We start from the raw sequence: 72,089 nt of genomic DNA on the forward strand, positions 1-72,089 counted from the left end.
ACCGTTTCCCTCTCAGCTTCCAACATATTTCGAAAGTGCTGCTTGACCCACCTTACATCTTCTTTTTTAAGGTTCTGTGGAAAAGAGTACATATCCGGGCGTCCTAACCTAGCGCATGCCGCTCTAACATACGCTAGCCACGGTATGCTATCTGCTTTGTCCAGAGACATGCAATCTTTGAGAATGCAGTGGTTCAATGTAATCTCCTCATGTGTCCAAGTTTTAATCCAACACAACAGTGGGGACATTTTTAAGAGATCTGTGACATAACCCAAGCCTGTTTCGTTATGTATTGAATATGTGGGGGATGATTTCGGGAGTGATAACAAGGCTCGTATAAAATTGTTTTCTACGATTTGAATGCCTGGGGCTGAAACGTAGCCCCATATATCTGCCCCATATGATGCAATTGCCACACATTTGGCTCTGTAAATACGAGTCATGGCTTCCATGGGTCTCGAACCCAATCTTTTAGCAAAATGCATAAGAGCTGTGGTAGATCTACTTACACCATTCTCCTTTAACTTTAGTTGGGCACCCCAAGTTCCTTTCTCATCAAAAGTGACTCCTAAATAACAAAAAAAGGGTACCCTCGAGATTGGAGAGTTGTTACAGCTAAAGGCCCTAATCTTAATGTTTTTCCTCCGTGAGCCTGTAACCATAACATGGGATTTAGTAGTGTTGATCTTTAGGTCCAAGGCTTCCATGAAACCACCAAAATGATCTAATAATCTTTGCAGGCCCGTACCAGTCCGAGCTACAAGAACAGCATTGTCCGCGTATAGCAGTACCGGAATAGGTAGCCCCCCCATATACGGTATGTCCAAGGTAGCTGAATTCAGAGATTTCCCCAAGGAATTAATATATAGTGTAAAGAGGAGAGGGGCCAGAATGCAGCCTTGTCTGACCCCTCTTCCTGACCTAAACTTCGCCGTGCATCTTCCTTCCCTTGTGACCCTGACCGAGGCAGACAGATTTTGGTGGAGGTCATGCAAAAAATTAACCAAAGTGCTATCCAAATCCAAGTCTCGCAAAATAATCCAACGTTTTGAGCGATTTACCAAGTCGAAAGCAGAAGATAAGTCCATAAATCCCAAATAAAGAAGCCCACCCTTCGCCACAGTGTATTTACTAATAATAAGGTGAAGGTTTAAACATTGGTCCATGGTCCCTCTATGTGCTCTAAAACCGTACTGTAAATCCGATAGGGTCCCGCTCTCCACTAGCCAATCCCCCATTCTTTGCAAAATAACTCTGCCCAGGATCTTAACGGCAGAGTCCAACAGGGAGATTGGTCTATAGCAGGCAGGGTCCCCCCTATTCCCTTTCTTGAAAATAGGCACGATAATAGAGGTAGACCAGGAGGAAGGAAAACCAGCTGCAGGTATCGCATTAAACACATTGGTTAGTATTTTTGACCAAAATTGCGGATACTGGATGTAGAGATCTGCGGGGACCCCATCCGGACCCGGGGCCTTGTGTTTACTTGTATCTTTAATCGCCCTCTCAACCTCAGTGATGTTAAACTTCAGGTGAGGTGTAGCATGGGTACTGACTGGTGGCGTTAATGCTGTGGATTCATAAATCTGTTTAAAGTGGCCTAGCCATCTTCCATCTTCAATCACGCAGTCCATATCAGTTTTCCCATCCTCGGAGAAAAAAGGCTGGTTCACCAAGGCCCAAAACTTTTTGCTATCTCTCAGTACATCAATGGATAGTAAACTATCCCAAGCTTCCTCCTTAATTTGGTTTTTGCGATTAGTAACTGCAATTTTGTATTCCTTCCTTAGATTAGTCACTAAGGGCCTATCTCTGGGTTTATGTTTTAATGCTTTCAACAGGGCACTGTGTTTTAGCGAACAATCCTTGTTAAACCATTTAAAAATCTTCTTGTTCCTTAGAGCGCATGGCCTTAGCTCCAAGTTCTTATAGATCGTTGTACATATTTCCTCATACGCTGCCATAACATCAGAGCCCAAGGCAGTTGGATCTAGGCACACTGCCAGATTAGCCTCCGCCTCTTGGGCTAGTGTTTGGAAGAATTGCTCAGGGACAATCATCCCCCACTTAAGACGCCTTCCCTGATCCTTAGTTGTCAAATCATTTGAAGCTGCCACACTTGTCAATCTATTAATCCGGAAACAGTCTAGGTCCAGCACTAGGAGGACAGGGTGATGATCACTGAAACTAGCAGTAACAACCCTATACTCACGTGCCTTTAACAGGACCCCGGATGATACAAAAATATAGTCTATGACAGTGTTGGCGTCTCTCCCTATAAATGTTGGAGGTCTGGGTTCATTTTTGCCCTGCTCAAATTCAAATAGATTTAAGTTTGCAAGAAGAGTCTCGAGGCACTCACCCTCGTTTGTGTGTTCAAAATGGGGGATGCCCTCGGTCGGTAAGCCCCCATATCTATCATTAAAACAGTCTCCCTCACAGGGATGAATATTAAAATCACCCAGGATTACCATCTCTGGGACGGAATTGCAATCTTGTCTATAGACTGACAGAAAATCTAACAAGGAGGTCAAATGCTCATTCGCATAAGAAACCTCCTTGGAATTATAAAAATTAATGAGCAAGAAAACTTTGGTGTCAGATAAAATCCACTCCACTACTAACGTGTTCATGGGTGCGGAATCTAATTTTTTAAAAACCCCCGCTAAGTTCAGAGAACATAGTGTGAGCAAGCCACCCTTTGCTCCCCCTCTCGCTCCTGGGACTGCTGGGGTTGAAAAACTACAGAAACCATCCAAGGAGAAACTTCTAGTGGTATCCCATGTTTCTTGGATTGCCAAGACGTCATATTGTTTTACAAACCCTTGCCATATGGGGTCTAAAGCCTTTACATTTAAACCTGCCACGTTCCAGGTGAGAAATTTGCAATATGATGAATCTGCAATAGAAGGGGTAAGCGCACCCCGGCGATCACCCTCCGCTGGGTCTGTATCAGGAGTATAAGAAAGGTTTAGTTTGATCGAGTCCTCCATAGCAACAGCCTTACTTGGTTGGGTAGGAATAATCTGGAAACTCCGGCCAAATTCCGAGCTCTGTGTTTGTCAGTCAACCCAATCTGTGGTTGACAGACATTCAAAACGATTGGCTATTGGAAAGTGCAAGGGGTTATCTAGACCATTTGTGAACTGTTGGTAATGATAGGGTTGGCTGTAATGTGAACCAACAAGAGGGCCGCCTTGACGCGGTCTACCTCTTCTACTCCTTACCTGGTTCCATCCCGCATTCCACCCCTCCTCCCACGCATGGGGTTGTATCTCCCAGGGAAGATTGGATCTTTGTCTAAATTTACTATCATGGGGTCCTTTTAACCAACTCCATCGATTGTCAGCTTGATTTTGTGGGAGATAGAAATAGGACAGAGGTCTAGCAACCACCGTACTCGTCTGGAATCTAGGGGATCCACTACTACAAATGAACTCTACAATCTCAGTATTCTCGAAAGTGACCACTACACAGTCCCCTTGTAGGTTTTTTCTGTTGCCTCCCACCCACGGAGCTCTCTCAATCATTAAAATGTTGCACGGTATGTTTGGCGGGAGAGGATAATTTTTAGATAGCCAATAACATACTTTATTTTTAAGAGCCTGATACGATTCAACTTCTGGCGAGGAGATTTCAGTGACGCCAGTGAGAATAATCACGTAAGGGCAGGCATCAGGGGGAAGATGGATGTTTCTACGGGCCATGCCCTTGGCTCTGTCAGGTGCATCAAAATTTAGAGGCTGTGATAAGCGATCACTTAATGTAGCCTGAGCGGTTGAATTGCTCTTGGTTGTTGTCAGAGATTGATCTGTTTTCTGAGTTTGGTCAATTCTAGGGGCTTTTATAGTAATGCCATCCTGGTTTATAGCGTTACTGGAAATCTTGGGGGTCATTTTTGTAGTCTCCAGCGATTTGTTAACAACCACCGAAGGCTTATTGACCTTTTTAGCTGGAATAGTAACCTGGGCAGTTCTATTATTCAAGGTGAAACTAGGGGCACTTATGTCCTTATGTATGTTTTTTAGGACGGTTTCCAAACAGCGTAATCTAGCCTCTAAGGGTTCCAGCAGTACTTTTAACATATTAAAAATAGTGGTATTACTCATACTTGAACCATGGCCCTCCTGTAATGGAGATTTTACTGAGTTGCCCGCATCCCCGGTCAACTCCAGGATTTCCTCCAGGCTATGATCGATAATAGTATCGTCAGGGAGGCTCAGGGGTAAGCCACTCTTAATAACATGTGATCCCTCTGTGGAACTGGGTAAAGCTACTGGCAATTTATCCATGTTAGGGGGGTTCGGGGGAATTCGAACCTTCTTTCCTTTATGAATAGATGGTTTATTGGTTTTTCGAATTTGCTTAGGAATAGCCCCTTCTGTCCGCCCCCTTTCTTGAGTAACGGATATATTGTTAGAGGTATTTGACTCACTTTGTTGCACTCCACATTCTGATAGGAAAAGAAGGTTAGGAGAAGCCTCCAGATCCTGTAAGGTGTTTAAAGCGTCAAGATCCCCAGTCTCTCCAGTGCTATGTACTAGGACCTGTATATCTGTCCGAGCATCAGTGTTGGGTGTCTGTGCCTGTGCTATAAGGCCCAGGGAGGATCGTTTGGCCATGGCCAGGTCTTGGGACACTCTCCTATCCATTAATGTTTTACCCTCGTCAATCAGCGCATGAGTACGGGTGATAAAATCATCCAAAGTTCCGGTAAGTTTTTTAGCTCCTACAGCGGCCATACTTCTGGTTTCGCGACAGTTCATGGCCTATAATCCTATCAGTAGAAGCGCAGGGGAGATATGTATCACCGACTAGGGTTTATGGCCCAGTCCAGCCTCCTCTGGCCTCTGAGGGCCACAGAGGGCCCGCCCTTTGCCCGGGCTTCGCTCGCGTCCCGCTCGCGTCCCGCTATGCGGAGAAGCGCTGTTCTTAAAGGTGATGTTGCGGCCGGGGGCGTGTCTTGCTGGGGGCGCGGCCGTGCACACCTGTGCAGTGCAGGGACTCCTGGTCTAGAGAGTCCCTGCAGCACGCGCCCTCTGGTACCTCCCGCAGTTATTCCGTCCTCGTTACAGGCGCTCTCCGGCACCCCTGCAGCCTCGACCCCACGCCAAATGCCACGCAGCGGCACCCGCGAAGCGGGTGCTGCAAGATGTTGAATGGCGATAAGGCGGTCAATCCTTCCAGGGACACGGGGAGGCCACAGGCGGATCTGCGTTCTCCCAGCTCACCCAGTCGGCAAGTGGCGGCGTCCAGGTAAGGTTTTCTGTGATTAAGGGTCCCACAGCACTTGGGGAGTGTTCACAATTTAAAGTTTGGTCGGCCGGGGGCGTGTCTTGCTGGGGGCGCGGCCGTGCACACCTGTGCAGCGCAGGGACTCCTGGTCTAGAGAGTCCCTGCAGCACGCGCCCTCTGGTACCTCCCGCAGTTATTCCGTCCTCGTTACAGGCGCTCTCCGGCACCCCTGCAGCCTCGACCCCACGCCAAATGCCGCGCAGCGGCACCCGCGAAGCGGGTGCTGCAAGATGTTGAATGGCGATAAGGCGGTCAATCCCTCCAGGGACACGGGGAGGCCACAGGCGGATCTGCGTTCTCCCAGCTCACCCAGTCGGCAAGTGGCGGCGTCCAGGTAAGGTTTTCTGTGATTAAGGGTCCCTTAATATTAAAGAGATCGGCCAGTTCAGCAATGTATCTCAAAAGACTAAAAGAGAGAGAGAAGATGTCAGAATTAGTATAAAGGGGCCTTTATAGCAAATAACAACTAAACCACAACTTGCCTACCCTATATTAGAGGTATCAAAAAACGATCAATAGAACTTACATTGAGCAATATGGAAATCACAGCTCATCGGGTTCAGATCTAGCTGGTTCAGGAAGGAATCGCGAGTAGGTATAGAATCAGGGGAATCTATGAGGAAAAACATAAAACCCTGATAAAAGGACCATACAACCATATGCCAAAGGATAGTGATGAGTGAACTCGCTACTGTGGTTCATAACGTGTGCTGAAGACGAACTATCAAAATATGTAAGTAAGAGAAATAGCGTGAGACCAGAACTTACATAAAAAGGATTAGTAGTTTAGGCGAAAGATAAAAACCTTAGCCAAAACAATTCCGCATATGACTGATAAGAATTGAAGCCATCTTACTGATGTGCAAATCACAGGCAAGTCTTACATGGAGGCAATCTATAAAAGAAAACAACAGGTCCTGATGAGTAAGCGCTTAGAGGATATCAAGAAAAAAGGTTAAATGGAAAAACTGGCTATATAGCACATCACGTATCCTAGGTAGAGACTTACTTGGTATGGGTTTTAGAAGAAGAAAACCGAGTAAGGTGGATAACGGGCGGCAACCAGACGATGTCAGCAAAGCAGGATCGAGCGAGTCTCTAGTGAAGAAACCTCTTAAATACTAAAGATGAAGTGAGAATAAAGGCGGGAGAGGCAGGTAGATTCTCACCTGAATTCAATTAGCAAGGTACGAAACAACGAAATAGAAGAAAGTCAAGCCCGAGCCTACTAATCATCTATGGGCGCCATCTTGAAACGGTGTATTGAGCAGAAACAACAACCGGAATAGATGTAATTCTACAATAATCAGAAGACCTAATCAGACCAACAACTGATACTCAAGAACGTCTGACGGGACGGGATAGTAGTAATGAAATAATAACAAGGTGAACTTCCAACGAGGTCAGTATTCTTAATTTAAAGATACGGGCAGAAGGCAGTCGCCATCTTGGAACGGGCATTTAACTATATAGTAAGGATAGGAACTATTAACAAAAACAGATAATAAGTCAGATGACATGAAATACTAGGTGACATCCAAGGATAACCAAAGTTGCGGAACTCTAAATAAAAGAATATTAAATCAGTAGGTAATGAAGGCTGAATAAAGGTACAAGGGGTACAGCCAAATAGACGAGATGGCAAAAATTGGCAAAAGAGAATAACCGCAGGACAGTGGCAAAGTTTATCTCAGTAGATCGCATTTTCCCAGGGCAGACATTCGTTGAGGCCAGTATCGAAGGTACGTAAGGTGAAAATCCAAAAAATTTCTCGCTTCTTTCTATATGCTTCAGTGTTGTGGTCCCTTGGTATTTTCACGCGTTCCAGAATGAGCCATTGAAGGTCTTTAATCTGGTGCTGTTTCTCAAGCCAATGTTTGACAAGAGGAGCACCTGACCGTTTGGTATTAATAGAGGATTTGTGTTCGCAAAAGCGAACGCGCATCTCTCTACCGGTCTCCCCCACGTAGCCTTTACCGCAGGGGCACAAGATTAGATAAATCACGTTGGTCGTTCTACAGTTGGTCCTTTCAGTGAAGGTAAAAGTCTTTTTACCCCATGTAAGAATAGGAGTGGTTTTAACAAACGGGCATGCTTGACATCCACCGCATTTATGGGTACCCTGGACGGCTTGGGAGCCCGTAATGGAACGTTGGACCATAGGATTTTCACTGGGCATGGTGGATTTGACCAAGATGTTTCTAAGGTTCATGTTCCTTCGGAATGCAAAGATAGGTTTAGGGAGATCCTTCTGTAGATTGCCAGAATTAAGGATGTGCCAAGATGAATTGATTGCTTGACGCAATTTGTTATTAAAAGTGGAATGCTTATTAACACAGACTAATTTCTCTTGAGGATTCTTTCTTTTGGGCATCAAGAGGGCGTCGCGATCATAATATTTCGCCCTGGTACAGCCAGTATGAAGAAGCATCTTCAAACTTTGCATCCAGTAAACCTGGCACGTAAAGAGTGCTGAAGAATGAGAGTTCTTCCAGCACCTTCACAAGCATCACAACCAAGTACTTCTTTCACGGATCCATCTGAGCAACACCTGGATATACGTCCTCAGTTTGCAACACTCAAAGTGCACTGCTTGAAGTGTAATGAAATCCTATGCTATGGAGAACAATCTATTGATTTAATTTGCAGGTTGCAAGAGAAACATCGTTGTTAGATTCTTTTTTTATTTTTTCCCCCTGAAGTTCATTGTTTTGTTTCTCCAGTCCTGTTTTTTCCTTTTTTCAAGAAAAACCCCCCAAAATTAAAAAGTGTTCAGAAAATCAACAAAAAAAAATATAAAAGAAAAAAGAAGAAAAAAAAAGTTCTTGTCAGAACTAACTTTTCTGGTTTAAAAAAAGAGCTATATTTGTATGTTAGTGTGTTAAAGTTTAGATGAATGTAAGTGTAGTGCATAATTGACTGAACGACTGCATTAGTAGTGTATGGTGAATGTATAAGTGCAGAACTATGAGGAAGTGCTGCAGCATCACACAGTAACCTCTTTAACTGTGGTACTTCCGAAGCACAGGGATGCAACATATGTACATAAATATGTTGCAAGTCTATGCTTCTCCCTGCACGTCTGCTTAAACTGCAGCCATGTGGTGAGACAGGTACCCTTGCACCATGGTGAAAGGATATCTGTGTCATGTGTAGTTTGTTTTTGTGCAGGAAGACACACCTTCCTGCACAAAAACAATCAGTAAAGGCATTTTCCTCCTTCAATGTATGCTGAGCATTGTAGCATGTATTGAAAAATAAAATATTAGGAGAAATGAAAACAATTCTCCTTGTTGTGCCTTGCTACACCAATTGGAGAATGGTGCAGCATTCACACACATGTCCAGATTTATGATTTTTGATCAATCTGGAGATGTGTCTTGTTCTATGAGTATTCTGTGCAATCACGCACACCAACACTTATAGAACGCCCTTTCAACGCAAAGTGGTGTGTATGATGAGGTGGTGTTTACATGGAGAAGAAAAGGTACACAGAGTGCCTTTTCCTCTCTTTGTAAATATGAAAGAGTGTCTTGCGCAATAACTATGTTACAAAAAGTGACATATTTCTGTTTGGAAAATTGCTTGTGAATGATAGAAGGTAAGTACAGAGTTTTGTCTGCAAAGATGCTCAAAGAAGAATGATTGAAATCATTGCGGTCCTTCAATAGGTACAATAGGAAATATTATGAACCACTCAAATCTGTTTTTTTGCAGGTCACATGATATCCTATGACAAAGACATTCCATAACTACATAGGTATAAACAGGGTGTTTTGAAAAATGTATTCAAACTTTGTAGCTTCTTGCAGATCTGCCCATTGTGCATATCAATACTAAGTTAAACTTACCTTCACAGTAATAGAAATAAAAAATGGTACACATTTTTTTCAGATTTTTTTTGTAATGTAAATTGGGGTAAATTGCTTATTTTAAAATTAGGATCTGTGAAAGAAAAGAAAAAATATGTAATAATACATTTTTAACAACACAGCATAATTTAAACAAAGTAATTTGTTTGCCTCATTTGCTGTTCTCAGAATATATTGAATTTCACTAGAAATACTGATTTCAATCGTACTCATCACATAACAGCGGGCAAAAAAAAAAAATCAAAAAGATTGTTTAAAAAAAAACAACAATCTATTCTCAGTAAAATACCAGAAAATACAAATCACACATATATAAAATGCTTACTGCTAAGAAAATTTTATAACTTAAATTTATAAACACTGAAAATGTTGTTGCTTTAAAATATACTCTGAGTCAATGTGTAAGAAAAAGTCCATAATTCAAACATATACCTTTCCTTGAGGCCAAATGGTATTTTTGCACTGTTTTTTATGTAAATTGTCCAATGGTAATCCTATTAAATTATAATAATAAATTCCTGGTTTAAAAAAAGAGCTTGAATTATCTTCCTAAAACTTTGGCTTTAAAAATATTCGGTAGGAATTTGGTAATTCACTAGGCAACCGTTGTTTGAAAACCAACTGGGCATCAGTACAAAGTGTCCAGCCTTTGTCACATTTTAGATAGGCAGTGTAATCTCCAGATGTTTTGGAAGGACCATCATGGAAAATTATTGCAACTGCTACAAAAGTCATTCCTGATATTGATAGTTGTGTTGCTACAAAATGTTTTATTAAAGTGTTCAATTTTCTTCCATCAGCTGTACAACGTTGCATCATTAAAATTATATATTGTCAATATCTTTGTAAAAATAATGTTGATAACATTTCTGATTTACATTGGCTACACTCCATGTTTTGATTTGCAGCTTTAACTAATTTATTGAAAGACACTGATTTACAGTCCGGTACTGTTAAATATAGAAATCTTTCAGTGTCTACATTAGTGCTAGATGTATACATACCATTTTCACAATGATGTTCCCATTTGTAACAAAAACCAAAAATATTTTCTATTTCTACACCTTCATTTTCAAAAACGGTAAGCATATACATTGGAAGTTCCTGAGCATCTTGTTGGATATTTTGCGTAAATTGTGTAGAACCAGAGCATACAATCCAAAAGATTAGGAACATCAGAAACAGTTTGTATTTTACTTGTATCAGTTCTCAATTTTTCATAAACAGAATGCAACAAGGAACAATTTTTTTTTCCCGATTCTACATAATTTGTTGTTGCAAACCTTCAAGATAAAAAACAACATTGACCACTACATTAGCATAGCAGTTGACACCTGAACTATTTTCAAACTGATAACCAACAATCTCTTCAACAGTGTCCTTTTTCTTTTTGCTTACAATGACAATATTACCATGTTTTTTTCCCTTCTCTACACCTTCAATACGGATATTCTCATACCATCGTTTTCGACCAACCACACGCTTTTCAAATACAGGATATTGACCTAAATTGGGAGCATTCGCTCTTCTTAACCTATTATACTCTTTTACACAGTTTGCATCTGCAGTAACCTTTGTGTCATCAAAATCAATCAAAAACAAACCAGATAATGTTCTGTCTCACGACAAAGCAACATATGCCATACCCTCTTTAAACACAGTAGATCCAATATTCACCAATGCACTGTCTACACTTAATCCTTGAGATTTATGAATAGTCACTGCGTATGCCAGAGAAAATGGAAATTGTTTCCTACGGACATATAAATCTTTAACAAGCAACAAATGAACTGAACAACGACCAATTTCTTTAACTTCTTCAATCTGATCAAATTAAATTTTTAAAAATTAAATTCCATATTTTTTCTGATAATTAACAAAATCCACAACCTTACCCATTGCTCCATTAACTAAACCTTTTTCTACATCCAAATTACGCCTTAAAATTACCCGACAGTTTATACATGCATATAGATTCTTTTCTAAACCAGCCGTTTTTGATATCTTTTTTTCTAAAGAATCCAGTTTTGTTTTAAATTTTCCCATCAAAATAATAGCGATTCCTTCATGCTCTATTTTATTGATGGCTTCCATTTTTATAACCTCTTCATTTTCCAGTTTCAATAATTCTTCGTTGAATATAGAACACTCGGGCAGTGTTGGCATTAAGCAGATTACAGATTTATTTTCTGCAATTTTCATGTTTATTTTCTCAGGAACTACATTTTCATTTGGAAACAAATTGGAAAGTAATCGACTCTGCAAAGCTTGTTTGCCATGTTCTGTCAGAAGTCCAATTCTTATATCTTGAAGAATACTTCCATATTCAGCATCATTTGCCTGTCGCATATTTTTCGTCAGTTCTTTGTATTCAAAATATGACCAAATGTTCACATTTCCAGCACTACCCAGAGACTTTCTGGTGTCTTCATGCGCAAGTGTTTTAAATACTGGTAGTCCTTTTACAGGAGTCAGTTGCAGTAGATCTCCAAAAACTATGACGTGTTTTCCTCCAAATAACACGTCATACTCTGTTTTAAGAATTTGCTGCATTCTTAAATGCACAAAGGCAAGCATTAAGTTTGAGACCATGCTTACTTCATGAATAATGAGAAGTTTCATTTTCTTCAGGACTCTTGAAACTTCACAACAAGCTTCTCCAGGTAGCTTGTGGTATTCTAATTTGTTCTCATGCTCTACTGGTAGCATTAGTAAACGATGTAAAGTAATTCCTTTAATGTTATGTGCTGCCAACCCAGTTGGAGCAGTGACAACACAAGACAAATGCGACTCAGTTGTTTTCTGTAGATAGCTTGAAATTACTTTAATTAAGAAACGTTTTCCTGTTCCATCTTGTCCACTCACATACAGTCGGATAGGTTGAAATGATGTGCATGAGCACTCTTTCTTTTCATGAAGTAATCCATGGTCAATCTGTTGTCTCACTTGCTGATATATTTGTTTCTGTTCAACATTTAGTTGTTCTTCCAAATTTCCTAACTCCATTCCATCTTCTTGAGCTTGATGCACTGCTGTTTCCACCTCATTCATGGCAATTGCTGCTTCATTTTCAACAATTGGTTGTCCTAGTGGATCTTGACTCAGTGCAGCAGAACTTTGATTGTCTTGCGAACTGTCTCTAGCAATCTCAGCTGCAATTGTAGCTTCTTGATCAATTTCATCATTCAACATTTTAACATAATTTCCAAAAGCACTGCATTGTATGCTATCTTTACAAGCATTAAATGAATCTTCATAGCTCTGAAAATCTCCACGTAATTCCAGTTTTGAACGCCACGGTTTGAACATTTGCAAAATGGCTAAATAGTCATATTCCTTTTTTGTTGGCAGTGTCGCAACTCAGCTTCCTGTGATTAATCAAGTTCCCTTTCCTTTGTTTCACCAAACATCCTTCGTAACCAATGACTTCATATTTTCCATCATTGATGTTCTCTGTAGTATTCCGTTTAAGTGTAGTTTTGCAGCACTTCATAGAGACACATGTTCTCAAGATGATGACTTCTGTTTGGGTAATATGTGTCCTACATATTCGTTTTCAAAATATCTGTACTTTCTGGTTATTTTTCTGCTAAATATTCAATTTCTTGAACAGATTTCAGTACCCGATTTTGCATTGCTGCAAGACCTAGACTCCCCCAAATGATTCTTCTACTTTTGGAGTATAGACTTGCAGATGATAACCGATCTGAGCATTCATATGCTCCAATTTCTCGATGCGATAACATCTTCAAACTGAAACTGTATAACTTGTGAGAAATCTCTTCCCACATTTCTTTCAATTCCGTCTTTTCTGATTTAGTAATGTAGGATGTTACATTTCGAGCAACAGCAATGGAATTGTCCGCAACATACTGAATATCCATGTTAGCGTTCCACACGGATAAAGTAACTGGATTGTAGTCATTTATGTATTTTGACTCTTCGCTTCTTCTTAAGTTGTAGGTATTTTTCGGAGAGTTTCTTGTGATGGTAAGTTGCATAGCTGACATAAAACTGTTCACTCTTCCTTTGTATAATACAGGACGTGGAATTGCAAAACGACATTTGGTATAGAACTTAATCTTAGACTTGTACTTTCGTCGACAGCATTTTCCACATCTATGGCTTTGGAATCGTAAGACTTGTTGTTTTAAGTTTTTATCTTCTCTGCTATTGGGTACAGCACATGTGGCATATTCTTCAATGAAAGACAAAACACTATCATCTGAATCTGTTCCAAATTTGGGGGCGTCCTTGATCCATAACAACATATGTATATGAGGAGCACCTCTTGCTTGATATTCCTTTCTCCAAAAGAAATCCACAAATTCTCCAAGAGGAGGATTCTTTTTATTGCAGATGAAAGACATCATAGCTTTAAATCCATGATTGAAATATCTGCATACATTAACAGGATCCAAAGAGCACAATTCTCCAGGTGTCTTGTATTCAATATTTCTTATATTGGAATTTGCCTCTCGAAGAAATTCAAGTAAATCATCCCAAGCGTACTCAGCACAGCTTAGTGCAAGGAACCATGTAGGAGTTCTTAAGTTCCGTAGCATACATTTCAGTTCTCCATGACGACTGTACCAATATTCATTAGTCCGACGCTGACATGCCATCAGATTAATCAACTGAGATTCTAAATGATCATCTCTCTGATGCACTTTATCCATAAAATCCTTTGCAGTTACATTTTGCAGATGCACTCCAGTTTTTAAAATGTGATTTACTGCATATGAAAGTCCAAACAAGTCACTTTCAAACAGAAGATGAAACATATAAGGGATACATTCTCGAAATCTTGGATCTTCTGCATATAATCTTGTTGTCCGATATTCAGATGCAGAAATCTGCACAGGACGTTCATCATATCGTCCACCTTTTCCTGTTGGAAACAACTGCGGGAAACAACGAGCTTCCAAGCTCTCTTCCCATACACTCATGGGACTTCCTTTTGCTTTTTCCATTTGGAATAACTCAATCGTATTCCCCATCACTCTTTGGAATGAAGTGGATGTACACTGTAATGTTCATAGATTTCTTCTCATCTGGACATGTCCACTTTTTCAATTTGTCCACTTGACGTTTCAGTATCTTCTGCTAAATCTATTTCTTCTTGTCCTACAAACACATTTCTATAGTACTCATTATTTTTTATCAGATACAATGTTGCCTTTTGCACTTTTCTAACATCCACTAACTCTTGACAGATTTTCTTATTCTTAGTAGGAACACCATTAACTAGAATAACTAGTGGTTCATTTTCTGCACGGTCTACACCGATAGTTTCAATGTTTTTCTTTAAATCTAACGGTAAATACACAACTCTTCCTTTTAATCCTCTTTGTAAATCTGATGGAGGCAATTTACCTGTTTTAGGCTCCATATGAACAATAGCCTGAAACGGGTGCACACATTGAATGAGAATAGACTCATAGGTATTTAAATCTATCAACTCTGGAGGGATAGCAACCAACTCTAGATTATTATGAACAGCTCTAGCAGGCATTTTATTCTCATTTAAATTGTTATAACAATATTTGGTCAGAACCCAAATCAAAACAATCCTCTACCAACAAATAAGTTGCAAATTCCTTCCACTTATCATCATTTTCTTTTTAAATACAGATTGACACTCCTAGTCTGATTGTTATAGTGAGTTCGCCTACAACAAATACAAGAAAAATTTGGTCTTTCACCTGAAATCACCTTAAACTTTGTGATTTTATCTTCAAAATTTTTTGTAATCATGGGTTCTACATTGTCTTCAACATTTTGTTCTATTAATGTGTCAGTTTCTGCACCCTCTTGCTGAGGACCAAAGTAACAAAACTCAATATCATCACAAACCTTCTTCACATCTGATATTGACCCTCGCAAAAGAGCACTGTTCAACTCATTTAACTTTAGTGCTGGACTTTTTGCATAATACAATCTTCTCACTAACTTCCGCATTTGAGTATGATGTACTGCCAACATCCTGAAATGGTGAAAAACACTTTGACAAACTTTCCTAGAAAGACAAGCCAGAGAATGACCTTGCAAACCAGTATTTTTTCTCACTCTGCAAGGGTCTAGTCCTTGCAACACCTTAATCTTTTGTTTAACACTTTTTTTACTATATGCTCATAAGAAATTGCATAATTTATCAATAGATTCTTGTCGTACACTACAAATACTACTGCAATCCTAAGTGTACACAGGGTCTTTAGGGCGTCTCCCTAGAACTTCATCAGCTATCACTTCTTCTGCATTTCTTTGAACCATTTTCTCTTTGTCAATTGGACACCATTTCTAACCTCATAACCTCGACCACTGGTGTTAACTGCATGCAATAAATTATTGCTCTGTAAATAACTCTCTTCATTAAAGAAAGGCTCTGAACTTAAACTGTGTTTCCGTTCACCCAAAAAAAATGTGTTCTGTTAATTACTCTTTTCATCTTACTTTTGGCCTTCATTAAACGGATTGGTTTATCTAGTGATCGAATTCTGTTTAATACTAAAATGAATAGTTTTCTTTTTACTTCAAAAGCCTTTTCAACGATGGTTTCAATATGCTTCTTCTTTTTATAAAAGAGAGCTCTCTTTTTATATTTCTTCGTATCTTTCAGAAAATTATGTACTACTCTCTTGTAAAATACATTTTTTGCGTATTTCTTTATACTAATTTTGTCTTCTTTTACCATACTTTGTGTCCTTTGACTGTCCATTTGATTTTTTGCTTTTCCTATTATTTTGAGTATTTTTTCTAGTTGAAGCATTCTCAGAGGTTTCAGCATTCTGTACATTCTGTCTGGTCCTACAAACATTTTTAATAAATTGCTTTGTGATCTTACCAGAATATTTTTTCTTTTTAGCCACATTATGGGGCATATCAACAAGGGCTTTATCTCTGCTTTTTTGGCTTTACAAGCCAAAAAAGCAGAGATAAAACTAGCGCCCTATCAACAACAGGGTGCTAACACGCAAATTTGCATGTTAGCACCCTTTTACTCTATGCTTCCCCTTGCATCTCTAATGAGATGCAAAGGGGGCGTTCCAGAGTAAAAGAATAGGAGAAATGTCGCTAAGCGACATTTCTCCTATTATCAAGAATGTCGCTAACCCTGTTAGAGACAAAAAAAGCAGCGCTAACCGTGGTTTACGCTGCTTTTTTCCGTCTGCTAATTTCCAGACTTAGCCATGATATCCTATGGAAGGAGGATATCGTGGCTAAGTTTGCCTGTCCCTATCAACAAGGTAACGTGTGATTATCGCTGGGTTTCCAGCGATAATCTCATGTTAGCCTGTTAGCGTGTAGATTTTTATCGCTATTGAGATAAGCGTTGCTAATAGCACGCTATCTCAGCGATAAAAATTCACGCTAGCCGGCGATAATTATCCTCACGCTAAGAGCGCTGAGCGATAATTATCGCCGGTTGTTGTTGATATGCCCCCAAGTTGTTTATCCAAAACTTGTGGTTGATTTTTCTTCAAGTAACTGTCCCTTTTCTGTTCTTTTCTTTTTCTTACTTTGTCCGGCATGATTACTTCATTTTTATGGTGATAAACAGTATCTGTAAAAATTAATCACAAATAAATGTATATTAATATCTTTATAAATTATACTTTTCTATCACTATACAAACACATTTTATATAAATACAGACTAAGAAATTATAGGCCTGAAGCACAAGTGTGAAGGTGGTTAGACCACTACATGCGTAGTGCATACTACTTTGAAGCAGTTCATGCTCTAAAGCCTGCCTCACCGAAAGAGTGCATGCTTACTGATTGAATGATTCCAGTCCTGTAAGGAGAGACACTGGGTGAATTCATAGTTGGTTGAGTTTTACTTTACTGAATAGATTACTACATGGTACTGAAAGACTCACTATGGGTTTGCAACAGCAGTCACAGTGTGTTTGCTGGAGTGTATGCATAGTGACTGTGGAATTATCGGCCTGAAGCACAAGTGTGAAAGTGGTTGGACCACTACATGCATTGTGGATAGTTATTTCAAGCAGTCCTTGTGGAAAGGCATGATTCACTGCATGAGTACCTGGGTACTGACTGAAACATTAGAGTACTGCAAGGAGAGTGCCTGGATGAATCTTTTAAGTTTTGGGGTTTTGGCGCAGTGAATAGATTACTACATGGTGCCGGATGAGTCACTGGAGGTGTGCAAGGGGAGTGACAGGGTGTTTATTGGAGTATATAGATACTTACTGGGCAATTGAAGGTGTGAAAGACAATTGTGTAGGTGGTTAGAGGCCTACATGCATAGTGGATAGATGTTTGAATTACTCTATGTGCTAATGCCGGGTTCACTACATAAGTACCTGGGTACTGACTAAATCATTAGAGTACTACAAGGAGAGTGCCTCGGTGAATTTATAAGTGGTTGGGTTTTGGTGCAGTCAATGGATTAGTACATGATGTTGAATGGGTCACTGGAGAAGTGTAAGGGGAGTGACAGGGTGTTTGAAGGAACTGTATGAATACAGACTGGGGTATTGAAGGTGTGAAAGACAAGTGTGTAGGTGGTTAGAGGCCTGGATGCATAGTGGATAGACGTTTGAAGCAGTCCATGTGCTAAGGCCTGGTTCACTGCAGTAGTACCTGGGGACAGACTGAATCATTAGAGTACTGCTAGGAGAGTGCCTGGGTGAAACTTTTAAGTTTTTCGGATTTGGCGCACTGAATAGATTAGTACATGGTGCTGGATGAGTCACTGGAGGTGTGCAAGGTGAGTGACAGGGTGTTTATTGAAGTATATAGATACTGACTAATCAATTGAAGGTGTGAAAGACAATTGTGTAGGTGGTTAGAGGCCTCCATGCATAGTGGATAGGCGTTTGAATCAATCCATGTGCTAAGGCCTGCCTCACTCCATTAGTACATTAGTACTTGGGTACTGACTGAATGATTAGAGTATTGTAAGGAGAGTGCCTGGGTGAATTTATAAGTGTTTGGGTTTTGGCACAGTTAATGGATTACTACATGGTGCTGAATGAGTCACTGGAGGAGTGTAAGGGAAGTGACAGGGTGTTTGCGGGAACTGTATGAATACTGACTGGGGTATTGAAGGTGTGAAAGACAAGTGTGTAGGTGGTTAGAGGCCTGGATGCATAGTGCATAGACATTTGAAGCAGTGCATGTACTAAAGCTGGGTTCACTACATAAGTACCTCAGTACTGACTCAATCATTAGAGTACTTCAAGGAGAGTGCCTGGGTGAATTTATTAGTGGTTGGGTTTTGGCGCAGTGAATGGATTAGTACATGGTGCTAAATGGGTCACTGGAGAAGTGTAAGGGGAGTGAGAGGGTGTTTGTTGGAACTGTATGAATACTGGCTGGGGTTTTGAAGGTGTTAAAAACTAGTGCGTAGGAGGTTAGATGCCTGGATGCATAGTGGATAAACGTTTGAAGCAGTCCATGTGCTAAGGCCTGGTTCACTGCATTAGTACCTGGATACAGACTGAATCATTAGAGTACTGCAAGGAGAGTGCCTGGGTGAATTTATAAGTGTTTGGGTTTTGGCACAGTTAATGGATTACTACATGGTGCTGAATGAGTCACTGGAGGAGTGTAAGGGAAGTGACAGGGTGTTTGCGGGAACTGTATGAATACTGACTGGGGTATTGAAGGTGTGAAAGACAAGTGTGTAGGTGGTTAGAGGCCTGGATGCATAGTGCATAGACATTTGAAGCAGTGCATGTACTAAAGCTGGGTTCACTACATAAGTACCTCAGTACTGACTCAATCATTAGAGTACTTCAAGGAGAGTGCCTGGGTGAATTTATTAGTGGTTGGGTTTTGGCGCAGTGAATGGATTAGTACATGGTGCTAAATGGGTCACTGGAGAAGTGTAAGGGGAGTGAGAGGGTGTTTGTTGGAACTGTATGAATACTGGCTGGGGTTTTGAAGGTGTTAAAAACTAGTGCGTAGGAGGTTAGATGCCTGGATGCATAGTGGATAAACGTTTGAAGCAGTCCATGTGCTAAGGCCTGGTTCACTGCATTAGTACCTGGATACAGACTGAATCATTAGAGTACTGCAAGGAGAGTGCCTGGGTGAATCTTTTTTAAGTTTTTGCGGTTTTGGTGCAGTGAATAAATTAGTAGAGGTGCTGGGTAAGTCACTGAAGGTGTGCAAGGGGACTGACAGGGTGTTTATTGGAGTATATAGATACTGACTAGGCAATTGAAGGGGTGAAAGACACTTGTGTAGGTGGTTAGAGACCTGCATGCATAGTGGATAGGCGTTTGAATCAATCCATGTGCTAAGGCCTGCCTCACTCCATTAGTACTTGGATACTGACTGCATGTTTAGAGTATTGCAAGGAGAGTGCCTGGGTGAATTTATAAGTGTTTGGGTTTTGGCGTAGTAAATGGATTACTACATGGTGCTGAATGAGTCACTGGAGGAGTGTAAGGGGAGTGACAGGATGTATGCAGGAACTGTATGAATACTGTCTGGAGTATTGAAGGTGTGAAAGACAAGTGTGTAGGTGGTTAGAGGCCTGCATGCATAGTGGATAAACGTTTGAAATAGTCCATGGGCTAAGGCCTGGGTCACTGCATGAGTACCTGGGTACTGACTGAATCATTAGAGTACTGCAAGGAGAGTGCCTGGGTGAATTTTTTAAGTTTTTGGTTTTTGGCGCAGTGAATAAATTAGTAGAGGTGCTGGGTAAGTCACTGAAGGTGGCAAGAGGAGTGACAGGGTGATTTTTGGAGTATATAGAGACTGACTGGGCAATTGAAGGTGTTAAATACAATTGTGTAGGTGGTTAGAGGTCTGCATGCATAGTGGATAGACGTTTGAAGTAGTCCATGTGCTAAGGTCGGGTTTACTACATAGGTTCCTGGGTACTGACTGAATCATTAGAGTACTACAAGGAGAGTGGCTGGGTGAATCTTTTAAGTTTTGGGGTTTTGGAGCAGTGAATAGATTAGTAGAAGGTGCTGGATGAGTCACTGAAGGTGTGCAAGGGGAGTGACAGGGTGTTTATTGGAGAATATAGATACTGACTAGGCAATTGAAAGAGTGAAAGACAATTGTGTAGGTGGTTAGAGGCCTGCATGCATAGTGGATAGGCATTTGAATCAATCCATGTGCTAAGATCTGCCTCACTCCATTAGTACTTGGGTACTGATTGAATGTTTAAAGTATTGCAAGGAGAGTGCCTGGATGAATTTATAAGTGTTTGTTTTTTGGCGCAGTAAATGGATTAGTACATGGTGCTGAATGAGTCACTGGAGGAGTGTAAGGGGAGTGACAGGGTGTTTATTGGAGTATATAGATACTTACTGGGCAATTGAAGGTGTGAAAGACAATTGTGTAGGTGGTTAGAGGCCTACATGCATAGTGGATAGATGTTTGAATTACTCTATGTGCTAATGCCGGGTTCACTACATAAGTACCTGGGTACTGACTAAATCATTAGAGTACTACAAGGAGAGTGCCTCGGTGAATTTATAAGTGGTTGGGTTTTGGTGCAGTCAATGGATTAGTACATGATGTTGAATGGGTCACTGGAGAAGTGTAAGGGGAGTGACAGGGTGTTTGAAGGAACTGTATGAATACAGACTGGGGTATTGAAGGTGTGAAAGACAAGTGTGTAGGTGGTTAGAGGCCTGGATGCATAGTGGATAGACGTTTGAAGCAGTCCATGTGCTAAGGCCTGGTTCACTGCAGTAGTACCTGGGTACAGACTGAATCATTAGAGTACTGCTAGGAGAGTGCCTGGGTGAAACTTTTAAGTTTTTCGGATTTGGCGCAGTGAATAGATTAGTACATGGTGCTGGATGAGTCACTGGAGGTGTGCAAGGTGAGTGACAGGGTGTTTATTGAAGTATATAGATACTGACTAATCAATTGAAGGTGTGAAAGACAATTGTGTAGGTGGTTAGAGGCCTCCATGCATAGTGGATAGGCGTTTGAATCAATCCATGTGCTAAGGCCTGCCTCACTCCATTAGTACATTAGTACTTGGGTACTGACTGAATGATTAGAGTATTGTAAGGAGAGTGCCTGGGTGAATTTATAAGTGTTTGGGTTTTGGCACAGTTAATGGATTACTACATGGTGCTGAATGAGTCACTGGAGGAGTGTAAGGGAAGTGACAGGGTGTTTGCGGGAACTGTATGAATACTGACTGGGGTATTGAAGGTGTGAAAGACAAGTGTGTAGGTGGTTAGAGGCCTGGATGCATAGTGCATAGACATTTGAAGCAGTGCATGTACTAAAGCTGGGTTCACTACATAAGTACCTCAGTACTGACTCAATCATTAGAGTACTTCAAGGAGAGTGCCTGGGTGAATTTATTAGTGGTTGGGTTTTGGCGCAGTGAATGGATTAGTACATGGTGCTAAATGGGTCACTGGAGAAGTGTAAGGGGAGTGAGAGGGTGTTTGTTGGAACTGTATGAATACTGGCTGGGGTTTTGAAGGTGTTAAAAACTAGTGCGTAGGAGGTTAGATGCCTGGATGCATAGTGGATAAACGTTTGAAGCAGTCCATGTGCTAAGGCCTGGTTCACTGCATTAGTACCTGGATACAGACTGAATCATTAGAGTACTGCAAGGAGAGTGCCTGGGTGAATCTTTTTTAAGTTTTTGCGGTTTTGGTGCAGTGAATAAATTAGTAGAGGTGCTGGGTAAGTCACTGAAGGTGTGCAAGGGGACTGACAGGGTGTTTATTGGAGAATATAGATACTGACTAGGCAATTGAAAGAGTGAAAGACAATTGTGTAGGTGGTTAGAGGCCTGCATGCATAGTGGATAGGCATTTGAATCAATCCATGTGCTAAGATCTGCCTCACTCCATTAGTACTTGGGTACTGATTGAATGTTTAAAGTATTGCAAGGAGAGTGCCTGGATGAATTTATAAGTGTTTGTTTTTTGGCGCAGTAAATGGATTAGTACATGGTGCTGAATGAGTCACTGGAGGAGTGTAAGGGGAGTGAAAGGGTGTTTACGGTAAATGTATGAATACTGACTGGGGTACTGAAGGTGTGAAAGACAAGTGTGTAGATGGTTAGAGGCCAGCATGCATAGTGGATAGGCGTTTGAATCAATCCATGTGTTAAGGCCTGGATCAGTGTATGAGTACTTGGGCACTGACTAAATGATTTGAGTGTTTTAAGCAGTTATGTGTATGCAAAGACATAAAGTACCCAAAACCTTCTCTCTAAATGGTTCCTAAATGCATACAGACTCTCAGTGTGATTTAAGACAACAAACACTATCCCATGCATATTACCAAATCACATTTTCTTATCCCAAATTGGTAAACAGAGTACACACAATCCACATATTGTACTACTGCACATAATTGTAGAACCCTGACTCTTTTTACAAATACCTAACCAATGACTGGTTTCTAATTCTACCAAAGTATGAGAACAGGATAGGTTGTTAAGCAGTTATGTGTCTGCAAGCACATGAAATACCCAAATCCTTCTCTTAGTACAGTTTCTAAATGCACACAGACTCACAATGTGATTCTAGAAAACATATTTACTATTCTTGAAGAGGTAATGTGACTGCACACATTCCACATATTTTACTACTGCTCATTAGTGTATAAGCCTGACTCATTTTAAAACACATAAACAATAAATGGTTTCTATTTCTACCAAAATGTAAGAACAGGATAGGTTTTTAAGCATGTATGTGTCTGCAAAAACATGAAACACCCAAATGCTTCTCTCACATTGGTGCCCAAATGCACACAGACTCATAGTGTGATTCTAGACAAACAACACTATTCCTTGTACTTTACCAAAACACATTCACTAGTGTCGAAGGGGTGAAGTGACTGCAGAGATTCTACATATTTCAATACTGCACACTACTATGAAAGCCTGCCTCATTTTGTGAATGCATAAGCAATGACTGGCTTCTAATACTACTAAAACTTGACAACATGACTGATTTTAAAACAGTTATCTCTCAGCAAATATCAATTGTAACCAAATGCTTCTCTCACAATGGTTGCGCAAATGCACACAGACTCACAGTGTGATTCTAGACAAGCAACACTATCCCTTGCATTTGACCAAAACACATTTAGTAGTCTACAAGACGTAAGGTGACTGCACACCTTCCACAAAAAATTCTACTACACATTTGTATAGAGTGCTTCTGTCAGAATGATTCCTAAATGCACACAGACTCACTTTGTGATTCTAAACAAACAACACTATCCCTTGCATTTTACAAAAATACATTTACTAGTCTACAAGATGTAAGGTGACTGCATCCATTGCACGAAATGTTCTACTACAAATTAGTACCAAAATGTTTCTCTCAAAATGATTCCTAAATGCACACAGACTCACTGTGTGATTCTAGACAAACAACATTATCCCTTGCATTTTACCAAAACAGATTTCATAATCTAGAAGTACTGCATTTTAGTGTAGAAACTTGACTCATTTTGCAAATACATAAACAATGACTGGTTTCTAATTCTACCAAAACAAGAAAACAGCACAGTTATCTGTCTGCAAACACATGAAAAACACAAATGCTTATCACAGGATGGTTTCTAAATGCACACACACTGAAAATAAGATTCTACACACAAAAAAGTACTCCCTGCACTTTAGCAGGAGAAACACATTAGTGTGATTAAAACCAAAATGGACCACATACATCCCCTCACAATTAAAACACTCACCTTTCAAGTTGTTTTGTAGATTAAGAAGTATGTCAGTCACACACCAGATTTTCTTATACAGAATCTCTGCACTGTGCACCTGTCAGCAAAACCAAAGAATGGCAATGTTTCCCTCTCATTTTGCACACGTGTGGTAAATTTAAATTACCTAGACTTAATTTATGCGGTAAAATTCAAGAAGAATAACTCAGTAAAAATAAGAGGCAGAATCCGTGGTATTTGAGGTTATAAAAGGGAATTTATTCCTTACAAAGGAATGATGATGATGGTTCGAACCAGGCAATTGAGTTCCGTCACCACGAAGGTTCAGGAAGGGATCAGCAATACATTATTGACAGGTTATAATATATATAGTCAATGCATTACAGTAAAGACAGATGCAGGAGGCGTAACAGCTGATAAGAATACACATACGTAATGAAAAAGGCGTTACAATAGGCGTGCATAGAGGCGTATACTAGAAACGTCATTATGATGATGACACAAGTGGGTGGATCCATAAGAGAATCCTGCAAAGTCAGCAAAAAAATACATGGCAGAGATGCGCGCGCAGCCGCATGACGTGTGACTGACGTGTAACTAGAGGGTGAAGGGAACTTGACATTTAGCCCTACATGAGGAGACAGAAGTCTGGGGTGTCAGGACAACCTAGTCCCAAATCATATCTAATATCTTGTGTTTAAGGAACTATATTATCTGGAAGGAAAGGTCTTTTCGGACAAAGCCTATTCTATACTGACTGTTAGTGCGTGTACAAGCGTCTAAGTGTCTACATGAGATGCGAGGGGGCATGGGCCTACCATGGTAACGAAAGTCATGAATTACTTGCACGGAGACAGTAAGGCCGGGCCCTTTGCTCTGCAGCTGGAGGGATGTTTACCTAAGCTACTAGACAGGAATGCATTTCTTGAGGAGCGGAGCAGATAACTTGAAGGCTGAATACAGTTTTTGGCAGGCAACAGGCCGGGCTAGGCACCGTTAGCTGCGCAGGAAGTAAGACAAAGTTCATGGATACAGATGCAGGTCCAGGCTGGAGCATTCAGAGGCAGAAGCAGAAAAGCTCGATGGCAGAATTCAGGGCCTACCTTGCCAGAGCTGGAAAACGTGAAAAGTATACCATATAAAGACGGTGGCAAGGCATACTTAGGAACGGAATATCTGACCCATTCATGGCAGATCTGAAAGAGGACATATTAACGTTGGACACAATTGTATTTGCGTCTTCATGGCTTGAAGTGGAGGGAACATACATGTACTTGTAGCATGTACATGGAGCCGTTGGGGTCTAAGATAGGGGACACAATTGACCATAAAAATTCATATTTCCTCACACTTATACATGTAAACACCAAATCATATTCCTTCCCACATGTATTCAAAATCAAACACACATTTCTATTGGTTACACATTTCAACCCTTTCCAAATGACATACATTTGAACCCTACCCCCAATCTGCCTTCTGCCTGTTACCATAGAAACAGTTCATGGAACACTTAACTGAGCACACAGGTCACAAGTTCAGCACACAATGTTGCTAATCAAAACAGCAAGTGGCTTGACTTTTCAACATATCAGTTTATCCTATATAATGTTCCTTTCAATCAGTTTTTGTTAACCAATAAGAATCATGTGTTTAAAAAACAGAAACATGCACCCTCGTTTTCAGTGTAGAATGTTGTCAAACAGCCAATCATTTCTTTTCTTTTTTCAAAACTGCATCTTATCCACCATTTTAGAAAAATCTTACTTTTCAAACTGCCATTTCATTTACAGAGACCATCTGAGTGCATCCAGACCTCCCTTCAAGATGCTTAGAGTGTGGATTGTGGGACACAGCTATATTTTCTGGAACCAAAGGTATGCAGAAAACAAAGGCATTCATAAAGACCTAGGTTTGCCAAATGTAGACATTAAATGGATTGGACAGAGAGGGTTAAAGTGGCACCAATTGATGCCATTGATAAAATCCTTTTTGCATCTCCAACACCCTGACCTCATAATTGTGCACTGTGGTGGCAATGACCTAGGCACTTTGACTGGGGTAGGTCTGGAAATACTTATCAAGGACACCTTTGCAGAATTGATTTCACTTTTCCCCCAAACTTCCTTTGTCTATTCTAACATATGCCCAAGGCAGAAATGGAACTGGTCCAATCATTTTTGTCCACAGATTAAGAAAGCTAGGAAACATGTGAATAAATCTGTTTCTGCTTTTCTCCGAGACTATAGAATGGGGTCCATTTACAACAACAATCTGCGTTTTCATATGCAAAACATCTATAGGAGAGGTGGTGTACATTTTACTGATGAGGGTAACAGAGTCTTCCTCAACAAATTTAGACTCTGTATAGGTACTTACTTATAAGTACTAAAAACTCTCAATGAACACAACAGCTCTTTTTAGAGACACTCAAGATCGAAACACATAAGCTTGATGTTTATCTCCCAAAAATTTCCTTTTTTTTGCTTGTAGTCGCGCACCCAACGTGTTAGGAATCGCGCAACCTACGCGAGAGGAATCGTGCACCCAACGCGATAGGAGTCGTGGACCCAACGCATGCACACCAGGGGGCTGCGCTGAGAGCCGCGCTGGATGTGCGACTCCTAATTTTACCGTAATAAAAAAAATAGCCCCTATCACTAATTTTTATTATCCCCGGGGACCCCATCCCCCGGGGCTTATAAAAAACATTGGGGACCGTGGCCCCAACGCCCCCACGGTCCCAGCCGGCTCCACGCGTCCTTCGGGAGCCGGCATTGCTTTTCCACATGGGGAGCTGCTGACATGCAGCTCCCTGTGTGGAAAAGCAATATTGTTTGGATTTTGAAAGAGAGAGCAGGTTTCTCATAGCAAACAACAGTGTACTGGAGGTGGGCACCCCAGGACAATGGGGGGTGGTGGTCCCCAGGGCCCTCGAGGGCTCCAGGAGGGGGGCCACGCAGCCCCCTTCCCTCAATAAATAAAGCCCCAGGAGGTGGTGGTCCCCAGGGCTTGGGGGGGCCATTGAGCCCCCCCACCCATTTATTTTGTAGGCCCGGGGGTAGCGGTCCCAAGGGCTGCCCCCCATTACATTTTACGTTTTTTGCCCCCGGGATTTGGCCCCCTGGGGGCTAATTATTAAAGAAGCGCATGAACACGCACTTCATTTTTTTTTTGATGGCCGGATCTGCGCACCCAGCGCATTTTGCCGTCTAAAAAAAAAAAAGGGTCCTGGGAGTCCTTCTGGGACCCCCTAAGCAGGTCTAGAGGGTCAGAGTATGTCTACCCTACCCTTATATGTTTTACACACTTATTCCACAGACTTCTTCAGCCTCGCTTCTACCGAGGCACAAATTGGCTGCCAACAGTTCCTGGTTTCGAATGTTGACAACCACTTGACAGCCAATTAGCATTCAGCGCGTGATTGGGAGGGTGCTCGCAGGGTGTGCAGAGGGTGCGCAGATTCTCCAAGTCCATAAATATATATGTACATTTAACTGTAATTTTCTCAGGAACTACTCAACAGATTGACACCATTTAAGCAAAAGGCACAAGTCTGAACTGAGGACTACCTCTTTGCCAAATTTGTTGTAATTCCGTTCAGCAGTTCGGGCAGTACCTGCGGCTAAAGGTCCTATGGCAAAATGCCTGGGGAAAACACATTTTGGGACCCCCATTTTTTCTTGGCCCCCGCTTGATGAATCACCCCAAGACTTTCAGGATACGAGCGGACTGGAGCTGGCCAAAAGTTTCGAAAATTTTGCGAAGATTCGTCAACCGGCGCCAAAGTTATTCCAAATAGAATGTCGCGGATTTCCTATGGATAATAGGTCCTAACTATAACTACCTATGCACTATAACGACTTGCACCTTGTATACGCCTACTAAGGAAATAATGAAGTTTAAATTGGCAATTGAACATTTGAATTTACGAAAATGAACACGAACCCTTGCATTAAGGACTCGATGTACCATGATGCACTATAACGACTTGCACCTTCTATACGCCCACTGGAGGGCAGAGAGATGATTAATAAAACCAGAAATGTTACACACAATGCGAGTTTCAGATGTGAAAGTTGTTGCCCTTGAAGAAGAGGTTGTTACCTTGAAACGCGTTGGCAGATTAATATTGAGTGAAGTACGAAAGCAGACTGCATGACACATGAGCGCCGTCGAGTGCTCTCCCGAGCGCAAGGGCCATTGTTTCCCAGATTTTCACACGGCAGCCTGGCCGTGGGGAGAGGCACCATCGTCAGCTGGAGGAGAATTGAAAAGCCAGCTGAGCGAGGCTGCAGGTTTGCACTGTTTGAACTTGCTGGGCACGACGTTCCATATGCTAATTCAAGTCTGTTTGAATGAACCACGTCCTACTAAGGAAATAATGAAGTTTAAATTGGCAATTGAACATTTGAATTTACGAAAATGAACACGAACCCTCGCATTAAGGACTCGATGTACCATGATGCATTATAACGACTTGCACCTTGTATACGCCCACTGGAGGGCGGAGAGATGATTAATAAAATCGGAAATGTTACACACAATGCGAGTTTCAGATGTGAAAGTTGTTGCCCTTGAAGAAGAGGTTCTTACCTTGAAATGCGTTGGCAGATTAATATTGGGTGGAGTACGAAAGCAGACTGCATGACACATGAGCACCGTCGAGTGCTCTCCCGAGCGCAAGGGCCATTGTTTCACACATATATATATATATATATATATTTCAATTCAAAGGACCGCCGTTTTGAAGGTGCACTCGCAAGCAGCTGATTGACGGCACAGGCTTTTCCCTCTACAAGACTTCTTCCGCTTCGCCTTACGCGTTTCAGAGTGTTTCTACTCCTTGTTCACAGGCGTTTACTTGAAGTGACACGGCAAGCAGTCAGGGAGGCTATTGAACAGCATGTTCTTTAATACGCCCTCTAATGGGCAGCAGGTGATAGTAGCTGATATTGCATGCTGGTATTTGTAGTCGTACATTACCTCTAGTAGGTTACTGGCCTCCGTGATGCATTAATAACCTTTAGTGGGTCCCGCTTTTCACTTGTATTCACAGTATTGTTCTACCCTCAGTGGGTTTCTTGTGAGGTAATCACCATATTTAGGTGTTTGTTCCGATTTGCTGTTTGCTCCAAACGAAGACTTGGAAAGTTCTATGTCTTCAGGGTCCCGTCTTGAAACCAGGCGGTGCAACCTTCGCGGCTCGGCTATATATATATATTATCTACTGGCGGTCGCCAGTAGATAGTTATAGTTAGGACCGTGTTTCCATAGGAAATCTGAAAATTCTATTTTGAATAACTTTGGCGCCGGTTGACGAATCCTCACGAAATTATCAAAACTAATGGGGCGCTCCGCTCAGCTCCTACCCTGAAAGTCTCGGGGCGATTCGTCAAGTGGGGGCCGAGAAAAAAGGGGGGTCCCATAACGAGTTTTCCCCATGCAGTTTCCCATAGGACCTTTAGTCGAAGGTACAGCCAGAACGGCTGAACAGAATTACTTGAAATTTGGCAGAGAGGTAGTCCTCAGGTCAGGGAAGTGCCTTTTGCAGGTCTCATGTAAATCTGTTCAGTATTTCCTGAGAAAATAGCATTTAAATCAATATATATATCTATGGGCGCGCTCCGAGCGTGTACCGTAAGCTTACCGTACGCGCACGCCGCCGTGCACGAGCGCGATTCTGATTGGTTGTTAGATCTCAGTAAACATTTGAATCGGTCGAAACCAGGAAGTGTCGGCCGCCATTTTGTCTCTCGCAGTCTGAGGGGGTGAAAAACAAAGGTGGAGAACGTGAAAAGGGGGCAGGGTGGACAGTTCCTGACCCCCTAGCCTTTGTCAGGGGGTCCCAGAAGGACCCCCAGGGCAAAAAATAATGTTATTTTTTTTTCGAAAAATCGCCGAATGCGCGTTGCGTACGCGCACGGCATAAACGGAGAAATTCCGCGAGGAAAAATTCCGCGAACTTCGCGTAACTATTACGCATACTGTGCGCGCACGGCAAATTTTTTTTTTCAAAAAGGAAAGCTTAAAAAAAAAAAAAAAATTGTGAGGTAAGGTTGGCTCTTAAAAGAGCCGTTGGGTTAATACAGGGATGGAGGAAAGAAAGAATGGGAATATTATGAGCGTCTACAAACGTGCTGGTCTATCTTATTGTTAATAAGGGAAACACTGGTCTCCCCAAAAACAATAAGACCACAACACGTTGTACACCTCATTGAAACCCTCCGAAATCGAGGGTTAATGTCCAGAGGAGCAGAAGAAGGTGATGCTCCCACCTCAGAGGAAGGGCTCAGCTGAGCTGCCGATGATGTACTCGGCTGAGCTTCTGAGGTTAGGCTCCGGTGACTTACTGAAGAGTTTTCTTCAGTATGTCGAGCAAAGGTCCTGGGATGTTTATCCCTAAGGTGTCTCTTCATAGAGTGATTTCCAAAGGAATACTTCTTCCTTGGATCTCCTCTAGATAAAACACGGTCACAAAGTGTGCAAGTGACCAATGGAGTATTGACCTTTTTCTGCCCCTCTGGAAAAGTAAAATACTCCCACACAAAAGAATCCTTTTGTTTCCTCCTTCTCTGTCAATGCGTTTCACCAACAGGCTTGATCACGTGTAAATTTACACGTGATCAAGCCTGTCGGTGAAACGCGTTGTGTAAATTAAACAGCAGTTTACTTATACCATTACTGGGTCGTTTGATTCCTGACAGCGCGCTGATTGAAACAGTAAAGATTGCAAAAAATATATATATATATATATATATATATATTACACATAATACTTATCTTTAAAACTTACCAAAATACTTCAATTTTAATATTATTTTTTTACTGCATATTTGCCTTTACCTTTAATGCATTTACAATGAAATTCAAACCCGTTTTCCCATAATAAACACTATTTTAGAAAACGGTTTCCTAAACTTATTTTGTTATAGCAGACTGTATGGCACTGGAGGGGGTACTACATATTCGCTGGCTAGGGTACATAGCGGAGCAGATGAGAGGTCTGGGTTGTCCCGATCTGTGAACAAACCACAAATTACTACGCTCTATTGACATCAGGAGGATCAAATCTCTATTTCTGGTCAGGTGACAGGAGGACTGGAAAGGTTTGAAAATAATTAAGCCTACGGGGAGAGCTTACATTACACTTAGTCCATGCCTACGGGCACACCCATACCTGTCTCTTGTCAATAACGTTCATCATCGTTTCTTGTTAACCAGATTCAGACTAAATATTATCCATTGGCTACTAGCCTTTCCAACAGGCTTCTTGAAGCCCCTGTATTCGAGGCCATGTCCATGTGACAATTTTTCTGATCAGGACACTTTGCACTTTACTCTTTTTTGTGACTTTTATGTCCCTCTGCGTAAAAAATATATTCTTCCGCTTTTAGGCCTATGGCAATTTGTCCAAGAAAGGCCAGCATTATTATGCCTGCAGATGCTTGCCTCTCCCATGGTGTTTTTGGGAGTTGCTAGTTATTTGTTAAGTGCTACAATAGTTAGGAGAAAGTTGTCCAATATTTTTGTGCAGGAAGGTGTCCTCTTATGCAGAAAAAAACATTCTGGCTGCAATCCAGGCACTATAAGCACAATACAGGCAGCCTTGCACCAAGAAACAATGGTGTATGCTTTGGCTCTTGGCTGCACTCAGTGCTCCAGGTTTAGGGGACAGCAGAAATGCACAAACTCTTAGTAGGTATGGCACATTCCTGCCCTCTCCGTGTCATGCAACACAGTGCAGCAAGTTATATTGCCGCATGACATCTTAGTAAATCTGCCCCTACCTTTCTGCTTATGTTCTCAAAAAGATTTCAACATAAATAGTACTATAAATAATAAGGACGCCTGTGCCATCGTCCCACAAGTATCACGTGTGCTAATTTATTCCAGATCCCTCATAAACCATGGAGAATATTTTTATTATACTGGCAAACACACACACACACACACACACACACCGGGGCTGATTTTTATTGCAGAGACATGGACAGATTCAGCATCCAACCCAGACTTTTATGAATTCACACCACCCAACTAGCCATCCTTTTGGTAGGACCAGGTTGGCCAACACGGAGGAGGCATTGCTATTTTTTATAAAATCGAATATGTGGTCAATTGTAGTCCCATCGACTTGCTCCTCCACGAGGCGGTTGCATTCACACTTTCATCGTATTACGCTTTCAGAAGGCCATACCCTTGATTGGATTTTTTACAAACAATTCTTGTTTAGATGATGTGAACACTCTTGTTCTTCCATGGTCTAACCACAAATCTGTCTATTTAAATATTCCTTGCCCACACTTAGCTCCCTCCATCCTTACACCTTCCTCCTGGACTATTTCTCGAGCCTGGCAGGAAGTTCATGCTAATGATGATGTTTCCCAACTACTTGCAAACACGGCCCGATGACTCTGACAATGTAGATACAGCAGTTAAAAACCTTACACAATGGATTGAGTCCACTACTTGGGCTCTAGTACCTGAAAAAAGGTCAAAATCAAAAGACATCATGTCACTTCTCCTTGGTTCTCAGCAGAACTAAGTTCCATGAAACAGGTGTGCAGATGGCAAAAAATGGACTTGCTGCATGGTCTATAACAATATTGAAAAGGCCAAATATAACAGCTGTCTGTCCAAATATAAAGAAATGAATTGCAAAGCAAAAACCTTGTTCTTCACCACAAAAATTGAGAATACATCAAATTCCTCTAAGGAATTATTTGTCACAGTAAAAAAGATTACCCAAATACTTCCACCTCGGCCTACTGTCCGTAACCACGAGTTTTGTAATTCAGTGACCGAAGGTTTCCATCACAAACTAGAGGATGTATTTAATACGTTTTGTTAAAAATATCTAACACTTACACAGATATCAATTCATTGAGACCCCCCTTCTCAATCTGATGTAGTCAAGCTTTTTGAAGCTGATAAATCAGTCTCTCCTTAGGAACCCTGTCCACCATTTTGGCAACCGATTTTATTGGCACCAAGCTGGCAGATTTATTTCAATTGCTGTGTACCTCCGGTTCATGCCCTTCCATCTGGAAGAGGATTCATGTTTTACCGCTGATTTCAGAAACCATCACTCACTCCAGATGATCCACATAGCTGCTGACCCATTTCTTTTATTCCACTCCCAGCCAAAAAATGTGAAAAGGCCTTAAATACACAATTGGGTAAGTATATTTCCAAGAACAACTTCCTTTACTCCTCAGATTTCAGCTTTTGAACCAGACATAGTACTGAGCCCGCACTCATCAAGGTCATGGAAGAGATCAGGCAGTCCTTAGACAGTGGCGGCTAGGTTGCCCTGATATTACTTGACCCATTGGCTTACTTCAATATGGTGTACGATGGGCTGCTTATGGCACGCTTGAGTGGGATTGGGGTAACTGATTCAGCCAGGAAACGTATTAATTCTTTCTTATCTGGATGAGTGCAAACTGAGAGACTAGAGGGATTCTCCTACCACTCTTTTTCTTCACCCTGAGGGGTTACACAAGGGTCTTCATTTAGCCCACTATTTTTTAATTTGTATGTCTTATCAGATCCTTTGGGTTTGAAATCATGACTTATGCTGATGGCAGTTGTCGTTTCACTTGGAACAGCTGATAGGGCGGCAGAGAAAAAATTCTGGGACTGCATGAGAGCGGTAGGAAATTAAATGGTGAACAATTGTCTTAAACTGAAAGCCTCCAAGAGGTGATGGTGTTCGGTGCTGAACCATCCTTTTGGACACCAGAATGGTGGCCCACTGAGCTGGGTCCCCTCCCCACTCCTTCTAGGTGTGTAAGAAACATAGGAGTTCTTTTAAATTACAAACTATTTTAAAATGACCAAGTAAATATGGTCACTTGAGCAGCTTTTTGTACCCTGAATATGATTTTAAGAAATCTGCACTTTCTTCCTGAATCTATTTGAAAAACAGTAGTCACGTCTCTAGTTGTTTCAAAAACTGATTATTGCAATGGGCTTTCTCTCAATGGCCACTGTCAAGTTTTGAATAAATTGCAGACTTTACCGAATGTGGCAGCAAGATTGCTAGGTAAGATCCCCAAGCACTGATCCGTCTCTTATCTTATAGCCGAGCTCCACTGGCTTCTGGTCAAACAAGTGATACATTTTAAAGTTCTCTGTACTGTTTATAAGGCACTATATGGATTGGGCCCTGACTTTTTGAAAAAATACTTCACTTAGTACATTCCATCCCATTCCATCAGATCCGCTTCAGCTAAACTCATACTTATCCTGATATTTAAACACACTAGTTGAGGAGGCAGAGGTTTCGTGCTAGAAGCCGCAAAGCTGTGAAACATTCTCCCTTGGCGCAATAAATCACAACCCATTCTCCAGTCCTTTAGGAAAGCCCTCAAAACTTAGCTTTGTGTCCCCACCTAATCTTTGAATTCATTTATCTGCACTCAGCTTGCACCAAGATGTTCCTTTTGGTCATTTAAGCTCTTTATAAAAACAATTAACATTTACATAAAGTCTGACCTAAAAACCTTTGCAGAAAACAATTGTGAAGCATTTTTCCAGCCCTTTCCTAAGCGCAGGAGGAAAATAAAGAATTTAATTCCACCTATGTTTATCAGGGAAAAGGCTAGGTAGGCCTACTCAGTGGATTAACTTATGGGTTTTATTTCGGTCTGAAGGTAAACTAACATTAATATGCAGTTTGCCCTGTTTTTATATGTTAGCAGCCTGCCACATTGATTTACATGTTGTAAGGGTGGCTTATGACTATTTAAAAATAGGTTTTTCCTATAAAGTAATTGCACTTTGCACTGCCATTTAGTCACTGCAGTATGTTTAAGCACAGTGGTGCTCCTGGGAGAAATATATGTTCATCATATCTACAGCCGACATGTGACTTTAAACTTTCCAGGCCATGGGCACTCTTTAGTCACCAATGTACAGCACATGTTTTAGAGGGGAAGAAACTGCTGTACTCTTAAGTGGTGATAAATTGCACATAAAATAGCTCCTTTTTCTGGGCCAAAAAAAGAGGACTCAGAAACAGAAGTACCCATGCAGAAAAATTAGATATGCTACAGAACCTGCTTGAAGATAATCTAGTTCATACAGATAGTTTGGGCTATCCATTATAAAAAGTACAGTTTTCTCCACATGTTGTCATAGGATACTTACCAAGTCACTACTTAATTGTTCTCGGAAACGGACAGTGGTGACAGTGGTACGTCTGAGTGTTTTGTGTCTGTTAACTGTGTTTGTATTCTGTAACAACCTTAAAAAGTGGTATATGGCGAGATTATCCATAGGAAAATGCATTTCAGCCTAAAATAAAGAAGCTCATGTTTGTGGGGTAGTCAACATTTAATATGAATTATATCAGAATAAAATACGTTTTTATTGATTTCCTGTTTCTGATTTTTTTTCCTCTTAGTCACAATTGGCATGTACTAAATGCACCAATTAGTCTAATGAATCTAATCCGATTGGACCGTACAGTCAATGACAGCAGGGCACCAGCACATAGAGAGCACTAAAAGACTGGCATATGTATTTACTGTTGAAAATGGCCCTTTCTGCAGGGTCACCCCAGACCTCTTGCCTTACTCTGCTGAATTTGTCTTTGTTGCTTTTAGGAGTCTGGGCACCTTACCACTGCTAACCAATGATAAAGTGCACGCGTTCTCTACTTAAAACATGGTAATAGTGACTTAGCCCCAACTTCCATATTTGATTTACGTCCCTAGTAAAGTGCACTACATGTGCCCAGGGACTGCAAATGAAATGGTACCTGTGGGCCTGCATTACTGATTGTGTCACCGATCTCAGTAGTCCTTAAATCTCAGGCCTCCCATTCAAGAGCCTGTTTTTACAGTTTTAAACTGCAATGTCAACCTGGCAAGTTAACACTCTTGCCAGCCCAAATCTTATTTTTTAATGCATATAAGACACCCCCTAAGGTAGGCCGTGGACAGCCCAAGGACAGGGCACCGTGTGTTTAAAAAGTAGGACATGTACATTTAAGTTTTATATGTCCTAGTAGTGAAAAACTGTTACATAGGTTTTTCATTCCTACAAGGCCTATCTATTATTTATTATTATTATTATTTATTTTTGTAGAGCGCATAGTCACCAAGAGGTATCCCAGCGCTAGGAACCCTAATTCTACAGTTCAGCGGACCCGGGGCAGAGCAAAGGAGGGGGGGAGGTGGGGGGGGGAGGAAGCAAAGGCTCCGAATAATGGGAGGGCTTAAGACCTTAGGGAAAGAGATGAGTCTTTAGCTGCTTCCTGAAGAGCAGGTATTGTGATTCGAGTCGCAGGTCGCGGGGGAGCGAGTTCCAGAGGCGTGCAGCTTGGACCGAGAAACGTCTTCCTCCTGATCGGGCTTTCTTGAATCTGGGGGTGTTGATGAAGTTTTCTGTGTCTGAACGGAGGGGTCTTGTAGTTTTATAGCGGGTGATGAATTTGCTAAGAATAGGGGGGCCTTGATTTTGTAGTGATTTGTGGACTAGGCATAAGGCTTGAATTTGACTCGCTCCCTCATGGGGAGCCAATGGAGGAGTTTGAGAGCAGGTTTAGCAGAGGTTCTGGCAGGGGTATTTGTGATAATCCGGGCAGCGGTGTTCTGGATTCTCTGAAGCTTGTTGAGGGTCGCTTCCGGAGCGCCCAGATAGATCACGTTGCTGTAATCAAGCCTCGATAGTATTAGGCCTTGGATTAGCAATTTTTGGGAGTTGAAGGGTAGGAGGGGCAGGACTTTCCTCAGAGATTTCAGGAGACCAAAGCAGGTCCCGGCTACCTTCTTTGCCTGTATAGTGAATGAGAGGTCAGTGTCAATCCACACACCCAGACTTTTTACCTCTGTTTTTGGGTCAGGGGGAGGACCCAGACAGGCTGGCCAGATGTTCGGGGAGAGTGAGATTCCTTACGGGCCAAGAAGAAGAACCTCAGTTTTCGTCCCATTTAGCTTTAGGGCTGACCTATTCATCCAGCGGTGGACCTGCGTGAGGCAGTTGTATAGGTCAGCTGAGTGTTGTCTGGGGTGGGACAGAGACACCACTAGTTGCGTGTCCTCAGCATAGCTGATAACGCGCACTCCGAATGGGGTGATGACCTCCTCCAATGTGGACATATAGATATTAAATAATGTGGGGCTCAGGGAGGAGCCCTGAGGCACACCACATTGGAGGGGCATTTCGGAGGAGCGGGCGTTCTTCTCCCAGATCTGGTAGGTCCGTTGGGCCAAAAAGGATGAAAGCCAGGACAGGGCTGTGCCTTCCACACCAACTCTTTTGAGTCTTTTGATGAGGAGTTGGTGGTTCACGGTATCGAACGCCGCACTTAGGTCGAGGAGGATCACTGCCACTGATCCTCCCCCATCCAATAGAGCTCTGGCCTCCTCCACCGCTGCCAGGAGGGCGATGTCAGTGCCCTGCCCTGGTCGGAAGCCCGTCTGGGAACTTTTTAGCTTGTTGTTGGCCTCCAGAAACTGCGAGAGTTTCCTATTAACCAGTTTTTCAGTGATTTTGCTGACTCCTGGGAGTAAGGAAATGGGCCTGTAATTAGCCAGATTTTCAGGGTCGAGGGATGGTTTCTTCAATAGGGCTTTTACGACGGCCGTCTTCCAACTCAGGGGTACAACTCCTTGTTGGAGTGAGGCGTTGATCAGATGAGTGAGAGGGGGGATGATTGTGGGGGCTACCTCCTTGAGGATCCGGAGTGGAGCAGGGTCCCTAGGGGATCCGCTCTTCATGGATTTAAGCGTGTTTCCTACTTCTTCTGTTGTAACTTGGCCCCACGAGGAGAGACAAGTAGGTGGTGTAGGGCATGGGAGAACGTTTTCTTCACACGGACTCGCAGGGGGAATTGAATCCAGAATTGTTCGGATTTTATTGTGAAAGAAATTAGCCAGTTGTTGGCATTTCTCCTGATCGGCTCTAGGATCGGAAGGGTATCCCGGTCCTTGTTCTGGGGTTTTTATAAGCTCTTTAAGGATGACATATGATTCCTTGCTAAAGCATCCCGCTTTCTCTATTCTCTCCTGGAAGAATGCGCTTTTAGTTTTCCGGATAGCAATTTTATAGGATAGAAGAGAAGTAGAGTAGATGTGTTTGTTAATTTCCGATTTGTCTCTTCTCCAGGAGCGTTCTGTTCTCTTGCACTCCTGGCGCAGAGCTTTGAGCTCTGGGGTGTACCATAGAGCAGAAGATAGTCTTTTAGGATGTTTGAGGGTCGCAGTTTTTGGGAGCAGAGTATCTAGGGATGAGGTGATCCACTCATTAAACTGCTTGTCAGCCATGGTAGGGTCAGAGGAGAACTCGGGGATGGAGTCTGTAAGGGCGGCGGCCCATTCTTCAGGTGACAGTTTGCGCCATCGCCGGTCAGTTACCTGAATTTTAGAGGTTAGGGGGTTCGAAGTGGGAATTTCCCAGGAGAAAGGGACCAAAAAATGGTCCGTCCATGGGAGGGTCATGGGTGATTTGGTGGTGATGGTTGCTTTATTAGTGAGGATGGGGTCCAATAGGTGTCCTTTCTCATGGGTGGGCTCATTGTTCACCAGACGGATGTTTAGTGATGTTAGGTCTTGCCGGAGGTCAGAGGCTAACCGATCCGTGGGATCCATGAAGTGGAAGTTTATATCACCTAGCATCAGGAAATTGGAGGTGGACGAAGCTAGTTGTGACACCGATTCGATGACGGCATTAATAAAATTCCCAGGAGCACCTGGGGGGCGGTAGATCAAAAGCCCTGCCAGGGAATGAGCTGGGGAGGTTTGGATGAAGAATTGACAGCTCTCGCAATCCTCGATGTAGGCGTTGGAAGTTCTACAGGTGAATTGTTCCCTGAAAATTATGGCTACCCCCCCTCCTCTCCCTTTAGGTCTGTGTAAAGCTTGAGAGAGATAGCCTGTGGGAAGGGCCGTAACGATGTCCGGGTCGGTGCTATCTGATAGCCATGTTTCCGTTAAAAACAGTATGTCGAGATCCTGATCTTGAATTAGTAAATTTAATTCGATCGCATGTTTAGGGAGGGAGCGGCAGTTAAGAAGTCCCATCTTCAATGCGGGTCTTGTCGAGTTCAGGGGGGTCGGATTACAGCGCGAACAATTCGTGAATGTATTACCTTCAATATGCGTGTGGTAGCAGGCAAGGATTTTCTTAGGTTGTAGGGCGCGTAGTGCGTCTCCCGTATACATCACTCGATCCTGAGGGCCCCCCGGCAGAGTCACTGGGCCTGGGACCGTCTGGGCCCGGACGGGCCCAGACGGGCTAGCCTTTGGCGCGCCTTCGGCGCGCTGACGGCGCGCCCGCTGCGCCCGTCCGCTGCGCTCCCTGAACTGACACATAATTTATGGACGGAAGGAGAAATGGTCGGAGGTGGGCGTGGCCACCCGGAGGGGGCGTGTCCTAGTCTCCTCGCTGCCGGTAATGGCGGTGTGCGCTTGGGTCCTGGGTTTACACAGCGTTCAAATCGGCTGTTGCCAGTGCCACAGGTGAGTGCAGGGGGAGGGGTGCAAAGTGATTTTAAAAAACACACAGATTCAATAAATTTTTAAAAAGGTCAATCAGATTGCATTTAGCATCGCTCCCGGCTTCCGCCTCAGGAGAATTAGGTTCAAGTGCAGCTCTCGTGATCAGAGCGCGCTTTTATCTGTTTTTGGTCGGAGGTGGGCATGGCCACCCGGAGCGGGCGTGTCCTAGTCTCCTCGCTGCCGGTAATGGCGGCGTGCGCGTGGGTCCTGGGTTTACACAGCGTTCAAATCGGCTGTTGCCAGTGCCACAGGTGAGTGCAGGGGGAGGGGTGCAAAGTGATTTTAAAAAACACACAGATTCAATAAATTTTTAAAAAGGTCAATCAGATTGCATTTAGCGTCGCTCCCGGCTTCCGCCTCAGGAGAATTAGGTTCAAGTGCAGCTCTCGTGATCAGAGCGCGCTTTTATCTGTTTTTGGTCGGAGGTGGGCGTGGCCACCCGGAGGGGGCGTGTCCTAGTCTCCTCGCTGCCGGTAATGGCGGCGTGCGCGTGGGTCCTGGGTTTACACAGCGTTCAAATCGGCTGTTGCCAGTGCCACAGGTGAGTGCAGGGGGAGGGGTGCAAAGTGATTTTAAAAAAACACACAGATTCAATAAATTTTTAAAAAGGTCAATCAGATTGCATTTAGCGTCGCTCCCGGCTTCCGCCTCAGGAGAATTAGGTTCAAGTACCGTAGGTTAACATTAAGATTAATTTACAAAATCTTATAAGTGTCATTTCCAATAGATGGGACCCCCAAGTTTGGTGTCTCTGGAATCACAATTTAAAATCCCAACTTATGTTGAAGCTAGACTTTAAGTAGTAATTCTGAAAATGACACTTTCAGAAAGTTAACATGTTCTTACTTTATCCATTAGGTGCCTTCTTCCTGTTTCTGAATACACATCTGGGGTGGGTGACAGCTGGGCTTTGTGCATTCCCTCTAGACAACCATACTCAAAGGGAGCTTAGGGGTGACTGATGGGCCATACACACCCTGATGGGACATCCTGGGCAGGATGGGAGGGAAGAGCTGATAGCCCTGAAAATGCTCTGTCTTGTCCTAACAAAAAGAGCGGCATACTCCCTTGTAGTGAGTCTGGAGCCAGGGCAGAAATGGCAGGGACTCTATGCACTTCAAAGGACTCTCTCTCTCTGAAGTCTCCACTACCTCAAAGGCACAACTGGGTATAAGTACTGAACCTCTGACATCACAAACTCAGTACACTTCTGGACCTATGGATATTGCCAGGAATAAGGACTGCTGTGCTGCTGAAAGGACTGCCACTCTGCTGGACAGCTGCTCTACTGTGCTGACCTGCTGCCTTAATTGCATAGGAGGGAGAATTACTGGACCTGCATCTCTTCGACCCAGAATGAAAGTGACTCCAAGGGCTTGCTGGATTGCCTCCTGTATGATGTCTCAGGAACATCAAAGAGTTTCAAACCATCTGCCTACAGCACCTGGACTCTTCCATCTGAGAGTCTTTCCCTGACAAAATGTGCAAATCAAGTCCCAGGACATAAAAGGGTACAAATGCCAAAATCCATACATCGCCGTTGTTGATCCACTCAGAAATGGCGCATCTCCATCAATGCTGATGCATCGCTGCTGCTGTGAGGATCAAGGACGTCACATTGCCTAAGGCACAGCGCATCTCTTCCATTCCCAATGCATCTCTTCTTTTGTGCAGTTCATAGACAACACATCACGTACATCCTAAGGACTGACACCGACCCATCAACTTTTTTTCTTCCTCGCAGTTGACATTGATGCAACCACGAAGCAAGTTACTATTACAATAGGCCAAGGCTGGTCCGTGTACATTTCCAAAATTCATAACTCCAGTTGATTTGTTCAATAAGTTAAGCTCCATGTTTCTAACTAGGTGTGGTATCCTTATTGTGGTGTTTTTACTGTTTTACTGTTTGAAGTGTTGCACAAATAATTTACGCATTGTCTCCTAAGTTCAGCCTGACTGCTCTATGCCAAGCTACTAGAGGGTGAGCACAGATTAGTTTATAGTGTGTATCTGACTTACCCTGAATAGAATTGTAGCTTCTGCTTGGACTGAGTGCATACCTCTCCCAACCAGAAACCCAAGTTCTAACACTTACATTTTGTGCTGCGCAGGGATGTTATCAGGAATGCTTCAGGATGCAACTGTGTCTTTTTCAAAAAGACTTGTCTGAGTCAAAAACTTACCCAATTCGGTAGATACCCATTTTGGCGCAATGTGAGCCCTCTGTGGAAACAGGCCCTGAGGTTAATATTGCATAATCTGAAACCACCATTTTGTGATCTTTCATAATATGGCCACGAGATAAATACCTCTCGGTAATGTGCATGTGTGAGGTCCGCGCCGCACACTTCAAATGAAATCTATCCTGAGAGGAAGTGTCTCTTTTCCGCGCCTCTTCAGAAAGGGTTCTTGATGAAAATAAAAGTGATTGTGAGCAGCTTTGCAGTCAGGTGTCTGTGTGGTTCCTCTCAGAAGTGACTACGTGCCTGGAGGTGTGTTCCAGAATACAAGTAAGAATTCTCCATGGAGATTAGTGTCTCAGAAGCTCATCTACTTTGGTAAGAGTAGTGGTTTCAAGTTGAAGGAAGGTTTCTGAGAGATAAGTGTTTCTCTGAACGCATTGGCTGAGCCCGGCTGACTTAAAAGTTCTGACGAACTAATTCAGGAATTTAGTAAAAGACACTTTATTGCATATCTAAGGAAGAACAAAAATTTCTTTAACCCAAAGGGAAAAGATACGAACAAATGAGGATGCACTTGAACAGCAGCTGAATTCACGAAAGTCTTTATTATCCATCAAAGGAAGATGAGCACTCTGACAATTATAACAGTCCACCTGACACGTTTCGGAGTCCATACTCCTTAATCATAGGCCCGGCTCAAAAGTTTATTGCGCTGCTACCAACACACCTTATATAACTGGTTGCCTTCCAGCTCAGGTGAGTTATTCCCCGTTGCTTGCCGGGATTTGTAGCGTGTCATGTAATTCCCCGTTGCTTGCTGGGATTTGTAGTGTGTCATGTAGCCTACATCTTAACCCGAATAGGCTTCGAGCCAACAAAAGAAATTAATAACCCTCACACGGGCCACAGTGTACCATCCCATTTGGTATCCGTGGGAGCTGTTGTTCCACATAATATATAATATATTATATCAAAACAATACCCTTTCAGGCATAGAGTGACACATCAATTATGCAAAAAGAAGCAGAGAACTCTGGGTAGTTCTCAAGTTTATGTGGAAAACTCCTGTATAGAGCACACTCAACACCGCAACACTACATCTGCTCACCTCAAATGTCTGCTTTGCAATCAAGTCTTTAAGCATAGGATTAGCACAGTGCCATCTACGCTGAGATAGAAAGGGACAAGGTCTTTTGCCATTTCTACAGCAAAATATTTAAGCATAGGACTAGAACAGTGCTGTCCATGCTGAGCTGTGAAATGATAGAATCCTTTTACCACTCCAGGCACAGTATTGCAGCTTTGAATTTTAAAATACCAACCAAGCCAGCCTGATTTGAACAAAAGCAACCCCTGACACTTGTTTTGCTCTCATTAGAGCTCTTCAGAGAGGTATAGCTTTGTCCAGACACAAGGGAGCACCCATTATAAGTCAAACAATACCCTTTCAAGCATAGTTTGATGCATACATTATGTAAAAAGAAGCAGAGAACTCTGGGTAGTTTTCAAGTTTAGGTGGAAAGCAGCTCCTGTATAGAGCATCCTCAACACCAGCGATAATCTACATCTGCTTACCTCAAATGTTTTCTTTTCTATCAAAGTCTTTAAGCATAGGATTAGCACAGTGCCATCCACGCAGAGATAGGAAGGGAAAAAGGGGCGTATGTACAAGCCCCTATTGCCACGGGATTGTCACTTTTTTCAAAGTTACGATGGTGATAGGGGCTTCGCCTTATTTACAAGGCAATGTTAAGCCACTTAACATGGCTTAACGGTGCCTTGTAAAAAAGGACCCCTTTTACGCTATGCTTAGCGTGAAAGGGGTGGGCAGTGAGTGTTGCAATGGGCGATCGCCCGCAACACACATGGATTTTGAAGTTGCCCCCTATTTCCAAGAGCAGAGTAGATAGGAGGCAGCTTTGAAATTAAGATTAGGCAATTAAGATTGATTTTAACTTGGTGAAACGAGGAGAAATGGTTTATTTCTCCTTGTTTTTCCTCTTTTCATGTTTTCTGACTTGTGCAGCACACATGGAAAAAGCAAAACGCCTTGGATTGTTTATGTGTAGGAAGGTGACCCTTCCTGCACATAAGCAATCTTAAAAAAAAATGACATTTTATAACTTCCATGTGTGCTGCATTAATATATCACATAATTTATATATATTAATAGCAACAATCTAATAACCAACCATTAAAAGGAACTGACAGAGCCTTGTTTCGATGGCAGTATCCTATAGTCATCTCCTGCCAATCACTTCAAGTGCAATTAAAAATAGGGGTGGGCGGAATTTGCATAGTCGCACTACGCAAAGCTCCCCGAAACTGTAAAAAATCTCCGCGAGAACGCAGAAGTTCCGCAAACGCTAAATTTCTTGTTCGCGATGCTTTTTTCCTATTCGCGAACGCTGTTTGCGTGCTCAGGGGGAAATATCTTGCAAACACGCATTTTGAGAACGCGAACAAGCAAAAAATTCCGCGAAGCCGTGGAACCCAAAATTTTGGGCAATTCCGCGTTCTCCACGGAACGCAAAATTACCCAAATTCTGCAAATTCCGCGAGCGGAATGAAATTTACCGCCCAGGCCTAATTAAAAACAAAAGAATTATACTAAAGACAAACAAATTCTATTAAAGGAAATAGAGAGAAGCTACCCCTCAGATAAGCATAGGTAAAGGAGAGTTATAATGCAGTCAAATAAAAGTAAATTTGAAAACTGAGATAGGGTTGTTAATTGTAAAAGTGCTTTATCTTAGGTGCCAGTGAGAAGAATAGTTTCCAAATCACCAACATTCGAGAATGAGCACCAGGCTTCTGCGCTGTGTTTTGTTAAAGGGAGACAGAAGAACTGTGCCATATTAACTAAGATATGGTGCGTTTCTATTTCTTCCTATCACAGGTGCATGTTGTGCTGCCTAGCACTAGGGTTGGGCAGACAATTCTGCTCTGCCGGAGGAGTTCGTGGAGTTTTGTCCACTCAGCACTACAAGGGTGTGGCGGAGTTCCAGCAAAACTCCGCTAAGTGCCACGTGGTGTAGTTTTTTCTCATGTGTGGTTTGCCAACATTAAGTTGGCACGTGTGAGCAAGTTTTGTGTCCCCTAGCACAACTTTACTAGTACTAGAACACCTTGCGGCAAGAATTCTCAACGTGGGTGGTCACAGCAGGCCGCAAACTTTGGTTGAAAAAGGTACTGCTTGAGTAGAAAACCTACTCGAGTGGCAGAAAGAAGCAACGCCCTTTGGTGTACCACATGATGCAGTTCACACTGATTTTACAATGCGGAACAAGCTCCTCACACTAAAAATTAGCACAAGCTGCAAGACATACCAAATTTTGCCAGCTCGTGAAACTCCGTGGAGTCTCACTGAGTTTTTATGTAACTCCACCGAATTTGGTGGAGTAAAACTCCATGAGCTCCGCCCACCCCTACCTAGCATGGATTCAGACACCCTTGCAGCATGGGACAAGGGTGCCTGCATTACAGACAAGATTGTTTATGTGCAAGAGGCAATAAATACCTTGCTGCACTAAAAACAATCGTTAAAGGTATTTTCCTCTTTCAATTTGTGCTGCAGAATGAGAAAGCAATGACAAAAAATAGATATTTCTCCTCGTGCGCCTGTAACAAGGAGACATGGCATTTTGACTCATTCCCAGATTTACTAGATTTAGTCACTCAGGGAATGTGTCAACATCTATTGGTGGAAACATGGGAACACACATACTCCACCCATCTAATGCCTTCCTAATGCAAAGTAACAAAAGGCAGTGCTACACATCCCATGCAAAGCCATGTAAATCTAATTTGCATGGCTTTGTAAAGCACAAACAACATTTTCCTTTGTGGCTGTGCCCAAAAAGTGATGCATCCATGATGAAAAATGTTAGTAAATCTACTCCACAGTTCTTATCTAAATAATTGTAGCCCAAACCGACCAACTACCCTAACCATTACACAAAGACAATTGTCTTCACATAGTGATTCAGGAATCTAGTATGTTTCTAATATGCAGTCACCTTGGCTTCAGACTTCTGCAGACAATCCAAGGGGACACAAACAATAGAAGTAAAAACCCTTACATCCGATGCAAAGAAAGGGCCAGACTGTTTAACCACTGTGGCAGAAGACCAGCTACTATGCTGAATTTATTTGTTCCATTTTCTAATCTGTACCTCAACTAGCATCATGTAAAAATTCTCTCCCTATCACTTTTTTGTAGGTTTAATGTAATTTTGAGGCGTGCAGTCATTGGGTGTTTTATAGAGGCAATAGGATCTCTGCGTACAATGGAGTGCTGCATATTTGATTTGTGGCAGGCTTTCTTATCTTGTCCAAGAAAATATTTCAATAGTGGGGTCAATAATATCTACTTGAAGTGGTCCCACGTAAGCTCATGAAAATGTTTCGTTACTCTGGCATAATGTTGCTTAACATCAAGGATTTTGCATCATGCCTGCCATGGGAGATGTCCAATTGTGTGCCAGAGAGAGGTACTGAGACCTGAGAGGATTGTGGCAGCTTTCTCAGCAGCCCCAGATGAGTTTTCTTTTTTAAAATCTCAACTGATAAAGGATAATATCCAGAAACACATGAGTCTAGAGATTCACAGCACTAACCTGCACCAACCTTGGTGAAACATTTCCTCCAAAAATCAAGTTAGCATTCAAAGTGAACTGCATTAACCATAATGCTAATGGGTGAACTGGCTGGGAGGTGAAGCCGTGTGCTCCCATCCCCCTTCTAGATGCCCAATGTTTGACAATATATCCTTCATTTTGAGTGGATTTCTTTCTCGGTGGGCAAGAGACCTTTTGAGTGTTAAATAAAATCATTACAGGGGTGACACAATATAAATTGCATGTAAAGGAAGATGGCCAACCCAATAACCCATTAATGCCTGGATATCTGTAATATATAAGGTAAAAAATGGTAAAACAGGGGATTATTCCATAGAAGATTTAAAACAAATGACTTAAATGAAAAGAACAGTAAAAACAGGCATTCAAAAAAACATATGCAGAACTCACATATTTGGAGAGTAAACAGAAATGTGAGATCAAGTGTAGATAGAAACACATAGAAAAGCTTACACACATTATTCTAGCAACCATAGGCTTAATAAAAAAAAATGCACTTAGCTAGGGGTTTTAAACTGGAATTACAGCCTGATAGAGGTCGTCCTGGTGGATCAGTTGGGTTTTTATGAATCTTAAGCAGACAATAAACAGCACAGACAATATGATCAGACTTATTAAGAACAGAATAATATTTTTTTGGGCTCAGCCAACCACCATCAAGTCAATTGTTTGTTAAATAAGCAATAGAATTTGCAATAAAGGGTTAGATAGGTGAAAGGATGGTTAGAAGAAAGACTGGGTAATTGAATGGATGAATAATGAATTGGAAATGTTGGTGAAAGACTGGATGAGAGAAAGTAAAACTGAATCATGTTGGATATGGGTGAATTAGAATGAAAGCATTGTTTGGATGAATAAGCAAGCATGCTGCTCACCTACTTTGCCTACTTTGTTTATGAAGGGTTATCAAAGATATGTTTATTTTTTGTTCTTCTCCCTTGACTTGATATATTTATTAAGTGGGTCAGATGTATCCCACCTATCATTCATCACCCCACCTCCCTTCCTATTACATACTTTTGCCGCCTGTGACCGGAGTTAACTCATGACTGCAGTGTTGGCTGTGCAATGTGCATGTGCTTCAGTAAATGTGGCATTGACAATGTTTTCAATGCATTGAAAACTGAACACACAAGGTTTGTTGTGTTCAGATTATGCCCTTTAGATTTGACAGTGACTGAATAAGCCAAAGATGACAAATCGACCATAAGTGTAGCAGCTCCTCTATGTCAAAAAAGCTCTACCCTACCTGTCTAATTGCTCAACCATACCCTGCAGTAGAGTAAGTCAAATTCACTTTTGTTGCTTACTGCACAGCAAATTAATTTGTTGGAAATAATATGTGATGGTGGGGCGAGGCCACAGAGTAAAGTCGGAGTAAGTGTATGATTTGATGTCATGTTTGGTGTATAGGATACACAGTGATTAATATGCCAAACACAATCTATATAGCCTATTCCCTTCTTTGTAGTGTATCCATCATTTTCCCAATGTCTACTTATTGCCTACAGGGTAATCTGAATATCCATATTTCATGCACAAGGTGCGTGATGTAGTACCTTATTTATTATTCATCTGCCTCTTTGGAATCAGGGTAGAAACTGAAAAGCATTTGGAGAAGAGCAGGGCCATTGCAATTCAAAATAGAAAATTGGCAACTACTGCTGCACCATCTGCAGACAGTAATAAAATACCAAACGCGTTGGCTAGCAATGAGCGTGGCTCCAATATTTTAGCACAACTTGTACTCTATAGTGAATAATGCCATACTCATTAATGAGAGGCAATTTCTTTTTCTACTCAAAGTGTCCGGTTATAGTTACTTGAAAAGCTTTTGAAGAAAAAATAAATCAAATCACTATTTGTTTGCTGTTATTCTGCCTTAATACAGTTCTGCCACACAGTCAGTGTTTTTTTATGAAAGGCATGAGTGTGTAAAAGAAAACTGTGCTTGTCACTTTCCTAATCATAACAACATTCATCTGGCCCTTGGGGAACAACAACGTACTGCTACTATGTCAGCCTCTAATTTATAACAATTGTTTACAAGGAGCATTGCTTAAAATTTGTATTTTTTCTTTTTGTTTTTCTCAAAATTGCTACTCCTGCTGGTCCATAGGACCCAACAAGCAGGAGATAATGTCCCATCCTCAGTGGCAGAGGCTGCAGCATATCCAGCTAGAATACTAGTGACTGGTGGTCCTGAAATTGGAAGAGGAAATAAATGCCTATCTGCCGAGCTCCAGTGCAGACGGTCCCCCTTATCATCCAGTCTCCCAGCCATCCTATCACCGATGATGCCATCAGCCAACTGCTGCCCCCCGATTGCTGCACTGCATCCTGCAGAGACTGGATACCATCAAGGGTTGGCTCACCATGATGGAGCAGAGCATGGACCAGCTTCAGATCGATATCCTTAATACCCTCTTCCAGCTCTTTTTTACATTTTTGTTTTAGTGGGAGGGACTAATTCCTATGGCTGGGTGGAGAGGGTGGGAAAGTAGTTCGGATTTAACTAGGTTTGACTTTCTTTGGACATTTGGAACATCAGGGCTTGGGTCATTTCAGTTTGTTTGGGGAAAGGGGTGGGCATGTTATGTGGGGTAGAGATAGTGGGTTTCTTTCTAAAATATGAAGGGGAATTTATAGTGTATCGAAATATATGCCTGAAGTAGTTTGTTTTATTTTTTTGTTCTGTGCACTGCAGCCTTCAGTTTTAATGCAGCCTGTTTATGTGCGTGTAAGGGAGAGAGCACCGCATAGTTATAGAGTTATACCGCTCTAACTATCTTGACCACCAAGGGGGATGCTGCGATGACCTACATTGTGTACAACATCTAAGATAATCGATATTAACAGTTAGTTAGTTACCTACAAAGGTAACTAATTCAGTAGTCTTACCTCAATATAGATGAAGCAAAAACAGGGAAGGTATCAGAGCTTGAAAAGGGGGGTCCCACTTCCAGTTCCACCCAGGTGAGCTCCAACTGTAGGATTTCCACAGAATAATTATCCATCGTAGGCAACTAAATGGAAATAAAAAGACTCAGATTTTGGGTGATATATCAAAGCTTTGCAAAGGATTGACACCAGAGTACTACACATAGATGAAACAAGCAGAATTCCTGACAGTGATGCAATGATAAAAAAAAATTGGCTAATGGTTAGCTAGTAGTAACTTCAATCCTCGGGTCATAAAAAATAGACTCGAAGTCTGAAATGGGCAAGCTTAGGCGTTTACAGTTACACAACAGAAGGAGGCCTGAATGATGCTGATGACTGATGTTTCATTCTATATCTAAAATATGGATCACTCTTTATGTGCATGAGGGTATATGGGGCCAGTGTGTGTTGCTTAGAAGATCTTACAGTCAGTTGGTGTTGCTTTCACCACATCCGCCACACCAAGTGTGTGATGTATTTATTAGGGGTGGGCGGAATTTGCGAAATTAACTGTCGCAAACTATCGCGAAAATGCTGAAAATCTCCGCAAACACGCCAAAAATATCGCGAAGACGCGGAAGTTTTTTTCCCTCTTGTTTGCGGTAATTTTTGCGTGATCGCGGGTCGCCAACTTACCCATGTGGTTGCTCACGGGCGCGGCCATCTTGTTTTCACTTGTCCCACCCTCTCGCAATGCTTACTTCCTGTTCCGGGTCGCGCAATGCATGTTCGCGCCCGTTCGCGGTCGATATTTCCTGTTCGCGACCGCTTTTACTTGATCGCGTTGCTTTTTGCTTGCTCGGGAGAAAATATCGCGCGAACTTGCGCACATGGTCGCAATGGGCGCGGCCATCTTGTTTTTCACTCTATTGCATGGTTCTGGGGCCTGATTTTGAATCCTTTCAAAATCTTTTCAATCCTTTGTTTATAGCCACTTTTTTTGGATCTGTATTACTTATTATTTCTCTAACTATTTTCCTGCCTCTATAGTTTTGTTTTTTGTCTACTTTTTTTTTGTTTTTTAGCTACTTTTTTTCTTTCTATTGCCTGCTATTTATTTCCTTTACTCCTTTATTTATTTTACCTTTTCTTTCCCGCCCCGTCCCCAGAACCATGTCCAAGGGTAGGGCTGTTCGCTGGCGCAGCCAGAGCCGCGACCGCCTTCCTTGCGGAAAGCGGCGCCCACAAGGGATGCAGGCACGGGCCTTATTTGGGGAGGTGGAGTTGGCTGCACTAATTTTCTTTGTGCAGCGCCACCTCCCCTCAACCCTGGCAGCAGGTGGCAGGCCTGGGTCCGGGTACGGCCTCCGGGAGCGTCGGCAGCGGTGGGGGAAGGTGCGCCGGGCAGTGTCACGCTTCTCTGGTGTTCAGCGCACCCAGGCGCAGCTGACGCACCGGTGGTCCGATATCTTGGACCGTGAGCAGGACCTGCTGGGAGTGGAGGTCCCGGGGCTTGGTGAGTACCTATTTAATTATTACTACTTTGTGTCTGTTCTTCTGCTCTGTGTTATATATTGCGAATATCTTTTTTTTCTTCCAACCAGCTAGAATGTTGCTGCTAATATTCAAGGTGAATTACGTTTAAAAGTCTGTGATTTTTTTGACACAGGTGCTCTTCTGCGCTAATCTTACTTGTTTGCAGCTTTGCGTTTGCGCTTGCTTAGCGTGATTCTTTACGAGTTTATTTTAGAGAAATTAAGTTACGTAATGCTACAGTGACTCTAGTCCACTCCTTACTTTGTCATGTCACTAATAGATAGGGGCGGATTGATACTTCGGTTTAGGTACTTTGTACGAGCTTCTAATTTGTTAGTGGTATGCGTGATGCCCCCTCACTCAGTTACGTGACGTGCTAGTAGTACCGCTGTCTTTATTAGAACCTTTTCTAGTTTGTTCAATGAGTGGTGGTAGGCTTAGCAGTTACTTAGCACTAGCAGATCAGCATCAATCAATCAAACCCAAATTTGGTGTATACAAAACATGTAGTCATGTTCATGTGTCCTCCATGATTTGACCATATGCATTGTTGAGGAATACAGTGGAAATGCATACTTAATATACAATTGGCATGCCTGGAATAGGTGGGCTAGGTTGGGTGGTACGTTGTACTTAGGCTTAGTTGTAACTTGGTATTCTGGAATCAGAATGGAAGACTGGATTACTGTTGATAAATAGTAACTTAAGTAGTCGAACTGCGAATCCCCCGATATTACTTGTTGACCAGATGAGATCGGTCAATTTAGTTATTGCAATTGTTGTTTACATAAGTGTTTTTTGAGCGTTGTTTAAAAATATTGTATTTGTTTGACACCATCCATCAATGTTTGTCTCTTTCTTATATCTTTCCTGTTCATCAGCACCCAGGGGCAGACCGACAGGGACTGGGCAGTCGGAGGGACACACAGAAGAACACCACCAGGAGGACACCGCTGAGGGCTCCTCTGCTGGCCCCAGTAAGTCTTCTTGTTTTTAATAATATTTCTTATTCCATAACTTGTACTGCCCCATATTTTTCCCGAACTATTGTTTGTTTCCAAATGCTATTTTTTTACCACCAATTATCCTTCGATCTGTACGGTTTTAAAAATCTTATCCCTGCCTCCGCTATGATGACTCTGAGTACTACTACATACTATCAGTCTGTCTGTACTGTAGTAGCTAGTCTTGCACAGTTGGCCAGTGCCACTCTTTGTGAAAGGTTGTAATATAAAACTCATATTCACCAGTAGCTCGAGCCATTGAGTCCAATCTGTTGGGTCGTTGTCTTGTACTACTTTTACTCTTATAGATCTTGAGGCTTTGAAAATTCACAGCAACAGCCCTACCAGATTTATTCCTATTTTGATATGATACCCTTTAGGACATACTACTGTTGTAGGGATCTTGCACATACACAGACATTTGCACCAGAAAATAGGATGTTGGTGATGGTAGGTTGGACCGTCCTTGCACACCTCAATCAGAAATTCCGCACCCACCACAATTCCACTGATTGACTATAGTACTGTCTTGTCATAACTATTAGGTCTCGGAACCCTCCCCCCAAGATACCCAACAAGTAGACAACCCAGAACATAACACACCCAACCTCTCAGTCGTGGAAGCAATTCACATGCACACCCTTACTTTAATTTGCTCACTCGTGTAAGTTAGTCCACACCAAATACCACCAAGTCTATGTAAGTTCAAAATGTTTATATCAATTTGAGAAGGTCTGTACACTGTTTTCTTATAAATGCAGCACCAACCGGAAAATTAATAACATTAAAACAATATACATTGTTACACTTATACAGTTGGGAATTAAATCATGATAACTGAACAGTGGTGGAAGGCAGCACCACCATCCCATAGCAATTTAGTTTATATAAATTCATAAATGAAGATGTGAGTGAAGGGACCCCTCACCTTAGAAGAACCTAGTACTGGTAGTTGTTGCATCATTCAGAAGCTCTGGTTCATAGAAGGGAATCTTGCGTCTGTAATGCGAAAAATGAAATGGTGTGCGTTAGTATATTGCAACCTGCAAGCATTTCTCAGCCGTGCCAAAAAGTGTAGCATTTATGGATAAGCAATATGGACTAACAGTAACAGTAGTACACCAGTACTTCCTAAAAAAGTGGCTTGTTAATGTTTGTTGACCGCTTGTACGCAGCGCGTAGACTAGACAGTAGCAGTGTGAGGCAGGTCATGTGGGCTCAAAGGTGTCTTATACAAGAAGCTGCAAGGTAACGTCACATTTGGAAAAATAAAAGACACAAAGGTAAAATGGTAGCATGGCTAGGGCTAATTAAGCAAAGGCTACAATGATCATATATAACTATTAGTGTCTACTCTACTACTACCTGATTTGTACTAGTGATGTATGTTAGTATTAACTCATTTTTCAACCTTGCTACTGATCAATAGGGGGAAGGTGTATATGACGCCTAATAAATGTGTAATGTTTTCTAGGCGCACTACCGACCACCATTGCCGGGGCCAGCGAAGGCGACGCGGAGGGCGAGGATGCGGCAGTTGCTGCAGATAGCAACGGAGCGGTAGGGGGAGTGGCAGCACCAGTGGCAGGCGTTGGTAAGTTAGATTCATAATCCTTAACCATTGTTGAACTTGACAGTACACTCACTGCAAGGGTGTACTGTATGTATATGTATACTGTACAGTTGTGACTTAGGGCCCCATTAGGATGGTGGGCGTATTGCCCCCGCCGGGCCGGCTGGAATTCACTGCCGACACCGCAGGGGCAAATCTCCCGCCATCCCTGTAGAAAATATTCAGACCCCCCACATGTCGACCAGGCGGAAAAGGGTTCAATATGGCGGTGGTGTCTCTCTGAACACACCGCCAGCCATATAATCTGCATTTTGGAATGCCTTTGCGTGGCGGCATTGCCGTCCGCCACGGAAAGGCATGCAGACATTGCAGAGTATGCTTGGGGGCCCCCATGGAGGGTACCTACCTATGCTATGGTACCCCCCTGCCTTTCAAAGCAAAACGTGACAGGCTCCGTGCGGGGCCCGTCATGTTGTGCTTGGAAAAGCAGCACAACATTTTAGCATTGCTTTCAGCAAAGCCAACCAGAATGTAAAAAAAAAACAGGATGCGCCCGCCACTGTGCCGGGCGCATCATCCTAATTAATTGTCCCCACGGGACCCCCACCCTTTTTAGCATGAGGATGGCGGGCGGACAAAGTCCGCCCGCTATCCGATGTCGTAAGTAAGTATGAGTTGTTGGGGACGTTTGAAGAGTGAACTAGAAGACTAGAATTCCCTTTAATTGGCATGGGACTAGTAGCCGGAGTATTGAGTAACCAATGGCCTCATCTATCTGATTTCAACTCCGCTTGGAAGGAAGAAGGACGGGCGACATTTAAAATGTTATGTACTACTGTGCTTTATTTTATAGTGCTACTCTACCATGCCACTATGTGTATAAATAATTAATTACCTTGTCCTACCGTTTTTCTAAGAGTATATTTTACAATTGTCTTTTTTTTTTCTTTTTGATACACAGGTACTCCGAAACTCGACCGGAAGGAGTTGGCTGCCAAGGCACGGCGCCGGAAGCTGGAGGCAATCCTGCGGGAATACCGGCGGTTGGTGGTCCTAGCCGAGGAGGAGGAGGAGACTGCGGCAGCAATTGTTCAAGCCTCCTCCAGTGCCCCGGGCCCCAGCCACCGCCCTCCAGCGGTACGGCGCCACCGTCTGGCGGCTGCCTGCCGCCACCGTGCCATCTCCGGTGCCCCCCCACGCCGCGTCGCACGTTTAGAGGACGAAATGCGCCAGATGCGTGTCCTCCTTCAGTCCCGCCCCACCACTTAGTCCCTGTCATCCTGTTCTGCCCCTTTTTTAATTCTTGTTTGGGTGGGTTGTTTTTCACTTGTTAGGGTGTTACGGACATCTATGGACATTGGTTGGGGTTAGGGAGGGGGGTGGGTCAGCTTTTGTGGGTTTCGTTTATTTTTGTTAGGGTAAATTAAATATATTTTTCTATGTTACATGCAATGTTGTTAATGTTTTTTAGGTGGGGTAACTGTTTTACATCACACTGTTTCCTTGCTGGTGCATGGCTGCCCATAGCCTGTGTTTGATTTCAATAATTGGCTGACTGTATAAGACACAAACAGATAGATGCGACACACCTCACTCATTGACTGGTCCTTCTAGTACTTTCAGTCTGTCCTGTAGTCTATGCATTCTTTGGAGTGGTGTGTGAAAATGAAATCATTGACAACATGTCCATTATTAATTCTGCCTCCCCCAATTTTCTCTCTTACCGGTGCTTGATGTTTAAGTCCAACTGTGGCACAGCACTGGCTGCATGGTGAAGATGGTTTCCTTTTTCATACATGCCATGATTGGGGTGGTGGTGGTGGTAGTGGTAGCAGCATAGTAGTAGTAGTAGACACTGGCAGGGCGGCAGCATTTGCAAAAAAAGAGAAGGAGACAGTCAATCGCCTTTGAGAGACTGTTAAGAGTAGTTGAATGAAGTACAGTACAGAACTTACCAAGCAACAATAATATGCTCAAATATTTGACAAAAAAACAGAATGGTGGTTAGGAGGATAGCCTACTAGCCAGAGTTACAAACTATAGTTGTGTCGAGTCACTTGACTAGGCCTTCAGCCTAACAGTTAGTGCTGTATATGAGCAATGACAAGAAACAAATCCAATCAATGGCGGCAATTCATGCTGAGGTATATGTTCCTTTGTTAAAAAACAATAACCTCTGAAATATCCTACTCATGGGTGGCCAAGCAGAAGAAGATCATCGCTCTGCCTTGAAATTTAAGTAGTGTTGCTTTGACCACATCCGCCCCAGCAAGTGTGTGATTAAGTATTGGTGTACATTTAATTTAGTTACACCTCGACAATAAGTCACACAGCCCGGGGGAAGAGGGTTAGGGTTTGTTGAATGGATGGGAAGGGGTTTTTTGGGAAAGGTTTGACATAGAAAAACAGTATGCATACATAGACAAACAAACAACAATCATTGAAGACTACCATATCCATATGTTAAGGGAGAAAAAGGCAATGCATGCATGATGATGAGAGACCCGTATTACATACACTTCTAGTTCTTGTTCTGTTGTGCCGGCCTGAATACTTTAACAGATAGCAAATAGAAATTTTAAATATTGGTAGGGAAGAATCGTAATTACACAGAGCAAACCTAATGATGATTGATAATAACAACTCCAAGAACACACTGTTGTAAAGATTGTATACAAGATATTAATCAAATTATTTAAAAGAAGATAAAAGTGGATACTGTTACTGTCTTATCCTGGTCAAAAATGTGGACTGGATTTTTGCATCTCGGCATTCCTCTTGCTCCTCTCGTCCATCAATCTTGAGTGTGTCGCCTCGCCACTCGCCACTGCCCGGCTGGAAAAAAAAAGGTGATTGATTGGTAAGGTAATTAATATGCATTGTAATGTTTTACAAAGTTTCGGGCAAGGCCTGGCCTGTAATTGTAGATTGAAAACCAAAGGGGATATTGAGAAAGAAAGTTAAAACAAATGCACAAGTGATGGTGTAGTGCAACAAGAACACTTTCCGAGGTGGCATCTATGCATCATCTCTACTCTAGTCTGTTTCCAGCATTGACCTTCAACAGTAACAGGAGAGAGCAGGCCCACAGTGCTTAGCATTTAGCACATCCTACGTTAACACTTAAAATTCTTTTTTTTTCTCTCAAAGAGTTGGACAAACGCAAAGCACATTATCCATTCCAAACATAGCATTTTACAGTTTAAGTTAGTAAAATCAATGCACTGCAGTCATCCCACCGCTACACTCTATTCAACTTCTACACAGACATTTGGGTCTGCTGTGGTTGTTGTTGTTGAAGTGTTTACCTTTTGGCTTTTCCGTTTATGCCACTCATGAAACGTCCTCCTGACTTAATCATCATCATCTCTGATACTTTTACTGACTGACTGTGAAGATCGGCCTGCAGAATAAGTAAAATTTTTATGACACAACAAGAGTAGAAATATAAATATTACTGACTTGAGTCATTCTTTATTGTGTACAGAAAGATAGATTACTAGTACACTTTGACATCACTTTGTGCACAACAAACAAACAACGCAAACACAGACCAATAGCTTAGAGTCAGGTGTCCAATGCATGCCATTAATTGTCATCATTACCTGTTCCTTCTCATCTTAAGTTAACGGGCCGTCTATTTCGACATCATCATGATGGACGGTGCTGTTGTGTCAATCATACTCATTGCGCAGATTGAGTGAGTCCCCTTCCTATATTGAATTAAAAGCAATGGGTCACCAAGCTGCAGGAGAAGTACCAATTTCTTATTTGCAAGAAGGGGGAAATTAGTGTGTTCTGTAGAAAGTTGATTAGTGGCAGTGCACAATTACATAAATTCATGCACAACAAACACAACAAAATCTAAATCATTCAGTCTGCGACTCTGCGTCCAATGCATGGCATCAATCATTACCTGTTCCTTCTTATTTTCAGTTAATGGCCAGTCTCTCTCGGCTCTGAAAGGAGGATAGCTATAGTAGTCATCTGATTCATGGTCCACTTCTTTTGGAAGGACTAGGAAAGTTTGAATTTGTTGTTACCATCATCCAATCATCATTCATGAGGGAAATAGATTTGCGCAGGAGATTCAGTATGATGGAGCGGAGGAGCTGGATTCGGAGGACTGTACTGTCAAATAGCAGACACATGAAACTTGTATATTAAATTAGAAGAGTAGACGACCGTGGTAATGGATTGGTTGTGATTCACAAGTTTATAACCGGAACAACAGACACAAACAAAGGGGGAATAAAGGGAGGAAGACAGTAAGTGCGAGCCTAATTGTCAGGGAAGTATAGCTCGTCCTCAAACTCTGGGGGTTCAGCCAGTAGTAGGTAATCATCTGACACAATACTTCCGTCACCTGAGCCGCTGTCCTCATCTTCCTCCGTTGATTCATGTATTGTGTAATTCGGTGGTATGAAGTGCTGATTCATTTTGATCATTGTTAACCTCTCCACGTTTTTTGGAGATAGACTGGTCCTTCTCAATGTTACAATGGAACCAGCAGCACTGACAACACGTTCGGAAGAGACACTTGCGACAGGGCAAGCCAGATAGCTTATCGCCAGCCTGCTGAGCTGTGGCCATTCAGACCTTTTCCAATACTGCAATGGGTTTTGATCAACGTACACCTCTGTTGGGTCGTCCAGATAGGCCTGGACCATCCGCTCAATGTTCAGGGTTGCTGCTGGTAAGCTTTTGTGCTGTTTTTTCTGTGCATCAGCACTGTGCTTACAATAGCCCATTTTTACATACCAATCCTGTAATGATAATGATTGTACTCGGCCTAATGATCCAGTTATTGTTTCTGTAGTCGATAGTGATGGTGAGTGTTGTGATTGTGAGCCAACCGCACTGCCCTCAGCCGACGAAGTTGCACTTGATTCTGAATGGCCTGCTTCAGTATCAGTACTTCTTGTGGGTTGATCTTGCGGGCTTTTAATTAGCAGCCATTCGTTTTCCAACTTACTGGCTGCTTCAGCTATACAACTTTTGTAGCGGGCAACATCATTGTCGGAAAAAGCAAGGAATGTCTTCAGTAGTCCCAATTTTGCACGTGGATCCAGAATTGTGGCACAAATGTAATGTTCTTGTGACAAAATTTTATTTTGTAACCTTACATTTTCAGTTAAGCGCCGGGATAAGCTCTCCACCAAGTCATGGGCTTGCCTTCTGTCCTCTACACCTTTGTATGATTCAGACACATTATTCAGCTCATACTCTAGCATTTGCAATAATGGGATAGCTTGGCCCATTGTACAGTCCTCCTTGCTGACTTCACGTGTGAAGACCTCAAAAGGAGAAAGCATCTCAGTCAGGCATTTAATTAGGCTCCATTGCTCCATGTCAAGGATCATGCCTTTAACAGTAGCACTAGCATCCCCTCTTCTTTTCCAGACATATTCATGGAGTGACATGTGCTGTTCGGACAGACGATCAAGCATGTAATACGTTGAGTTCCAACCTGTTGCCACCTCCTGGATGAGTGCCTTGACTGGCATCCTAAGTTCACGTTGGATGATCATCAGCTGCTCCGAGCTTTAAAAGAATGGCTGAAATGAGTGCATATTCTTCGGCAGATGGCCAGTAAATTGCTGACTATGGGTTCTTTTTTCAGAAAGTCTTGAACTATAATGTTTATGCAGTGCGCCAAACACGGAACCCTGAAATAGGAACCAAGTTCCATGGCCTTAAGTACATTACTGCCATTGTCTGTGGCAACAAAACCAATACGAAGCCCTCTGGGCCACAGCCATTCCAAAACCTTGGTGCGAAACTCGTGTAAAATGTTTTGAGCCGTATGAGATTTCTCCATGGCGAACATGGCTACAGTTGCATGTTTCCGAGTACCTTCAAAAATCGCAGCTGTGTCAAAAACACCTTGTGCAGATAGTTTATCTTTAACCCCCACAAAAGAGATCCAGTGTGCAGTGATGCACATGTAATCTGTGGCTTGGCAACTGCTCCACATGTCTGTTGTCAGGTGGATATTGTGCACAGCACTCTTCTGCAAAGCGTGTCCAACCAATTCCAGCACATCATGATGTAGTGCCAGAACAGCAATTCTTGCGAAATAGGACCGGCTGGGAACTTTCCATTTCGGGCAGATGGCAGACACAAATTCAAGGAAACCCACCCCTTCTGCAAATGAAAAAGGAAGAAGGTCCAGCGCTAACATTTTAGCCAGCTTCACATTGTACAATCGTGCCGTTGGGTGGTTGCGTTGGAACTGCCCCTCCAACCTAAACATGCTCTCAATGGTAGGCTGGCTTACTTTCCTTAGTGGTGCTGTTTTCATTAACCCACTACGGCTCAACGACACAGATTGTCTCATTGAGGTACTCGCCGGTCGCCTTGGTGTCTCACCCAGACTCTGAGTATGGCTCTTACTGCGGTGCCACTCTGATGTTACTGAGGAGGATGTGGGCATTACTGCACTACTGGGGACAGGGCTAGAAATGCCTCCCTCTTCTTCACCTGCCACCACAATAATATCGCTCTCTGATTCATCCCGACCAACTTCAATGGGTTGAGTTTTTCTACTTTCTTTTAACTTAAGTAGGTGATCCTCCCACACGATAGTGTGGTGTATTTTTAGATGACTTGCTTGTCCTCCGGTACCATAGTTTGCACCAAGCTTACCACGCCGAACACCTTGCCGACAAATTGAGCTTATAGCAACGTTCTCCTCCTTGGCGCTAACAGAAAAGAAGTCCTAAACTGGGGAGGAGAACTTTCTGGCACTGCTGGATGTGCCACTTTCAACACCAGATGAACTAGAGGGGGTGTTTGAAAATGTGTGCCCCTGTGCACCTACACTGTGACTTTTACTACCACTGCCTACTGAGATGGTTGAGCTGGATGTAGGTCCCTGCCGGGCCTTGGAAAATATGGCAGCTGGAGGTAGTGGTGGTGTAACCCGTGTTGGTGAGATCCGTGCTACATCCCGCTCAGTAGCAGCCTTTCTGGATAGGGTGAGAATGTTGGTCTCCAATCCCTTTGGGGCGGGAGTAATGTGCGTGATGACTGGCTCGTCTTCATTAGGCCTGGGTGGCAAATTCCGTTCCGCTCGCGGAATTTGCGGAATTTGGGTAATTTCGCGTTCCGCGGAGAACACGAAATTACCCAAAAATCTGCGTTCCGCAACTTCGCGAAATTTTTTGCTTGTTCGCGTTCTCAATATGCGTGTTCGCGAGATATTTCACCCCGAGCACGCAAACAGCGATCGCGAACAGGAAAAAAGTATCGCGAACAAGCAAATCCGCGTGTTCGCGGAATTTCTGCGTGTTCGCGGAGATTTTTTACCGTTTCGCGGAGATTTGCGTAACGCGATTACGCAAATTCCGCCCACCCCTAGTCTTCATCAACATCATCACCCCCCTCTTCTACATCTACCTCCATAACTCCAAGTTTTTCTGGGACCTTCCTTTTCAGAAGCATTGTCTTGTGGCGTATATCACTCTCAGACCGAGCTGGTGGGACCCAAGTGTCATCACGATCATCAGAAGCAGGGCTTGAAGAAGAAGATGGTGGACTAAGCCTCCTTTTCCTTGCTGGTGGTCTGGAAGACAATAGATCTTCTGAAACAGTGGTTTGACTTTGCTCCACTTTGTCTGCAGGAAGCTTGATTTCCTGAAATGCCCCTACGTCAGGAGCAACAACTACTATGGTGGGCTGTTGCGGCAGCTGCTGCTGTTCTTGTTGCGGCGGCTGCTGCTGTTCTTGTTGTGGCGGGTGCTGCTGTTCTTGTTGCGGCAGGTGCTGCTGTTCTTGTTGCGGCGGCTGCTGCTGTTCTTGTTGCGGCGGCTGCACACTGATCTGCTGAGTTTGCGCCTGCGTTGAACTTGATTGTGTACTACTTTGCGGTAATGACATTTCTTCAACATCGCTGCTCGTTAGTAGACTGGCTACCTCTGCGACACAAAAGCCCTTGGGCCTAGGTTGGTGGGGTTGGACCGCTGTGCTGCTCCCAGCTTTGTTCCCGGACAACGTTTTGGTGCCAAAAAAAACATTGGCCGGCACACCACCAGTCGTGGTTAATGGCACTTCCTTTTTCTGTTCCTTCTTCTCACCGGCAACTTTCTTGGTACTGGACCTGGTACTCTTTGGAGCCATCTTCTTCAGATGTCAGGCAGGAAGCAGATGCACAACAAGTTCTGGTCACACGTGGAGGTGATGCGCAGCAGGACTTCTGTCTGGCTGGCAGTACAACGGGTAGCCGGGTGATGCTGATGATACCTCCTACTCTGTCTTTTGTGCACCTAAAAGCAAATAAGACAGGAGAAGAACATCAGTGAAATGTTGCATTTGTTGTTGTGGTTCAGTTACTTAGTACTGTACTAGTGCAAACAAAAGATAGTCTAGCCATTTATGACTTTTTTTTTCACTAGAGCTATGTTATACTACTGTGTACAGCCACACACTACACTCTCAGGAAGGATAGGAAAGTTAATAATAACCACCAAAATAAAAATGTAATGAAAGTGGGGTGGACCATTAAATTATTTGAGCATCTCAGCATCCATGGAGCAGCTGCTGGCAAAGGGGGTGGATGGATGGAAGCAGTAAGCCAAATAGCCAATAGGAAAACCATGCAGGCCTATGGCAAAAGCAGGACACTAATAACTCACAGTCAAAAAAACACCCAAAAAGGCCACCACCCACATGGACACTCACAAATCACAAACAAGCCGGGGGCCTGGGAAACACCAGGAGCTGACAAAAGGCCTATAAAAGCCAGGTAAAGGATGCATGCTAAAGCACACTGCTCTGCCTTTTTAATGCAACAAAATGGAAATACGAACATTCACAGGCCCCAAAAAGGTCTGCAGGGTGCATGCATTGCACACCAACACACCAGACACATACAACAAAAGCATGTCTATAAGACAACCAACATCAGAAAGGCCACCCCAAAAAACACACTTCCCCAACTCAATCCAATGCCATCCATGCCCTAAATGATGTCTAAATTCAACAGACCACACAGAAAACAAAACACTTGATTAATAAAGCTGTGGCTACCTGCTCTGAACCTACTGGATGAAAGCAAGCCTGTTGGCAGACAAGGCCAGACAAGCTTGCAGGCCTTGGCTTCACAATGGCCACCAGCCACATGGCCAGGCCCAACAACATCAGAAAGCCCACCCCAAAAAAACACACCTCCCCAACTCAATCCAATGCCATCCATGCCCTAAATGATGTCTAAATTCAACAGACCACACAGAAAACACTTGATTAATAAAGCTGTGGCTACCTGCTCTGATCCTACTGGATGAAAGCAGGCCTGTTGGCAGACAAGGCCAGGCAAGCTTGCAGGCCTAGGCTTCAAAATGGCCACCAGCCACATGGCCAGGCCCAACAACATCACAAAGGCCACCCCCAAAAAACACACTTCCCCAACTCAATCCAATGCCATCCATGCCCTAAATGATGTCTAAATTCAACAGGCCACACAGAAAACACTTGATTAATAAAGCTGTGGCTACCTGCTCTGATCCTAGTGGATGAAAAAGCAGGCCTGTTGGCAGACAAGGCCAGGCAAGCTTGCAGGCCTAGGCTTCAAAATGGCCACCAGCCACATGGCCAGGCCCAACAACATCACAAAGGCCACCCCAAAAAACACACTTCCCCAACTCAATCCAATGCCATCCATGCCCTAAATGATGTCTAAATTCAACAGACCACACAGAAAACACTTGATTAATAAAGCTGTGGCTACCTGCTCTGATCCTAGTGGATGAAAAAGCAGGCCTGTTGGCAGACAAGGCCGGGCAAGCTTGCAGGCCTAGGCTTCAAAATGGCCACCAAACACATGGCCAGGCCCAACAACATCACAAAGGCCACCCCAAAAAACACACTTCCCCAACTCAATCCAATGCCATCCATGCCCTAAATGATGTCTAAATTCAACAGACCACACAGAAAACACTTGATTAATAAAGCTGTGGCTACCTGCTCTGATCCTATTGGATGAAAAAGCTGGCCTGTTGGCAGACAAGGCCAGGCAAGCTTGCAGGCCTAGGCTTCAAAATGGCCACCAGCCACATGGCCAGGCCCAACAACATCACAAAGGCCACCCCAAAAAACACACTTCCCCAACTCAATCCAATGCCATCCATGCCCTAAATGATGTCTAAATTCAACAGATCACTCAGAAAACACTTGATTAATAAAGCTGTGGCTACCTGCTCTGATCCTAGTGGATGAAAAAGCAGGCCTGTTGGCAGACAAGGCCAGGCAAGCTTGCAGGCCTAGGCTTCAAAATGGCCACCAGCCACATGGCCAGGCCCAACAACATCACAAAGGCCACCCCCAAAAAGCGCCCTTCCCCAACTCAATCCAATGCCATCCATGCCCTAAATGTGCTTGAAAATGAAATACATTCAAAAAACAACAAAAGGAACAGTTGCTTCATCATGCACACACACACCCATGAGGCCATGCCCATGGCTAGCTCGGGCCTACTACTACTACTACCCACAAAATAAAAAAAAATAAAAAAGGAATGATGATAATTAATTATCAAAAATAAATTGTAGTTACAACAACTGCAATGCCCACAATCAAACAAACACAACAACCACTTACTTGTAAAATATCCTATTCCAAAAATCCTCAAATCCAATTGCAATGATGCAGCAGACAAAAAAAGTGATCTTTCCAGCTCCAAATCCAAAGGCAGAATGAGCAGGAGATGGACAAAGTACTGGGAGGAGCCTGCTGGACAGGAACAGGAAGTTGGAGATTCTGTGTCACTTGTGACTCCTTGCACAAAAAAGGAAAGCCAAATGTCAATGTAAGGAGTTGTTGTCATCCAAAATCAGCATTTGCAGAAGGTTTCATGCTGCTAGATCTGATATTCCTCTCCAAATTGAAAATTTTAAATGTTGAGTTCTCGAGCTTCACATTACTTCCGCCGTTGTGTCGAAAACGACATGATCGCGTTCTCTTTGTCCCTGTCGCGTTGGATATGACGTGTTCGGGGTCTCTTTCTCCTGTTCGCGTTCGATTAGACGTGCCCGCGTCCTCATCCTCTGGCTCGCGATGTAGAATGACATGTTCAAGATCTCAATCTTCTCATACTCGCGCTGTGCATGATCGCGAGAAGAAAGACGTGATCGCGCGACAAATGACGTGATCGCGCGACAAATGACGTTAATGCGGCCGCGAACTGTCGCAAGACAGCGCAAAATGGCTACCAACAATCCAACATCTCGTGAAGAACGCGACCGGGTCAGGAAAACTTGTCGGCGAAAGCGGTGATTCAGGTAAGGCGATCGCGCAAACGCGAGAATGTATTTTTTACAGCGCGAGCAAGAAACAAATAATCGCTAAGCTGCGGAATGCGGAAATTTTGACATTTTCGCGCTTTCCGCGGAACACGAAAATGCCAAAATATCGCAATTTCCGCGAACGAAACGGAATTTTGGCCCAGGCCTAGTATTGATTGTGTAAATGAAGCCACACCTCAGTAAATCACCACAGCCCAGGGAAAGAGGTCTAGGAGTTTGATAAATGGATGGATAGGGGGATTTGGGAAAAGGATTGACAAAGACAAACACTACACAAGGATAAGATTAATCTGGGCAATGAACAGCATTTAATTCAATCGGTTGTGGAAGGAAACAAAGAAATGAGTATGACAAATGAATGACAAATGCATTGCAAACAGTCCTTCTACCCCCGAGAAACAAGTTATTAGATAGCTAAAAGTTCTCTCTTATAGGTTGGGGAGTGAACCGACCAACCCACTTCTCCAAATATGATTGTTAAAAGAAAAATGATACTGTATTTTCCTGGAGTGGACTGGTAGATAAGCAGGAGTGTTGATCTCAGTTTTTGCCTTTTGTTTATACAGGAGACTAGAAGGCCTGTGGATTGTCAAACAGAAACTATATTGTAGAGTCAAGGAGAAGGACAGAGGGAAGGTATGCTTCATGAAGAGTGAATCAAGATGCCACAAGACCAACACACAAACACACACACACACGCACACACACACACACACATACACACAGCAGAATTCTACAAATAAACACACTTCTCTCCATACCACATAGCTGACTATCAATCAATCAATCAAGAAAGCTTTATCCGATTGTAAACAAACAATCATAAAAACACGATAGCAGCATTTCACAAATGTTAAAATTCATAATAAATTCATTTAAACAAGTTAATTAAAATTCATTGAGGAAATAAGACATTATTAAACTTCACAGGTTTTCCTGAAATTTAAAACAAAAACATTTAAGAAAAAGACAATTGTTTTCTTAGACACAGAACTTTTTTCAAAAAAGTTACCATCCTAAAAACAATATGTACATTGTCTAGTTGTTGTAATGCCAGAAGGGCAGGTCGACATTGATGAAGCTCAAACCATTTTAACACGGGGACTATACGCATTCTCCTGGCATTCATTCACTTTGGGCAGAGTAGCTAATCTATAAAACATTCCCAAGCGGAAGCGAGTTAAACGGGACCTACAAAATCACTCAGGACCAAGGTGAGGTAGGGTTGGATGTTAAAAGTAATTAAAATCAACTGGTTTTGCAGGACTGTAGGCTTTGCAATTTCAGTTGATAGTCTGGCGGTGGCTAGTAGAGACAAGCCCTTTGCTGTTAGTTCCTTCCTAGTTATTTCCCTGATGTTGCTGGGATTAGTGAAGTACTCTGGATGGTCAAGATCTTGAAAAAACCTTCGAACATAGCTTATCCATGGGATCTTCAGGGCCCCATCCAGTTTCAAAACATCCATAACGATATCTCTGTTTAGTTTTGTCTCTTCCTTTGTCCAGAGTCTGTGCCATAAAAGCACAGGCTCAAGTTGTATTAGATCTGAAACAAAGGAGAGGCCCAACTCCGCGTGACAAATACTTGCGAAAGTGCCGTTCAGGACAGATAAGATGTATTTTAGAAAAGTGTTTTCTACTCTTTGAATGGGGAGCAGATCAACTGGTCCCCAGACCCCAGTCCCATACATTACAGTTGAGACGCATTTAGCTTTATATATTTTGATAAGCTCCTCAGGTGGTCTTTTGCCAAGTTTAATTGCAAAGGCTCTAAGGGCAGATGTAGTTCGCAGTAATGCCAATTTTTTTGCCGACACCGCCTGTGACCATGAGACACAGGCTAGGAAATTGGACAAGTTGGCTAAAGACATGAAATATTATAATAAAAAGATTACATACCCCTATCTACAAGAAGATTACTTTAAACAGGACCACCAAGGACGCTTCTTTAACCGAGGAAGAGGCGGATACAGAGGTAACAAGCGATACACCACCTTCTCTAAGTCTTCGGCTTCCACGAGCACGGGGAGCGATACCGAACAGGCAGGAACTAGCAGTGGGTACCAATACCAAGACTCCTGGTACCAACCACCACAGGCAAAACTGTCTTTTTTAGAAGAAGGACAATGGCGGCCCCCATGAGGCAGAAACCACAACTGGAACAGAACCCCACGTTGCGGTCAGAACCAGCAGAATTGGAATACAGGCCTCCCCCAGGGACAAACACAGAAGCAGGTGAGGTTCCCACAGGAACAACACGGAGAGATCCAGACCCGCAGACGAACGTACAGATGGTGACAAGAACAAAGAACCCCATCATGAATCTTTCCACATATGTACTCTCTGACAACGAGCTCAGTGTTTTGAAGAAGGGCCTGTCTTTCATACCTACCACCCACCCGAATTTGTTCAACATTAAATCAGAACTACATCGTTTTTTTCATAAAATAAGATCGAGGCACTACTTCAAACAATCCCCACCCACCTCATCAACTTCACAAACCGGATTCCGACCTCTGTCGACATTCTTACCACCAGCCTACATGATGCCGCATAGAATTCTTGCATACAAAAGTGTGATCCTACGAGACGTAGTAAAGGTACGCTCGACCAGGCAATATACCAAACACTGATTCAGAAGGAGGGAGTTGGATCCCTGTGGATTTTATTGGTATACAAAATACCAAACACAACATATCTAAAGGGGAACGCAAAGCCCTGACAACTCTGAAAGATAATCGAGCATTAGTAATCAAACCAGCTGACAAGGGTGGAGCCATAGTGGTGCAAGACACACAAGACTACAAGGCTGAAATCTACTCCCAACTCCGAGATGGAGTGAGCTACAACAGATTGAATAGGGATTCTACTAAGGACATCAGGAACCTAATTCATGAAATCGCGGAAAAAGGAAGGACAGCGGGTTATCTATCAGAAAACGAATTTCAATACCTCAACACTAAACAACCACGCCTGCCAACAATATATACACTGCCCAAAGTACATAAGAATCAAGAGAAGCCTCCAGGGAGACCGATCATCTCCGGTTTTGGCTCGCTTCTGGAACCAATATGTAAATATATAGACTTTTTCTTAAACCATTGGCAGAATTAACCAACGCATATCTGAGAGACACTATGCAAGTAATCAATATGGTGGACAACATGCCTTTTAATGAAGAAACACAACTACTAGTAACACTGGACATAGTGTCATTATACACTAGCATCCCCCAAAAGCCAGCACTAGACTCCATGACAGGAGCATTGGATAAAAGACCACAACCGACATTTGTCCCAACAGATTTCATCATAGAACTCCTGAAAATGTTGATGATGAAGAATTTCTTCGTATTTCATAACAAGTTCTTTGTCCAAACCAAGGGAGTAGCCATGGGAGCAGCATTTGCACCAGATCTAGTGATCCTTTTCATGGACGAATTTGAAGAAAAATTCATATTTCATCAAACCAACCCTTTCAGAGACAAGGTAACGGAATGGCACCATTACATAGATGACGTCTTGCTGATCTGGACTGGTAACAAGGAGGTACACCAGACTTTTTTTGAATGGGTAAACACAAGATCAGTGGACATCAAGTTTACCATAAAATGGCATAAAAATACCATGGATTTCCTGGATATCACTTTGAAAGTGGACCAAGACCACCTGTACACAACACTGTACAGAAAACCAGCACAGAGGAACACTTTATTGAGATACTCCAGCCATCATACCAGAGGGCTCCGGGATAATTTGCCATTCGGTCAATTTCTGAGGATTCGCAGGAATTGTTCCCGCAAAGAGGATTTTTTCAACGAACCTGAAGACTTGATCGTCCACTTGATCGAGCGAGGGTACCCAAAAAGGCTGGTCAAACAGGCGGGAAAACGGGTCTGGTACAACGATCGGGACGCCCTCCTCACACCAAAGAATCGCCCCTCAGAGATCTCAAGAATGATATGCGTAACCACGTTTTGCACTAGAAGCGATGAAATAAAAATTATCGTGAACAAACATTGGAACCTAGTCTCAGAAGACATAGAGATTGCGGAACCCCCTCTACACAGTTTCAAAAAAGCGAAGAATGTGAGAGACCATGTCATCAGGTCATTACTGGACACACCGGCATAACCTACCATTCAAACGTTATGGACCCTTCCCGAGATATTAGGACATTTTAAGTGTACGAAATGTAAGGGCTTGCAAGCTTACTATTGAGACAAAACAATTTTGCCACCAACATAACACCATCGATCTCAAAGTGCACTCGAACTGCAACACAAGCGATGTGATATATGGGATATTATGCCCCTTCGAGGAACTTTACATTGGCCAGATGAGACAAAAGGTGAAAAACAGAATCCTACAACACTGTAGCAGGATCAGGTGCGGAACAGTGGGGGTACCGTTAGTTGAACACTTTACTATCAAACAACACAAACCTGAGGCGCTAAAATGGGTGGTCATCGAGAAAGTCACACTGGGTGACAGAGGAGGTAACATCAATGCCATCCTAAATACAAGGGAATGCAAATGGATGCATAGACTTGATACTGTAAATAACAGCCTCAATGAACTAGAGGGTACATATGCCCAAATGTCGACCCTCACTAATGAATAAAACACTGAACAATTCTGGGTCTCTTTAGTGTGACATCAAATTCTGTGTCCCTCATGTGTAACCATAATATGCCTCTCACTTGATTTTCATTTTCATTATTGTATATATGCCGTAGCATTTGCTACCATACAAATGTCTTATATCTTGCCACCATACAGAAGCTATACATGAACTTTGATCACGTGCAAACAGAACAAGCATGTCTATTCAAATGTTATGTAACATGAGTTTTTCCCTTGCCACCGCTGCATATGCTATTCCAGATGCCGCTGGAGATTGTACTTTAATGTTGGATGTTTCTCCTTTTTTTTAGTTTTATATAATTTAATCCAATGTGTATATCCCAAAAACTATACAAAAAAAATGCCGGGTAATTAGGTCTCTTAAACGGTGCTAACACTCAAAAGTTTTTTTCTCCCCAGGGGTACATCAATCTCGTTACGTTTTGCAATATGAAAACTGTACGTGTATTAACTTGTATGGAATAGGGCTTACATCTCCACAAAAGGAAAGTGGCAATCATGAGCACACCAATATTTACAACGTAAGTAAGGCAACACATGTCAGAACTAACACCGGCGCAGTCAGGTTCCACACGTACACCACAGTTTACGTACACGCCCACACCGTCACGTATATATTACAACTGGTTCCAGGCGATCTCACTATGCTGCTGGATACAAAAACGGCAAGGCTGCAATACACAGCAGGTAAGGGACCATACGCTGCTCTATTCAATTTGTTTTAATTAGTTTTACATGGCCATTTAGCGCAGCCAAGAGATGCCTCACATCACATGGTTCGCTTTTTATCATTTTTATCTCTCGTATTTGCGATGAGCGCTGTCAATTTCCTTTGTTTACCTGGCCAATACGAGACATCGAGTAATGCTTTAGATTATATGTCTCGCCCTTTATCTTTGTAGATCGGCTTGTTCTGCAGCCGTATGCACGTTAATCGGCACCGCTCGTCCGAACACCTCACTAAGTACCCGATCCCTTATGGACAACCTTAGACGCATGCCTCCCGCCTGATAGATATCAGGCCCCGGCATCTCCACATCCGCACTGGCTCGATGCGAGATTTTACCCTGATACCTGCGAACGTTAATGTTCCATCATACGGGTTAGATTTCTTTTAGGTCCTGTTACGTCATTTTGAGAGCGAGTACCTTTCATGACGAGTACCCTTAATTAATCAGGGGTTCGTAATTATGGGAACTTGCACGCGCCCCCGGGGACTCATGTTATTTCAATGTCCTTGTCCCACACAGATTTATTCTTGAGATGACAGAGATCGGATGACCTGCCACTCCTCCCTACACCACGTGCATGCAAGGTCGTTCAGCATACGAGTAAGTTTCATTTTAGACCGCCAGGAATTTATAATATGGTGTAACCCGGGGCTGTTCACTGACATCCACCTCTCTCTTCATACAGGTGCTCGTTCGAGCCCACTTTCTCTACTTCGCCCAGCAAAAAGTCTTTAGCTGGAAGCATGAATAGGTCATTGATCTAACAGATTCTCATCACATCCTTTATCAGTCAACCATACCACCACCCTAAAACATGATATTCTATTATCTCTAGGAGCTCTACCACAGTCCTGATGAAGACCCCAACCTAAGGCTGGACTCACCTAGTTCTAGTTATAGGGATCGAAACGTCGACAAATACCCATAAAATTACAAGCTAGGACATTTGTATAAAACTAACAGTGTCCAGATTGAGCTATGTATATTACGTGGAACAACTGACCTATTCATTAGGCCGGATCTTTATTACAATGTTAATGTGATGTATATATGTCACACCACTCTGTCTGTGTCCACTACCCTCACAAACCCACAATGGTCACAAACACTCCTTTCCCTTCTCTTCTATCCTGAGCACCATAATGTGTAAATATTTGTATAAATACTAAGTACCAATTGATGAGTGCTGTTGTGATTTACAACAACAGCATAATAAAACGGTGATTTATCATTTATTGAAAACCTGGTATTTTGGATGTGAATGACTCTGTATATCTAAAACTGTTGCATACTACCTGACCATTTTGCTATTGTACTGAACTACTAACCCGGGTCTGGTAGGCTTCCGGGTCTCCCCATTGTCATGACATGAGTCATTGTGGGCAAAAATAATGCCCAAGTATGAAAATTTCTTAGTGACCCTGATCTTTTGTCCTGACACAAACATATCTCTAGGTCTCAGTAGCAGCCTTTCTGGATAGGGTGAGAATGTTGGTCTCCAATCCCTTTGGGGCGGGAGTAATGTGCGTGATGACGGGCTCGTCTTCATCAACATCATCACCCCCCTCTTCTACATCTACCTCCATAACTCCAAGTTTTTCTGGGACCTTCCTTTTCAGAAGCATTGTCTTGTGGCGTATATCACTCTCAGACCGAGCTGGTGGGACCGAAGTGTCATCACGATCATCAGAAGCAGGGCTTGAAGAAGAAGATGATGGACTAAGCCTCCTTTTCCTTGCTGGTGGTTTGACTTTGCTCCACTTTGTCTGCAGGAAGCTTGATTTCCTGAAATGCCCCTACGTCAGGAGCAACAACTACCCACGGTGGGCTGTTGCGGCAGCTGCTGCTGTTCTTGTTGCGGCGGCTGCTGCTCTTCTTGTTGTGGCGGGTGCTGCTGTTCTTGTTGCGGCAGGTGCTGCTGTTCTTGTTGCGGCAGCTGCTGCTGTTCTTGTTGCGGCGGCTGCACACTGATCTGCTGAGTTTGCGCCTGCGTTGAACTTGATTGTGTACTACTTTGCAGTAATGACATTTCTTCAACATCGCTGCTCGTTAGTAGACTGGATACCTCTGCGACACTAAAGCCCTTGGGCATAGGTTGGTGGGGTTGGACCGCTGTGCTTCTCCCAGCTTGGTTCCCGGACAACGTTTTGGTGCCAAAAAAAACATTGGCCGGCACACCACCAGTCGTGGTTAATGGCACTTCCTTTTTCTGTTCCTTCTTCTCACCGGCAACTTTCTTGGTACTGGACCTG

Source organism: Triturus cristatus, chromosome 6, assembly GCF_964204655.1.
Source record: "Triturus cristatus chromosome 6, aTriCri1.1, whole genome shotgun sequence".
Taxonomy (NCBI): domain Eukaryota; kingdom Metazoa; phylum Chordata; class Amphibia; order Caudata; family Salamandridae; genus Triturus; species Triturus cristatus.